At 36.4% G+C, this 54,537-nt stretch overlaps 3 protein-coding genes across 8 annotated transcripts; 2 read left to right on the top strand and 1 right to left on the bottom strand.

Annotated features, from left to right (window-relative positions):
- Positions 1–4,306: 4,306 nt before the first annotated feature.
- Positions 4,307–11,314, top strand: slc26a1 (solute carrier family 26 member 1). 4 transcript variants are annotated; one of them, XM_051877747.1, is made up of 4 exons: positions 4,307–4,448; positions 6,108–6,219; positions 7,245–7,886; positions 9,270–11,314. In XM_051877747.1, exons 3-4 carry the CDS (start codon positions 7,272–7,274, stop codon positions 10,773–10,775), a joined length of 2,121 nt encoding a protein of 706 aa, XP_051733707.1. In that variant the 5' UTR covers positions 4,307–4,448; positions 6,108–6,219; positions 7,245–7,271; the 3' UTR covers positions 10,776–11,314. The 4 variants fall into 4 exon arrangements, with proteins under 4 accessions (XP_051733707.1, XP_051733709.1, XP_051733710.1 ...); XM_051877749.1 differs by having other exon boundaries at positions 6,108–6,293; XM_051877750.1 differs by lacking the exon at positions 6,108–6,219 and having other exon boundaries at positions 4,350–4,448.
- A 1,369-nt stretch (positions 11,315–12,683) lies between these two features.
- zgc:86764 (uncharacterized protein LOC797431 homolog) lies at positions 12,684–19,389 on the top strand. Of its 2 annotated transcripts, XM_051877753.1 has the most exons (14): positions 12,684–12,852; positions 13,398–13,530; positions 13,610–13,732; positions 14,075–14,308; positions 14,395–14,565; positions 15,489–15,638; positions 15,757–15,907; positions 16,726–16,862; positions 16,952–17,047; positions 17,494–17,640; positions 17,806–17,901; positions 17,981–18,100; positions 18,710–18,808; positions 19,013–19,389. In XM_051877753.1, exons 1-14 carry the CDS (start codon positions 12,836–12,838, stop codon positions 19,076–19,078), a joined length of 1,740 nt encoding a protein of 579 aa, XP_051733713.1. In that variant the 5' UTR covers positions 12,684–12,835; the 3' UTR covers positions 19,079–19,389. The 2 variants fall into 2 exon arrangements, with proteins under 2 accessions (XP_051733713.1, XP_051733715.1); XM_051877755.1 differs by lacking the exons at positions 18,710–18,808; positions 19,013–19,389 and adding an exon at positions 18,552–18,656.
- Positions 19,390–20,297: 908 nt separating this feature from the next.
- Positions 20,298–52,056, bottom strand: si:dkey-247m21.3 (5-hydroxytryptamine receptor 4). Of its 2 annotated transcripts, XM_051877777.1 has the most exons (8): positions 47,639–52,056; positions 44,895–45,083; positions 41,792–41,886; positions 41,574–41,705; positions 38,281–38,481; positions 37,179–37,332; positions 34,708–35,264; positions 20,298–21,150 (listed from the first exon to the last, which is right to left on the bottom strand). In XM_051877777.1, the coding sequence occupies exons 3-8, from the start codon at positions 41,818–41,820 to the stop codon at positions 21,057–21,059; spliced, it is 1,167 nt and encodes a 388-aa protein (XP_051733737.1). In that variant the 5' UTR covers positions 41,821–41,886; positions 44,895–45,083; positions 47,639–52,056; the 3' UTR covers positions 20,298–21,056. The 2 variants fall into 2 exon arrangements, with proteins under 2 accessions (XP_051733737.1, XP_051733736.1); XM_051877776.1 differs by lacking the exon at positions 47,639–52,056 and having other exon boundaries at positions 44,895–46,672.
- Positions 52,057–54,537: the final 2,481 nt, after the last annotated feature.

Genomic DNA, 54,537 nt, shown 5'->3' with positions numbered 1-54,537 from the left:
AGATTAAGTTATCCACTTAGTTACTAGGCTTTAGTGACAGATTTTTGTAAACTGACATACAACTCTTGGTTCCAAACAAATTAAATGCAAATTAAAATTAAATGCATTTATAAAGAATGGACAAATGTTAAAGGGTTAGTTCACCCAAAAATGAAAATAATGTTGTTTATTACTCACCCTCATGCCGTTCCACACCCGTAAGACCTTCGTTAATCTTCGGAACACAAATTAAGATATTTTTGTTGAAATCCGATGGCTCAGTGAGGCATCCATTGCCAGCAATGACATTTCCTCTCTCAAGATCCATTAATGTACTAAAAACATATTTAAATCAGTTCATGTGAGTACAGTGGTTCAATATTAATATTATATGAGAATATTTTTGGTGCGCCAAAAAACAAAAAACAAAATAACGACTTATTTAGTGATGGCCGATTTCAAAACACTGCTTCAGGAAGCTTCGGAGCGTTATGAATCAGCGTGTCGAATCATGATTCGGATCGCGTGTCAAACCGCCAAACTGCTTAAATCACGTGACTTTGGCGCTCCGAACCGCTGATTAGACACAAAAGATTCATAACGCTCCGAAGCTTCCTGAAGCAGTGTTTTGAAATCGGCCATCACTATATAAGTTGTTATTTTGTTTTTTTGGCGCACCAAAAATATTCTCGTCGCTTTATAATATTAATATTGAACCACTATACTCACATGAACTGATTTAAATATGTTTTTAGTAAAAAAAGTGTAATTAAAGTCATAAACGTGTCTGGGGCTTGGAGGCACATTTCCATTTTCAATTCCTAAAAAAATATTTTTCTCCAGTGATAAGACAACAAACTTGAAGATTTTCATAGTGATATGTATGAAAGGAGTAAGGTCTATCAGAAGATGATAGGCTTATTGTTTTCAATTTCAAATGTTAATTGAAATGTTAATTTCAGGTATGTGTTTTGCTGAGCAGTAACACAATTAATATACAAGTACATAGGTCATTGCAACAACTTTAAAAAGACGCAAAGAAGAAAGTTTTGCCTAAGTACTATATGAGCTAATCCAGTACATTATAACATGTTGGGTCATCTGAGGTCTTGCCAGTTTATCTACAATAGCTTAATACCCTCTGATAACTGTTTATGTTATGGCTGTCGGCCGTTAAGTATTCTCTTGCCAGCTGGTGTCTTGGAGACAGAACAGATTGTCTGTACTGAGCCAAGTCTCTGCTGGAGAAAGTCAGGGTTAATGACATAAGGGGCTTTTAAAGCCTGTCAATGTAGGTAAACTAGATGTTGACATGTCTAGACTCCAGACTGGAAGTGTGACACATTTTTCTGAACTTGTACTACCAAATAATTCTTAAAATTAAAAATAAGATTTAAAATGAAATCTAAATGTTTACATTTCAACAACACAGCTCCCTCTTTTGGTTATAACATGCATCATCATGCAGCAGTTACATTGAAACATTTAATAAAAAATAAAACATTTAAAATTTAAAAAAAAAAAAAAAAACGCTTACATTTAGGTCTGTTCATCACAAAAAGCATATAATTCTCTTCGAAGACTTTAGTTCTTGCAGTTATTAAAAAAACTTAATTTTGATAACGCCAGCCAAAAATAACCAATTTGATGGCAACCCCTTGTACATTTTCTAAAAACTATTTCTGGAAACTATCTATGTGACATAATTTATGTCACAAAAGTTCACTGAAGTGCAGACACGTACACATTTTTAAAACATTGTGATAAAAGCAATGAGTAACCATAGTTACTGTAATGCCCAACCATTCACGAACATTAACAAAGTGGCAGAAGGTCAGCAAATATAAATGAACATACTGACCTGTTTTTAAAAGATAATTAACTTGGGCTCATGCTTTGTTTGCTGTGGAAAAACAATGTTTTGAAAGGTCATAATAAGTCTTGTATAGCATTAAAAAAAAGGAATAAAGAGAACAAAGCACGCAAACACTTAATATACTTTGCCGTTAGTATAACATGTGATATAAGCAGCTATGGAAAGAAAAAAAAGTCCATTGTCTTTTGCCAATAGAGTGGTACAGGGATGATGTCAGAAACTGGAAGACTAATTTGCCGTAATTGTCAAGTTATGTTTACCACAGGCTTTATTTTACTCATAAACTGAAAAACCCCATTATAAAACCCCATGGAAAAATCTTGAGGGAACCAGGTTAATTAGTCTTCTGGGTTTTGACATCATCCCTACACCACTCTATGGGTGTCTCTCAAACGGAACACTGCATTGACACGGGGTGTCAGTGTCGACCATAGACTGTAAAAAAATATGGACGACACACCTTCACTCTCTTCCATTGCAGATAAATGAAGCCGCCAATGTCCAAATATGGCGCTGACATTTTGGAACCCGAGTCTGCGCAGTAGTGAACTCTGAGCACGAGTCTGCGCAGTAGTGAGTGTGAAGTCGAGCCGCGGTATAAAGGCCCCGCCCACACTCCCGCAGAATCAGTTTACTGCAAAACAACTCATTATGTCGGTGTGAAATAAACAGTTATGGAAATGTAGAAATTAAAGTTGAAGCTCCAATCTCCTCCCGAAAATCCCAAAAAAAGTCTGCTGGTGCCTCAGTGACTACTTCACTCAGAGAAGCTGTAATCTCAGCTGTCAATCATGACGTCAAACCTCCGTTTTTATAGCATCAATTAAGTAAACCCAAACGTATTAAAAAAACGAACACTTGAACTTACATCAGCGTGATAAAAACTACATAAAGTGACAGAAACCATCTTTGAAAAAAAATCCTTTAAAGTAATTTGATTGTTTAGTTTGTCTTGTGTCCCATTAGATTACACAGAGAGGGCGGGGTTTATGACCTATACTGCATCCAGCCACCTGGGGGCAATTGAAACGTTTTGGCTTCACTTTTCAGGTACTTGTGTGGCACACTTGGTGTCAATGCTTGACGGAGGGTGTGTCTGAAGCTTGGTGCTGACGCGACCGTCATGACAACAGCCAATTACAGTACTTTCCAGTGTTGCATAAATGAGATTACCTAGCATCTGCGCTAGGGTATTTGCATAAGGCGCCTGCCTTGGCTCTTGAAAAGTTGAAAATTTTTCAACTTCTGCTGCAAGCAACACCAGTGATGCGACGCAACGGAACCCACAATTCAGTACGGCAACGCATGCTGTCACCCATTCAAAGTAAATGAGAAGTGTTAACTCCGGCGCTCCGTGTAAATGCACCATAAGGCTGCATCAGAGATGGTATTATTATTGGGAGACACGACACGACAGTCCGTGGCTCTACCATTGGAGAAAGCATAACGGCTAACTTAGATCAAGTGTGCCTATAACCAATCACATTTCAGCCTTACGTCATTGAATTTCGTTTGTGCGACAGTCAGTTACTGTTTGCGGATACCAGAAATAAATGAGAAGTGCCGTAAACTGAATCATATCTGTCAAATTGCTACAACAGAAAGTAACTTAACCCTACCCTGACAGACAGCTTTTGTGACCAATATAAAGACCTTTCTCCTCGCCCCTATCTAACGTCACGCCCATTACTCCAACCCATACTTGGCAAATGTTGCACTACATTAGCAATTTTGCATTGGCAAATGTTGCACTACAAAATGATAACGTTCAAGAATGATTAGATAGCACATATACTTATCATACGTGTTATTTGCTGCATTGCCACTACTAAAAATGACCACTTTCAAACAGGTTTCCACAAACACACTGCCCATCTGCCCATGCATGGTCAGACAAAGAGATAGCCACACCCCAATCTCACATCATTGGCTGAGCTGTTGCCAGGCAGATGCAGAGCAATGTTTTGACAGCAACACAGAGCCAGACACAAACAGTATTACACTTTAAGAGGGAAGCAACCTACAAATGGCATATTAATATTAAAATAGACTAAAAAATAGATTAAAATAGATTAAAAAAGACAATTAAGATAAAGCATTTTAACAATCTAAAAATACTTCACATTTAAAGTATACATTTTAATGCATTTAAATACTAGAGTGCTGAATAAAACATAAGACGTTTATGGATAATGATCAGATATGTTATTTAGATGTAAACATAAAATCAAATTCCAGTGCAATTGTATAACAAAGAAAAAATGTCTTCTTTTTTCTCATGTGGCTCTTAGTGCACTACTCAGATGCTTTCAGCCATGTATACATTCAGTAATACTAAGAAGTGACTGTGGGTGGCACTGTTTCTATGGTGATCAGGCCACAGCCCACGGCCCCCCTTCTTTCTCTTCCTCTCTCTCTCTCTCTCTCTCTCTCTCTCCATCTGTCTATGATTGGTTGCTGAGGGTTAAGCGAAACAACATCTTTACCCACAAGCCTTTGCTCTATTCAGTCAAGCTACTGTGCACCGGGAAATTCAGCAGTGAAGGCATGGCAAATGTATTCTCCATTCTACTCATCCACTCCTATGATAAGGGTGAGTCCATATTTCTGTCCCAAAATATTTATCCTCAGTCTTTATATGGTGGTGGGCTTCCTCTTATACAAAGCCTTTATATATTAGTGTGATATCACAAGAATATTTAATAGGAAATGAAGATAAAGCAATATCCCTCTTGCTTTTTGGCACATTCATGTCATGAAAATTATTTCATGATAACATTTTAAGATTTTTAGACACTTTAGAAATAATAATATAACACTGAACTGGTTAATGATCTGTTTCCACATATTATTTAAACTCAAACTGCCCTGCTACTATTAAGGCATATCTTACATAAGATTTCAGTGTGCCAAGAACCATATTTAAAGGTTTGTCTCTGTCATTCACTCATAACATATTTACTCATAAAGTATATGACTCATAACTGACTCATTTCGAATAAAGTGGACCGAGATCACTGTCTGTACACCCTGCAAGCTTGATAAAGACTGTATGACTGAAATTTCGAAGAGAGGACAGAAAGGACATTATTCTTAACTACAGAGTCTGTATTCGACCAGATAACAGAGGCTTACAGTTCGTAGAATAAACTGACAGGATGCCTGAACAGGTCCTTTGTTATTTATTGACACAACAATCTCTCTCTCTCTCTCTTTTGGCTGCCTCCTGTTAGGGATCTAGACACAATAAAAATGTAAATGAAACACACACACACAAAAGTATGGAACAAATCATGCTATACCATACCCAAAAACCAAAAAAAAAAAAAAAAAACATTGAAAAGAAATTTGTACATCCACAAATATAAACTATTATTTAACTTAAATATTATATCATATAAAAAAATATTAAACCATTGTCAGGTTTCAATGATAAAATCCCATGTGATCTATGTGAGGTTCCATCATGTGGGAGCAGAAAATTTATGATAAACAAAAAACAGAATTAAAAAGCATCCTGCAGAAATGTGCATGCAAATCATATTTCACACGATTTCTCACTGTATAATGCCATAGATCCTGTAAGCAGCATGAACTACAGCATCTTCGAGCGAGCGTAACATTTTTAGACACCACATGCCATTAAACATCTCTGCATTGCCTGAAACAAAGAGCCACTTTTAAAGCTAGTTCTCTAAACCAGTCTGTAACTCATTTAATAGTTCAGATGAAACTGTGATTCTGTTACTGTCTTTATTTTTCGTAGAAAGATCTGATGTGTGAAATGTTTTTGCACAGTTTATTAAGAACCAGTAAAAGATTGACTCCTTGTGTCGTGCTATTGCTATTTAAAATAAATTTTATTAATATTAAAATGAGCTAAGACAATTAAGAGAAAGCATTTTAACAATCCAAAAAAAAACACACGCTTTACGTTTAAATCTATGTACTTTAATGTATAAATCATACGACATGCTATCTAGCAAATATAAATTTCAAAGCAAACATGGCTTGTATTGCACTATACTCAGTCCAATCTATAAATTATTTAACTAGTTCAAATGAAACTTTAATTCCATTATTTTTCATGGAACAATCTGATGTATGAAATGTTTTTGCTCCATCTGAAAAGAACCAGTAAAAGATTGACTCCTTGTGCCTTATTGCCAAGACGCTCTGCTATTGCTCAATACATAACTAGCATATGTTTAACCCAGGAGGGACACAACACTTCCGCCTTCTCTTCCTACAGCCTATGAAAACCACTGACGTTGGAAAGAGGGACTGCCTCAAGGTTTTTGCATACTGAAGCATGGACTTGCACTCTTGCTTTTCATTTAGCCGGTGGGAGGTGGGGTAAAGAGGTTAGTGCATAAATCAATTAAGTTTTGTTCATTTTATAGCTTGATTTCTATTCTTTAAGAGACCACTTATTCAGGTGAGTGTTGTATTTAATAGTTGCTCACTTAGATTGCAATTAAAATCAGACACACTGACCACATCAAGGACAATTGCAGAGGAAAACAAAATAGCTTACTGATGTTAATGCCAGTTCAAACACAATAAAGTTTATGAGACGCCATCATGGAAAGATGTCTTATCTAAGTGGCAATTTTATGACCCTCCAATAAAAACGGAATTATGAGATAAATAGCACGCATGCATAGTTCACTTTGATTCCAGACCAACGTCTTTCATTGTCAAGGACGGGCACATCCAAGCTTAGGTGCCTGCCGCATTGACATGAATAGGATTTAATTGCACAAGGAGTCAAAAAGAAATATTTGGCAAGATTATTCTTTGAACTAATTAGTAATTGGACATTTTTACTCAAGAATTGCTTTGAATAAATAGCCCCATCCCTCCACTAAGTGCACTGAAGGTTGTGCCACATACATCTGACCTTGACATTTGTGGAGTGAGGGTTGTCCTTTTTATCAATGATTATTAAAGGTAAGGGATTTTATCATCATTGCCACAATAAAATAGTTGTATTAGCGTAAAAAATACAAAGTCCTAATAATAGTGCTGGCTGAGATGTAGATGAGCGGTAAGATCAAGTTTCCTAGTTTCGCTCTAGACTGTAGATCAAGCAGCTGTAGAGACCGTGAAGAAGCATGTGAGAATCATTTCTAATGATTGGCAAACGCTGTCCCTATCACGTTAAACCATCTCAAGCACTGACTGGTGTAAAACCTTTGGTAATTGTGTTAACTTGTGTGACTAATTATTGACTTGAAACTGCCAAAAAAGAAATTGGATGAAACTGTATTCCATTCACACTTGCTCCAAGCACAGCGATTAATCAGTTACCCCTATTTAACAGACATCCAGTTTGATCTTTAAAAGGGGATCACTTACTGATCAAAGGTCTTTGTCTCTTTTTCAGGAGCTGTGTTAAAAGCCTCATCAGTGCATGGGTCCCTCATCACTGGAAGCCATGGAGGACCTAAACTCTGTGACTGTGAGCCCACTAAAGCGCAGAGTACGACAGAGGAGAAGGATTCATGAGATTATCAAGACCAAGTTGCAGCGAAACCTCTCCTGCTCAGGACCTAAAGTGAAGAGGACTCTAACAGGCTTCTTCCCCGTAGTTAAATGGCTTCCAAAGTACAAGGTAAAGGAATATATATGGGGAGATCTGATGTCAGGGCTCATAATTGGCATAATACTGATCCCTCAAGCCATTGCGTACTGCCTGTTGGCCGGCTTGGATCCTATATATGGCTTGTACACATCGTTTTTTGCAAACATCATATACTTTTTCATGGGGACGTCAAGACATGTTTCTGTGGGCATCTTCAGCCTCATGAGTCTGATGGTTGGACAAGTTGTGGACCGAGAGGTCTACCTTGCAGGCTTTGATTTGAATGAAGACAGTACGAAAAACGCATTTGGGTTAAATGGCACTGAGGAAATCAACACCACTGTCGCCAACTTGAAGATCATGGCACTGAATATGGAATGTGGAAAAGAATGCTACGCCATTAGCATTGCCACAGCTTTAACGTTTCTCGCTGGAGTCTACCAGGTACGTACATATTCTGCCAAGGTCAAATAAATTTACTAAATTTACCCCCAAATAATATCAACATAGATAAATTAAAAATATGCTCATTATATAAGAGGTGTATTCAAGTCATTGTACATATAAACTGCATTTTAATGTATTTATAAATTACATTGATTTTTTGTTGAATGTATATAGTGGTGAAACTATGACGTCACTTTGTAGGCCAATTGGCAGTCTGTCACGCTGGTTCCCTCAACCCAATAGGATTTTCCCATAGGCTTTTGGATTATCGCAAAAAAAAAAAAAAAAAAAGTTCTACAATCAACAAAAGTTTATGATACTTACACGTTTTGTCCATCAAGATAATTTTCACAGATGAATACATCTTTTATGAATTTTGAAGAATAAATGCAGTCGCCAGAAACAAAATACTAACGGTAGGCTATAAATAAACTACACCACGGTCGCATGATTTCAACGTCACCACCACTAAGCTTCCGACAACTCTTTCAGTCTTTATCTCAAGAGATTTTCCCTGAAAGTTTGAATTAAAATAGTTCGTAAGAACGCAGTTATAAGCATAACTAGACTGTGAAAGCGGACTGAGCTTACCTGTTCGGCGTGATGACGCTTAATGTCGCCGACAGCCTCTGTAGTCCGATTTAGCCATTTGTTAGCAACCGTCGTTTTCAAGACATGTAACATCTTAAAAAAAAAATCACGGGTAGGTTAATACTGATGTATTTTATGTTCGTGTTTTTAGTGAAAGTATCTTGAGCTTTTGTTAACCATTTAACCAAAAACCCATTAAAAAAACCCATTGACTTTGGGACGATGGAACCAGAAGTGCTAAAATGCTAACTCGCTTCCAACAAAGACTTCTTTTTAAAATCTTTATATAAAGCAACTGATCTTGAGCCATTCCATGAAATAACCCGCAGAAGAAAATTGGAGAAAAAAGCTAGAGAAAAGGCAGTGAAGAAGACTGATAGTGCAGATCAAACAAATGGAGATGTAAGTGTAAGCTTGATTTCCAAAGACTTTGATTTTCATACTATCATCTTGGATTGCTCCTGCATCTCCATAATAGATACAACTGGAGTGAGTACCTTCAAAACGGTTTTAAAAGACTATAAAGAAGTTGGCATCAATGTAATTCTTGCTTGCTGCATCACAACAATAATAGATTCTTTAAGGATTCCTTGAGCTTTTGTTAACCATGGACCTTAGTGCAGCCATTTAACCAAAAACCCATTCAAAAAACCCAATGACTTTGGGACAATGGAACCAGAAGTGCTAAAATGCTAACTCGCTTCCAGGTTTTGGCCTACAAAAATGCGTCATAGTTCCACCACTCTATTCATGTCATTGACCTGAAGGTGTATTGTATCTTCTCTTCAGGTGATCATGGCTGTTCTCAGGCTAGGGTTTGTCTCCATTTATCTCTCTGCTCCTATGCTCGATGGTTTTGCCACTGGGGCATCTTGCACTATCCTCACCGTCCAGGCAAAGTACCTCCTTGGTCTTAAGATCCCTCGACACCAAGGCTACGGCACAGTGGTGGTCACTTGGATCAACATCTTCAAGAACATCCACAAAACCAACTTCTGTGACTTAATAACAAGTGCCATTTGCATCATAGTGCTGGTTGCAGGAAAAGAGATCCAGGATCGCTACAAAGACCGGTTAAAGATACCACTGCCCACAGAGCTGGTGGTAGTGGCAGTTGCTACGATAGTTTCCCATTTTGCTGATCTAAACGGACAGTTTAGCTCCAGTATCTCAGGTGCCATTCCAACTGGTTTCATTCCCCCAAAGGTACCCAGCGTTGAACTGATGCCCCGGGTAGCATATGATGCCATTCCATTAGCTGTCATCAGTTTTGCATTTACCGTTTCTCTATCTGAGATGTTTGCTAAAAAGAACGGCTACACGGTTAGGCCCAACCAAGAAATGATAGCAATTGGGTTCTGCAATATAATTCCTTCATTTTTCCATTCTTTCACTACAAGTGCTGCCCTTGCGAAAACTATGGTGAAGGACTCAACAGGTTGCCAGACTCAGGTCTCCAGCGTAGTGAGTGCCTTAGTGGTTCTTCTAGTCCTCCTTTTCTTTGCACCATTTTTCTATGCCCTGCAGAAATGTGTCCTTGCCTGCATTATCATCATCAGTCTGCGGGGCGCCCTGCGCAAATTTCGAGATGTCCCTAAGCAATGGCGTGAGAGTAAGATTGAGGCAATTGTCTGGTTGGTGACCATGAGCTCAACTGCTTTAATTAGCGTGGAGCTTGGATTGCTAATCGGGGTGATCTTCTCTATGATCTGTGTGGTGGTCCAGACTCAGAATCCTAAGGCTTCATTGCTGGGACAAATTGAACAAACCACTGACTATGAGGACATGGAAGAATATGATAATCTTTCACCTGTTCCAAAAGTGAAGATCTTTCGTTTTCAGGCACCTCTTTTCTACGCCAACAAAGACTTCTTTTTAAAATCTTTATATAAAGCAACTGATCTTGAGCCATTCCTTGAAATTACCCGCAGACGAAAATTGGAGAAAAAAACAGCGAAGAAGACTGATAGCGTAGATCAAACAAATGGAGATGTAAGTGTAAGCTTGATTTCAAAAGACTTTGATTTTCATACTATCATCTTGGATTGCTCCTGCATCTCCATAATAGACACAACTGGAGTGAGTACCTTCAAAATGGTTTTAAAAGACTATAAAGAAGTCGGCATCAATGTGATTCTAGCTTGCTGCAACACAACAGTAATAGATTCTTTAAGGAGAGGCTCTTTCTTTGGGGCTGGTGACAAAGACATGCAAATACTGTCGTTTCATACCATCCATAGTGCTGTTCGTTTTGCTACTGGTACGACACAACCGGTTAATGACTCGTCTGTGTAATTTGTCCACAAATGGGCCTCAAGAGCTGAAAAACATGTTTCTATTAAAACACAAGAAACATGACATTTAACTCCTGGAAAATTCTCTCATGTTGAACATGTTTATGAAATCATCATTTGATGGCACAAAAATTCCACTGAATATGAATATTCTGAATACTTTGGTACTGTACAAACTCAGGGGTTATGATTATACATACTGTAAGACAAAATTGCAAATGTCTCATATTAATTTACCAGAAATTACAAGAAAATCAAACAATTAGCAAAGTAACTGTTTTTGTGACATATTTCTAAAGACAAACTAATCCCTCAGAAATGAATGTAATATTTAATGCCATTTTTAATTTTAAATATGTAATATTCTGTGTGATTGGTGCAAAACTTGCCATTAACTGCCAGAAAAAAAGAAAAAAAAAAGAGGACCATGAGAAGGCAATACAGATTTGTAAGTGGCCTGTTATAGGCCTACTACTGTCTTTTAAATGTGAACATGTTTTTATGGTGTTCTTGGGAAATAAATGTGAATGACGAATTTCACCTTGAGATGTGATTATATTTTAAACCAGTGTCAATAACTATTATTTGGACTTCACCATTTAGCTGCCTGAAGGTTCATACTTATTTTTAGCTTCATGTGCACATGAATATTGTAAAGCAGGGGTCTATAGACCAGAGGTCTTCAAACTTTGATGCAAATGATGCCTTGAAATGAGAGATGGAGAATGAATCCTGTTAAATATTGTATAAAAAAACATTATTTTTTTTAACATACTTTAAGATGTTTACCAAAATTCACCAAAAAAACTAACCAGTAGGCCTAACTACAAAAAACTATTAAACTGTTACACTATTTTGAAAAGTCAAATTACAAAATAAAACAACATAAATATGAGATAAATAAAACAGCATTTAACAAATATTTTTAACATTTATTATTGAATTTAATATTTTCATTTTCACAAGCTGTTTATAATACAGAAATTACAACTTTTTACTATTTTTAACTATTTGCATTTTAGACTCATTTTAAGCACTAAGTAAGTTGCAAGTGTATTATTAATATTTTATTATTATTATTTTATTTATTTATTCATATCAGTGTACCTTTACCACGTGATATAGTTAAGACACAGTTAAGTGTTATAAAACACATAACCGTATTACTTTCATTTAACATGAATAGTTAGCATGTTACTACCTTGAAAGCTGAAAACGATGTTTCTTTTGATAACTAATGATTGTGGCGCTCTGCTCTCACGTTCTTCATGAAGTAGCGTCGCGCGCGCGACCAAGTGTAGTGTGGCTGCACAGCTCCCTCTGTTGGTGAAAATAATCACTACACGATTGCTCCGATAACCAGCAGGCTGACTTTTTTTGCAATGTATTTGCGGGCTATTTTGAACGAGTTATAAAACGGGGACATTTCCGGGGACAGCTCTAGTCGGGGACGGAGCACCAAAAACCGGGACTGTCCCCGGAAAACGGGGACGTCTGATCACCCTACTGTATGCCTCTTTTGAAACCCCTTACTGTAAAGAAATGTTCTTGCCAAGAAAGAAACATACAAAAGTGGCATTTCAGCTTACTGTAGATTTTTTTGAAGATACTCCACAAACTGCAGATTTTGTGGTTTGTAGGCTTCCTGCATTGTTCATCTTTTGCGTCAGTTCTTTTCCAACAAATGTGCACTTTCTTATCTATTATGTTTATTTGAGCAAACGTCCAGAGGTTATCTGAATGTTATTCCAATATTTTATCACACTAAAATCCTAAAGGTAGTGACGAAAACAAAACAAATCCTCGTTATCACAAATCACTACGGAATGCGTTTGATTATGATAAGAAAACTATTCCGCTCCAGGACGCGTAGTGGCGCACTACTATAGAAACTATATGACTCTCTTTTCACGCTGCATACAGTGAAGAAGACCAGAAGACGTCAGCAGCGATTCAAATTTTACCGCTCGTTGGCTGCGGGGAAAGACGACTGTCATTTATTTTTATACGTCATATTTTATTTAGTTTATCGACGGAGTTGTGCGTTAATACGGTACAACGATGTCTTGTCGAAGAAGGTAAGTGTGTCTAGGTGGAGACTGTTAAAAAGCGCGAGATTAAATTATATAATGGCCGTGTCTCATTATCTGGTATATATTGTGGCTGACAACATAAAACACATGCTACATACATTACCTAACGTTACATGCATTTTGGTAATACAGCGAGTTTTATTGAAGCTGTAGTAATTTTAAATAGCTAAACGTATTTTATTACTCATGTATAGAATCTTGCTAAGCAGTTTTGTTGTTGTGAGCCTTTTTAGGTGTTCATATAACAGTGTTAAAGGGATAGTTCACCTAATAAATATAATAGTAGTAGTAGTAGTAGTAGTAGTAATAAACTTTCTGTCGTCATTTGCTCACCCTCATGTTTTTCCAAAACTGTGTAACATTCTTCTGTTGGACACAAAAGGAGATGTGTCTTAGTCATCATTCACTTTCACTGTATTCCAAAAAGATGAAATAAAAGTGAATGGAGACTGAGACTGTTCAGTCCCAACACCTCAAGATCTGTCATTATTCATTTAATCTCATTTATTTGCTTGTGTTTTCATGAGCAGTGAGGCTCTGGCATTCTCTCTTGTGACTGAGATCAATCATGCGATGGCCAGGCTTGTGGACATATGGGACAGCATCGGGATCATGGAGGACCAGAGGGTGGAGCGAATGCAAACTGTGAAAAAGCATATAGATGTAAGTTATACCTTTACGTACGTCACATTCTTCCCCTGTTTAAGCTTTATACATAGTCTGAATTATTCATGTTCTCTAGGGGCTTTTACATTCCATGATCATGGAGGAAGAGGCCTTAAGACGTCGCATCAGAGCTGATATCATTACCTCCCAGCAACAATTGGAAACACTGTCCTTGGAACTGTCAGTGGAACCGTACAAAGTAATACCTGTGAAATACTGTAATATTATCTAGATGAGCAATGGCAATTTTCATGGATACAGTACAATTTGGTTAAAGACAAAGAGTCTTTATTCATTCATTGAAAAAGTTACTTAAAATTTTTTTTTAAAAAATTACTAATTACTACAAATGATTAGATTCTTGATTTTCCACCTTTTATTTAGTTCAAATTTAATTTAGTTGCTTTATAATGCTGTTTATTACATTAAAATAACAATCAACACACATCAGGTTTATTAAACTAATCATATATGTCTCAAATTTTGGTTTCAAAATTTGTACACTTTGTAAGTTTCATGGTAATTCTGCAATCTTTTTTAGTTGGAGGAAGATCTTACAGTTCTCCAGATGGAGAAGAACCTGCGGTGCCGTGTTGAGTCTCTTCTGAAGGAGAAGAATGAACGTTTAAAAGAGTTGAGCGATTTGAAGAAGCAGGACGAGGAGTTGTGCGTGACCCTGTGCTCTACCCCGTACTACATTCCTTCGGGAAGTGTGCCCTCTCAAACCCAGCTGCAGGAACTCAAGGAGCATGTCGAGAAACTCAGCAAAGAAAAAGTATGTATTCTCTTTTCGAAAGTCTTTTAAACGCTCATGAGTTTCTGTCCTGGATGCTTTTGTGATTTTTAGCTCTGTGTTTGTAGGAGAACAGGGTGAAGATATTCTCTGGGCTCAGGGAGGACATCAGGACTCTAATGGACGAGATGGGACATGAACCAGAGAGCAGTCTGGAACGGGAGTCCATCTGCCCAGACACTGACATTTTTCTGCTCACACATGACAATATCAAAGCCTTGAAACTACTGCTCAGCCAGGTGCTACACATTAATCATGTTATTTTAAAAAGTAGTTTTGAAAATGTGGGGGGGGTGGAACAAAATAAGTTTTAAAGGGATAGTTCACCCAAAAATGAAAATTCTGTCATTACTCCCCCTCAAGTTGTTCCTAAGCTGTATACATTTTTATTTTTTCTTCCAAATATATACCTTTGTGTTCAACAGAACAAAGAAATTTATACAGGTTTGGAACAACTTGAGGGTGAGTAAATGATGACAGAATTTTCATTTTTCGGTGAACTATCCCTTTAATGAATGGATTCCATATCATTTTGCACAAGTGTGGTGGTGCCATCTAGTGGTTGTGTACAGAACACCTTTAGCATCTCAGCTAGGGTCCAAAATGAACATGCCAAATATGAATAAAAATCACTGCAGAGTATATAAAACTGTTATATGTGCCAGCTGACCAATAACTATTATTATTATTATTATGAAATACTCTTTTTTTTTTTTTTTTTTTTTTTTTTTTTTAATAGTACAGTAGTAATATTTCTTTATTAACTTATTACATTTTAATTTATATAATAATAATATAATTTTAATAATAATTGTTGTTATATAGCTGATCATATGCCTGGGAGTATTCCATAAAGCAGGTTATGTGACTTACCTGGGTAAGTTTACTCAGAGTAAGTGGATAACCTTAACTTTCCAAAACCTGAGGTAACTTTCAAATTATTCTCTCTGGAGAATCTCTCCAACTTACCCTGCTCCGGAGCAGGTTATGTTCCAGAGTTAGTTTACTTGGCACACGCATGCCCTATTAATTTTGGAACCTGCATACCTTGAGTAAGCAAGGTTTGGGTATATGTTCAGGGTAAATGTGGTGGTAAGTTAACCTTGCTTTCTGGAATACCCCCTAAAAAAATATATAATTTTCAAATATTTATTCCACACAGCTTGAAATGAAGAAGGAATCCTTGATTTCAGCTCGAGACAAACTCAAAGAGCGAGCTACGAGCCTGTGGAATCGTCTGAGTTGTCCTGAACCGGAAGGCGAGGTGTTCCGAGAGGCTGTGATGAGCACTCTCTCTGATGATATCAGACGGGTGAGAGCTTTTCCATCTTACCCACAGGATGTCATCAGGGCACCAGAACCCTCTCGCAGATCTTAACTCTCCGTGTGGTTTACCAACAAATGCTAATGGAGTGCATTTCCTCTTTCAGTGGCGAGGATATGTGGAACATCTGGAGGAACTGCAGATGGCTCAGCTAGAGGAAGTGGTTGATAAGGTCCGACAGGAGCTTGTGATTCTCTGGGACAAATGCATGTTTGGACCAGAACAGAGAGAACCGTTCACTGTTCACTTCTGTGATAGTAAGTTACTCGAACCCTGCTATCAAAACTTAAGTCATTTAAATATATTTAAAGGTACACTATGTAACTTTTGGTCCTCTAGCAGTTAAAAAACAAAACTGCATGCTAGGTGTCAACGTAATCGATTACAGAAATTGGTTGATTTGTGTAAAATGTGACCCTTTACAATAGATAATGCTTTACAATTGACTCCATTAGAGAGCTACATATGGCAATTTATCTCTTCGATAAAATAACTTATTCACCTGTTTAATAATAAAATACCTTCACATCACTTTTACATTTCAAATCCCTCAGTTCTCACCATCTATGAAAAGCCAAGGCAATGTTGATTTTTTTTTTTTTCTTTTTTTTTTTTTCTCGCTCATTGTGACAACTAACCTATGCCACTCCCACACTAAACTCGCGTCAAAGCAGCTGAAGCAACTTTTATTTATTTATGGATATTGGACACGCACGGGTGAGTGACGTATGTACGCAGTTTCCCGTGAAAACCATCCCGCCCAATCTAAAATATAAACAATTATAACTGGCTTACCATAGTGAATCGGGTAAAGACAAAAACATGTTTTGGAAAAAGGATTTATGATGTATTGACTGTATTGATTATTTAAATTAATTTTGAACAAAAAAAGTGTACCTTTTTTCCATAATTTCATAATTCATAACTTTCCTCAGCAAATTAATTCTAATTAATTAATCAGCATTTTATGGAAGTATATTAAATATTTTAATGAGTACTAACCCTATTTAAAATCATTAAAATTCAAGATAATTTTAATGAAAACTTACTCCATGTCTTCATTCTGGTTGAACAGATCACTACACAGAGGAGCTGCTGGCCCTCCATGACACCGAGCTTTTGAAAACGAAGGCTTTCTATGAGGCAGCACAGCCCATACTGGAGGACCTGGAGAAATGGAAGAGGAACTGGGCTCTCTTTCAAGAGTTTGAGGTTCTCCCAAGTCCCATGCTTGCAGTCAATCAACTCAACCTTATGTGGTTTCACAAGTGTCATTTTGTTCTATACGTTTTGCTTACCAGAGAAAGGCTGCGGATCCAAATCGTTTCAGTAACAGAGGAGGGTCTCTGCTCAAAGAGAGTAAGGACAGGGCAAAAGTGCAGAAACTGCTCCCAAAGGTACATTTGTTCATAGTTAAAAAAAAAAAAATAAAAAAAAAAATAATAATAATAATAAAATGAAAATTGATTTACGCTGTCATTCCAATCCTGTATTCTGTTGCTGAAGTCAAAACAAAATGAAAATATCAATGCATGTTTTTTTGTCATTTACTGCTTAAACTTCACCCCTGTTCTTACAATCGACTGCAAGCTTGCATTCAGATCTGCCTCCATTCAATCAACAATTGATGGATGTACTCTGCTCTTCTTTTTTTTCTTCTTCTTCTTTTTTTTCCCCCCCTCAGTAATCCATTATTCAGATGTAGAAAAAGATCTGTTGCTACTTCCGGTTTTGCAACTTCAATAATGATTTTAATTTTTGGGTGAACCGTTCCTATTGTAAACAAGTTGTGGCTGTGAACAACTGAAAATTTGTCAATTTACCTGTGTTTCTGCACATACAGTTGGAAGAGGAGTTGAGAGGCCGTGTGGAAGAATGGGAAAAGAATAAGGGGTGTTCCTTCCTCGTGCAAGGTCAAAGGATCATGGATTACATCTCCAGCCAGTGGGAAGAGCATCGCTTGCAGAAAGATAAGGAGAAGAATGAACGGGCGAGTTTCACTTTATGGGTGTTTTAAAATATCAGATGGTGTGCAATGTGGTAGTACATACACAGTGACATATTTCTTACCTTAATACATTTATATATTTTATGTTTTGTTCAGGAACATTTTTATGGCTTTATTTCACTAACCTGGATGATTTTTGCTTTCCAGATGACAAAGAAAACTGAAACCTCTCTGTTTAAAACTCCAACAAAGAGAGCCCTCGGAGCGACATATACCACCCCCACCCCTAACAAAATTAAAAAGGTACTCGTTTTCTCACTGAGAATGTTGTGTGCAAAAACAAGCATTTTATCAAAACGTGTCCTCCTTTCAATTGTTTCAGACGCCCAATCAGCTGGCACCTCGCACTGCAACCGTTAACAGTATAAGTAGCGCCAGCAGCAGCAGCAGCTCATCCACCACGTTTCTGTGTGTGCCAGGAAGGCCTCAACTCTCTGCCAAGGTAAAAACACCTGCCCGGGGCAATCAAAACTCAACCCTGTGATCAAAGCTTTTGGCTTGGGATCAGTCCAAAAGGATTGTGTTTAGACTTAAAGGGATAGATCACTCAAACCCGTAAAACTTTCGTTCGTCTTCGGAACACAATTGAAGGTCTTTTTGATGAAATCTGAGAGCTTTCTGTCCTTCCATAGACATCTACGCAACTAAAACTTTGACGCTTCAAAAAGTTCATAAAGAGATTGTAAAACTAATCCATATAAACTAAGTGGTTTAGTCCATATTTTCTTAAGAAACTTGATCACTTTATATGATGAACAGATTTAAGAAGATGAACGAAAGTCTTATGGGATTGGAACGACATGAGGGTGAGTAATTAATGACAGAATTTTAATTTTTGGGTGAACTAACCCTTCAGTGTTCAGTTCAGTGTTAAAATAGAAATGTTCCCTCAGCAAACACTAGATGACGCTGTTGGATCAACAAAAATCAGTACTCTATATAAAACTGTAGGTAAAGTCCCATCTTCTTTAGCATTTTGGTGAGAGTGTCTTTACGCTGAAGATCAATGATGCTTCTTAATTTTTGTGTGGTTTTGTCTTTGGTCTAACAGAGGAGCAAAACTACAGAGGCCAGCTCTGGCCTACGCGTGCCACTGCAGGAGTTCAACAGTGACAAGAAACCCATTCCAATGAGCTACTCGGCCTTTACCGTAAGACCAATCAATCAGTTCTAGACCACTTCCATGGATGTATATTAACTCCAAATGGAGCATCGGCAATAAGAAGGATGCTCATTTGCGACCGCTAATTCCCCTGAGAGAGATCATTAACATTTTAAGACCCACACGTAATAATGATTCGGTATTCATTTCGTAGAGATGTTAACAATTGTGTTGTCTTGTTTCCCATTACAGAGCGAGCTCTCCAGGAAAGCAAACGGTGATGGTTTTCTCAATTCCACTGTTAAAGACATGCTTTGATTGCAGCATTGTTCTTTATTATTTATTTTTATGAGGTTTAGGTCACAAATAATCATGTCAGGTTTGAAAACTGTACAGGATAAAACATTTCTCAGTTGTTTGCCTTGTTTACATTTTACCAGTGCAGTGACTTTCCAACAACTTAGTTTATTTTAAAAGCCACAATTATATATATATTTTTTTTATCTTGCTTATTTTTTTTATATCGTTGTTCACATACTTAGATTGTGTATATATTAGCTCATAAAAGGTCAGTAATTTCCTTGTATATACAGCACTTTTAATAAAATACTTCTTTTATACATTTAAAATTTGAGTTGTTTTTGTTCTTTTATACTTTTAAGCAATGATGCATTTAATTGACCAAAAATTAGATTAAAGACATTTATAATTTTACAAAAGATTTCAATATAAATGTGGTTTATTTCAAGTCATTTGAACTTTCAATTCATCAAAGAATCCTGAGAAAATGTTTTTTTTTTTTTTTTTTTTTACTCCCCAAAATTAAGCAGCACAACTGTTTTCAGCATTAAGAAATGTTTCTTGAGCAGCAAATCAGCAAATTATAATGATTTCTGAAGGATCATGTGACACTGAAAACTGGATTAATGGCTGCTGAAAATTTGGCTTTGCCATCACAAATAAATTACTATTTAAAAAAAAAAAAAAAAATAGAAAAGCTATTTTAAATGGTAATATTTCATAATTCTTTTTTTTATAGTATTTTTGATCAAATAAATGCAGCCTTGGTGAGCATAAGAGACTAAAAAAATCTTACTGACCCCAAACTTTTGAATGGTAACGTATATTGTGAGTGGATGTCAAAGCAGTGCTTATAAGATCTTAGCATTATTTTTCATCATATTGATTGTCACTGTGAGAGCATAAAACATCTGTTGTGTGCTTTAAAACTTCACATTCTTTTTGCAAATGGGTAGTAATTTAGATCTTTGATGGTCGAGTTTGAATTTTTGAGTGGCACTAGATGCCTCGACATGTGATTGACTCGTTTGGGCAAAACAATGTAATGGCCTGATCAAGCTAATGCTTTCAAGGCCATGTGAAGCATTACACAATTAAAATACTTCACCATTTAGCTGTCTCCTAGATCTCCATCAAGCCGTCTGGAGCACAATGGAAAGAACAATGGCACATCAAACAGACACTTTTATATAATGGATGAGAAGTGCTGAACAAATGCAGTATGAGTAATAATGTAGTTTTTATGCAGTTTTATGAAACTTTGACAACAGTTTTTAGATTCATCATCCAGATACACTGTACATTAAATTCAGTTCGATTACACAGTGATACAATAAAAGTACAAATGTCACACAGTGACAAGCCACTGCTTCTTTTCACAGAAGTCAAAACTGTACATGTACAACATAAATACCTTGTTGAATAAAGAGGGAGTATCAACTCAGTCTGAAAATGAGCATTTTAGGTTCACTGTATGCAAGAATAACCACATGCTTAAATGACAGGCCACTTTCAACTGCATATATTTGTCATTGTTAGCCTTTACAGCCAAAGCAGATGTGTTCCTCCTGATTTGAAAGATGAGAACTACATACATGAGAAGCAGTAAATTGACAACCCCATATAGCTTGAAATGAGAAGCAGTAAGTTGACAACCCCATATAGCTTGAAAACTGTTCAAGGGGATGAAGAAATCGCTTTATAGAGCAGTTGTCTTTGCCTTTAACTTTTTGTTTCAATCTTTAACTATTTCCTTGAACATTCCTGGGCATATTATTTGTTTGCTTTCATCTGATAAAATGCCTGCATGCTAACATCTTCCTCACACACTGTAGAAGTTCTGTGTGAAATAGGCCTATAAATAATCTTTATTTATCACTGAAGGTGAAAACCCATCAAAAATCAAACTGCAATGAAGTCTCTTGATTTGACACATATGTAGGCGGTTATCTGTATGTTCTCATCAAACTGCATTTGTAGGCTTCTGAAATCTTGGCTATGATGCACCAACAGACTCCTGTGATTCCAGCTCACTCGACAGAAATCGGTTGGAATTGTCGCTGTATCTTCGGTTTTGAAGAAATGACAATCTGAAGACAACAAAACAAAACATACATTTATATTCTGATTCATTGGAAAAGAAGCTTTCTTGGAAAAGAAGACAATGCAGTTCAATGCAATTTTTCTAAGAAAAAGAATGTATACTGCTAATATCAGTGGACAGTGAATGAAAACAGATGTGAACAGGAAAACAAGAAAAGCCAAAAACACAAATCAAAAGTAATGAAAGTAAAGACAGAATCGAACCAGAAACAAACTAACCTCAGCAACAGATTATTTGTATAAAAACATATTATTTGTGTAAAAAAAAAAAAAAAAAAAAGTTGTTCTTCAGCTAAAATACACAGGAATCCTTAATGGGTCCAATCAGTTTTAGCTGCTCTTAGATTTGTTTTACATTTAGAGAAAGTATGGTTTACAAAAAGGACATCTAAAATTTTCATATAAAATGTCAAGTCAACCAGGTGTGTCAATCAAAGGGATCCATCAAAGTTCCTCGGACCAAATTTAGACATCCATTAAAAATTAATTAAACCTTGTTGAAGATGTTTTTTGCACAATTATGGTGCACATCCATTAATCCAATGCTGAGTTTTGTGTTACAGTTGCCATTTAGATGACTGTGACTAATTATTAACTATAATAATCTGGAACACATATACTACTATATATGTTCATTTTTTTGTGTTAAATGTAAGTCTCTTGACCAAAAATCAAGCGTAGCGTTAGTTCTGGCAAGTCACCTCAGTCAAGCTTGCATCAGCTGACTCTCAGCTGATCCACGTCTACCTATAGGAATACAAGGCCTATCACAGCTTCCTATATGTGACCCTGGACCACAAAACTGCACGGGTATATTTGTAGCAATAGCCAACAATACATTGTATGGGTCAAAATTATTGATTTTTCATTTATGCAAAAAATCATTAGGATATTACGGAGCCCCGGACATGACATGCAGGAAAAAAATAGTAGGCTAAATCGCACAACTTATTTCGTTCCCTCGATTTATAAATCATGCGCATGATTTATAAATCGAGGGAACAAATTTTTTTCTTGCGTGTCATATGCGGGGCTCCGTAGGATAAGTAAAGATCATGTTCCATGAAGATATTTTGTACATTTCTTAACGAAAATATTTTAAAAAATTATTTTTGTTAGTAATATGCGTTGGTAAAGACTTCATTTGGACAACTTTAAAGGTGATTTTCTCAACACTGATTTTTTTCCACCCTCAGATTACAGATTTTCAAAAGCTTTTATTCAGCTTTCAGATGATGTATAAATCTCAATTTCAAAAAATTGACTCTTATGACTGGTTTTGTGGTCCAGGGTCACATATATAAGGTCCATCAGTATTATCAGCAGCTTATCACGTTGCTTAGGAGCTAATTACCCTCCTCCTTTCCCAGCTCCTCCTCTCATCCAGTCAGGACTTGGCCTTCTGATTCCCTTTGCAGCCCTTGCAGACATCAAAATTTGAAACTGCAATTTGCACTTTCAGTAATCAAAGCACAGCTAAAAGCTAAAAAGTTAATTTCTGGCACTGGTTGCAACTGCTGGGCGAATGTTACATCACCTTATATTCATGGGCCAAGCTAACAAAGTTTATTATGTGTTCTTTTCACTTTCAAATTGTTCCTACGTCTCTATTTGAATGACTGTAGCTGGTGCATAATGATAAAAAAGAAACCATCATCATGGAGGAGCAGAATGTGGGGCAGAAACTCTAAAACTAGCACTTGATCTGCATTATCTCATGACTACAGTAGGTTTCAGCGAACCTGAGCTCGCTGCAGATCTTCCCAGGATGAAACTTTGAACTCTTTGCACATCTACCCATTCACACATTATCATGCATTTAAGCTGAGCACTCTACAAATATATCTTCAGTATGGACAGCATGAGTGTCACATCCCATTTGTCTTGCATGAACAGGGCTCCAGAGGGTTCTGTCCTCAGCATGTTGTTGTGTACAGCACAACAACAGCTGTTTGGTGGAGCGAAAACAGCTGAAAGAATGTGTCTTGGGTTCAAGTATGCTAGGGGAGTATAGAGTGATTGACTCGTGAGTTTCATTCGAGTGAATCTTGGCTGAGGGTCGGCAGGGTAAGACTGAGGAATTCTCAGCCTGACTGTTACACAAGCCACAAACTCACTAAGTTCCTCATCACTTTCTCATTTCTTCAACTGGCTTTGCTTCCTTTATAAAATTAGACCTCCAAGATTTGACCTCTCAGTTTATAGCATGTCAATGCAATTTTTTTTAAAGTTATAGTTCACCCAAAAATGAAACTTCTGTCATTATTTACTCACCATCAAGTTCTAATGCTTTTTTTTCCTTCATGGAAAACAACAAGACAAATCAATAATTTCACACAGGTCATTTTCATACAAAAACAGTTTATAATGAACACATCAGTCCTGTTCCAATAATTAAAAAAAAGCTCCATAAAAGTGGTCCATACGTTTTTGGTAAACATTGTTACAAAGACCACAAACTCACACAAAAAAACAACTAAAGTTTTTTTCCTGCCCAACTAAAGGAAACACTGATCACCAAAATGGTGACCAAACATTTTCAATATAACATCAACATCTAAACCTCTTTTAATTCTCAAAAAGAACAAAAAGAGATCTTGAGAGATTTATTGTCTTCTTTTATTTTCAGTTGTGGCTTTAAGTTTTTCATTTTCCAACATCACATTGTAACATTGATTCAATGCCATTACCATTGATTTTTTTGTTGAAATTTAAAAAAAATTTCAACACTAATTGCGGGTGCAAAAGTGATATTGAATCAATACGGTTAACTTTGACACATTAACATTGATTTAACATTATTTTGATCATCTATCTGGGCAGTTACATAAAAATGTAGATGTGGTCTAATTTGAATCAGAAAGGTAAGACTGATTACATATTGACTAATTGCTAGTTGGTCAAATTAGTTCTTAAGACACAGTCTTTACATAGTGGCTAAGTTTACGCCACTGTTCTTTCATAGACTATGCCAACAAAAACACTATATTGTCTGAATGTATCTATACGTATCTAAAAATATACATCAACTCATGATCATATGGTTTGGTACAAGTTTGGTACATTGTTCTTTGTCAGTTGTACATATACCGGGGTGGGTTATGTGTAAAATATGAACTTGCTAAGATCTCCAAATGCGTACAGTTCTGGGAAATTTGAGACATACACTGAGTTTTTTAATTATATTGCTAACCAGATGGTCAAACTTTAAGAAGTTCTATTTAATCTTCAAATAATTTGGCAGTTTGCAGTTAGCACTAAATATTATTAATGTCCCAAAAGAAACAAAGAACCCTATAGGTCAACAGGCACGTCTTGAAACCTTTTTTTTTCATCCCGTTCTCATGAGCTGTTCTATAATAAGACTGAGATTGATAAGATCAGTAATCCAGTTCAGATGAGTTCCCCCCTTTATGAGCTACATTATACTCCTAATGTCCAATAATTCTCCCCATATGCCAAAACAGATTCCTACAACACGCCAGGCAGGCTTTGAGCTTTGAAAACTTTGTAAAAAGAGCAGCCTGTCTGTCTTGAAGCTTTCTTCTTTGACTGATCTCTGGCCTCATCTCGTTTCTGTCCTTAGCTTGAAGCTATCGAAAAATCTTTCAACATCCCCAATGAAGAAGAGAAAAGGAGGGTTTAGACAAGATAAAAGTGGAGAAAAATATACTTGTATTTAGGTGCCTCACTGGAATTTTCTCTTCTGATTGGTCATCATTGCCCCATCTGATATTTCTGCTATTTCTAGGTAATACCACAGTCACTTTAGCAAAACTTCTAAATTTTGCTGTCAAAGAAGGTCCATTGTTAATGTGCACCGCATACACAGAGGTCACTCTCACAAACGGCTTTATATTGTTTGGTGCGGCGAAACTTGAATCCGATGCGAAATCCACGTGGGGTGTATGCGTGATTTTTCCATATGGTACAAAGGAACGTTTAGGGCAGTGGTTCCTATCCCTGGTCCCGTAACACTGCATGTGTCCTTTTCACGGTGATGAGACATGTTTCTACAGCTATCAACATCGCAAATCTAGTAAAGTTTTTCATATTTTCATTTTTTTTTTTTTAAATAATATACCCTATATTTATAGTGCTATAGTTTGTGTTATATTACCTCTGCAGTAAATTACAAAAACTTAACACTGCTGCGTGAGTGTTTCTAATGCAATGGCTGAGGGAGTGATGGCAGATTTGACAGCATTCTCTCTTTTGACTGCTGTAATCAATCTCTCTATATTTTTTCCTGTGGAATTGCTATAATGGATTTTTTTCTTTTGCTATTGTAGGAAATGGGAACACAAAAATGAGAAGATGAGCAGTAGACTGCTGCAGGTTAGCAGAGGGAAATATATTATTCAGAATGCACATTTGGAAAAGATAATATATTTATAGGGACAATTCAGCAGGTTCAATATAATTAATCTTTGACTTGAACATGACTTGTTGTTTTAATAAACCCACAGCCCAAAATGTAGTAATAATCTGCATTCTCATGAGTAACTGACTCCATGTAGGTTCGCTGAACATGAACACCGGAAATGTTTTTCTCTATTACCTGCAGATATTGATTGGGAATCATATGGGCAAATGAAATCCAACAAGTAACTGCACAAACCAATTAGTGCCAGCATCCGTTAACATCACTCAACCTTCTGCTTTTAAAGTAATTAAGTCTGAGTATAGTAATTAGTCTATCTCAGTCATCTGTAACTGTGCCTGACATAAAAATTACACATTTAATATTATCCTCTGCTTTTTCCTCTGCACTTCTTCATCAATTTAAGTAATTTCATGGTTTTTATTTTTTAATTTTTCATGACCGTTTTGGCACACAATAATAATGATTCATATCAAAGTATGACTTGAAACTGAGCGCACAAGTTTACTTTCACAACAAACCGCATTATGCTAACTTTGAACTTTGTTAAATATAAAACAGGCAGTGCGGGTGGTCAAAAATATGAAAGGTCCAGGGAATGTGCGCTGATATATCTAACCAAACAAACCTTCATTTTGTTCTCCAAATCAAACATAACTACATCGAAGTAGTATGATCACTTAAAAACATCCCAAACATCTGTAACAAATCAAATCAGAAGAAGATACGGATTCCTCTCTTGAATCTATCAGGCCACATTCTCGAGTAATCCATACACATTCTGCATGGGAAAGAAATTATAAAAAACAAAACAATAACTGTCATTGAAAATGACAAAAGAGGCCATACTGAAATTCTGCCCGGCCAAATCTCTGTTGCACTTTTATGTTTAAATAATCATCCCTGACAAATTTGGCACTGCCTTTACATTGAATCCATATGTTCACATGGACACCAGGAGATACAAACCCTCTGAACTCCTGATCAACTTGCCATTGACATTAAAACAAGAAATACATAATGTCAAAACTATTTTTTTCACAGGATACCAGGGGGACAAACCTCTGGACCCCTGAATAAACTGTAATTGAATTTAACAGTACTTTCGAATCTAAAATAAACAAAATTTTTAATGCTCACAATTAAAAGTAATGGCGAAATGCCTTGAAAAAGTTAAAGGGCCAAAAATAGACAGCGTAAAAAAAAAAAAAAAAAACAGCGTGACTCCCTGTGAACATTTTTTAAAACCATGGGGGAAACGGTTTAAAATAGTTATGCATGCAAGACCCTATCCATTAGTCTGATGACCAGACTCATAGCCTGACCTGACATTAACCTGAAACAAGGATCTGGTGCAGCTAAGAGTGAAACTGGTGCAGTTTTGACCAAACATGGAAACATCATCTTTAGCTATGGATTATAGTGGATACCTTTCAAATGCTCAGTGTGAAGCTCATTTAGACTTCACAAGAGAAACGGTAAAGATAAAATGTGTTCAGGTTGCTGCCTAGTTACCAGTGATTATCTAATTATTTTTTAACAGTTATCAAAGAAATAATTAAATTAGTAAGTGGTCTTTAAAGGGATCGTTCACCCAAAAATTATCCCATGATTTACTCACCCTCAAGCCATCCTAGGTGTATATTCGTGTATCTTCTTTCAGACAAACACAATCGGAGTTATATTTCAAAATATCCTTGCTCCTCCAAGGTTTATAATGGTTGTGAATTCCAGGATGTGTAGCTTTAAGTCAGCTGTAGTTGTGTTTCATTTTCCAACATCACATTGTAACACTGATTCATTGCCATTACCATTGATTTTTTGTTGAAATTTCAAAAAATTTTCAACATTAATTGCGGGTGCAAAAGTGATATTGAATCAATACATTCTCCATTCATAAAAAAGTAATTCATACGACTCCAGGGGGGTAATAAAGGCCTTCTGAAGTGAAGCAATGCGTTTTTGTTAGAAAAATATCCATATTTACGTTTTCACAACCATTATAAACCTTGAAGGAGCAAGGATATTTTTTAATATATCTCCAATTGTGTTCGTCTGAAAGAAGATAGTCATATACACCTAGGATGGCTTGAGGTGAGTGAATCATGGGATAATTATTCATTTTTAGGTGAACTACCCCTTTAAGACTGGTCTTTCATCTTTAAATGAATAGTTTACCCTAAAATGAAAATTCTGTCATCATTTACTCATGTTTTTCCTTACCTGTGTGACTTACTTTCTGCCATGGAAAACAAAAGATGTTTAGCAGGATGTTCAAAGTGTTTTCAACTAATATTTAAATTTTATTTGAGCTTGATTTTAATTACCACAAATTACTTTTAATAGATTTTAAAAGTTTTTGTTAACAATAGCAACACCACTGTGAAGATAAGAAAATTAGAAAACTTTGGAAAGAAATGAGGGTGAGAAAATTATTATATTTTTGGATGTCTAAAACAGTGCCACTTCTGGGATCAATCTGAAATAACAACTGCTGCGGCAAGCAGGAAAAGCATGTAAAGTACATTGTAAAATCAAATGGACATATTAACCCATTGCTCCTGTTAACCCACTCCAAGTGTATGAGATATTAATGGCAGAAAATAACAGTTATTCAATGTTTAAGGCCTTTACTGCAGTGTCAAATTCATCACAAGCTTCAAAATGGCTTCAATCACAGGGTGTTGGACAGGTCTGTCCATCTCTGAATAAAAGCAAAGTCAGGGTCCAGGGCCACGGCATCGCACAGTGCCATCAAATTGAATTTCTCTCTCTTAAACCATTAACCAGCCTGAAATCTAATGGGACATTTTTATAGGTAGCAATAACAACAATGTCCTTAATCTAAGATAGGACCATAAAACATGTGACTACCTTCATCTCAGCTTCTATTCAAAAAGATATCGGCGAGAGAACACTATCAGGATGTTCTCATTCCTGAATCAAGCTCCCTATTAAATTGAATTGAGTAGCAATAAAACATTCTCTCATATGTTTTGGTTTTATTTCTTGGCTTTGTGTTTTACGGCTATGTGGAGGATTTGATTTGACCTTGGCTGAACCTGAACGAAGAGAAGTTTACCTTCAAACTTCTTGTTAACATGTACATATCTTTCTGAAAACGTTTTGGACAAGGTCCTGCATTATTATTTCTTGGAAACCCACAAGCTTTTGTGGTACCTGGTTCCGACTGAGCCAAAGGTCCAAAGTTCCTATATCACAAACTTTTTCAGTCACATCGAGTGAAACGTGAGTCCGGCCGCCACTGAACGGATTCAGAAAGCTCAACTCAAAGCCCTCCGCATGAGTAGAGAGTGGACTTAAACCACATGGCTATAGCGCTAAGCCGCCCAAATGTTCCTCGGTTGGGAGAACGTCACATTCCAGACATACCTCCGGAACGTTTGAGGAAAAAATGTGTAGAATGTGGAAAATAAGAAATGCTGTGATTGACAGTTAAGGTTTGCTGGATGGTGGCCATTAGAGAAGTCTCTATGGAAACAGAAGCAGAGAGACCTGTGTTTTCTGACACCTTTTCTGCATCGCCAATCATCAGTCTGATAATGAACAAAGTGGGAAAAATGCAGCGCTAAAATGCTTCATGCAGGCATCAAGGCTGTAGCTTTCAGACAAAACCTCACTTCATTTCTCGCTCCATATTTGCTCATGTTGCACAAGGACAGATTCTCTAGCAGCCCCTCACAAAAGAGACTAAGTGTACCTCTAAATCCTTATATTTACAGCTTACGAAACACTGTAGCAATCGAAGATGTTAAAGCAATTAAGTGAGCCGAATGTTTACTATTAATTTGGATATAATAATATCAACAGGGGACTAAATTTCAGAGGGCGGTAAATCTGAGAACCAATTATTATTTTTACTTCCTTGAGAAACATCCTCTGAGATCATTTTTTTGACATACACTGCCTTAGGAAAACAAGGATTAACTATTTAAATAATCAAGCATTTGAAAAAATACTATTGCCCGGTTTCACAGACAAGGCTTATGCCTAAAGACTAAAATGCATGTTTGATCTGTTTTGATTGAAAGCAACGTGCACTGGCACATCTTAAAATATGTCAGTGCTACTGTTTTGTCTCAAGATGCACACCAGTAATGTTTTTTTTTTTTTTTTTTTAGGGCACATTTATAAAAGCCACTTAAAGGGTTAGTTCACCCAAAAATGAAAATTCTGTCATTAATTACTCACCCTCATGGTGTTCCACACCCATAAGACCTTCGTTAATCTTCGGAACACAAATTAAGATATTTTTGATGAAATCTGATGGCTCAGTGAGGCCTCCATAGCCAGCAATGACATTTCCTCTCTCAAGATCCACCATACTGCTGATTCGACACGCTGATTCATAACGCTCCGAAGCTTCCTGAAGCAGTATTTTGAAATCGGCCATCACTATTTAAGTCGTTATTTGTTATTTTTGGTGCACAAAAGGTATTCTTGTCGCTTTATAATATTAATATTGAACCACTGTACTCACATGAGCTGATTTAAATATGTTTTTAGTACATTTATGGATCTGGAGAGAGGAAATGTCATTGCTGGCTATGGAGGCCTTACTGAGCCATCGGATTTCAACAAAAATATCTTAATTTGTGTTTTTACAAAGGTCTTACGGGTGTGGAACGACATGAGGGTGAGTAATAAATGACATTATTTTCATTTTTGGGTGAACTAACCCTTTAAATGCCCTAATTGAACTAAGGCCTAATCCTGGCTTAATTCCTGGCTTAATCTAAGCCCTGTCTGTGAAACCGGGCCTATATTTAGTTGCCTCCTAAATCTAGCAAATTTGTTATCATGTGACAGAAACATGAGAAAACAAGTCATGGCAGATAAAATGAAAGAAAAAAAAAAAAGTCAACATAAAATCATCTCTATCTATCTATCTATCTATCTATCTATCTGGGTCAATGACATGACGGGTCATTTTTTTGTCCAAAGGCCTTAATAATATTAAAAAACAAAGATATGATATCCAAAGTATGATATGATATCCAACTAGATCTTTTTTATTGAATCCAAAAGGATTTAATTATATTTTTCTACATATAAAGGTATTTTAAAGATTTTGAAGGATCAAAAGGTAATTCGTTTTAACTGTCCAAAGGCCAATACAGCCATTTAATTTGAGATTAAAATATCTTAAAATGTAATAAATGTATATATTTTTTATTCTGGCATGATTTTATAACATCATATATCAACATAGTGCAAAATGGTATTAAAATTATGTGTAGAAGTCGTTGCTTTGTTATAAGAAATAATGTCCAGAAAAATTAATTTCATTGATGTCATTTGGAGTAACCAATATAAAGGGACCATTTTGGATCAAGTCATGCGTTCAATATCATGTGACAGGATGTGACATCATTCAGACACCTGCAAAGGACCACATGGTCGTGAAGCAAAGTAACTAACTCTCTTTTAACTATTTGGAAAAATTCATGTTTTCACTTGCTCATACGCATGTCCCGTAACATCAGGTCATTCGGTACAACTGCTATAAAACATGGAAAATGTTGTAATATTTTAAAAACTTATACTAAATATAAAATGTTTGATTGTCCTTTTGCTAGCTAGCTTGATATCAGCCTGTTAGCAGTGTTTAAAAACATCGTCATTCAGTATAAACAAAAGTGTCATTCGGTAAAACCGAAATTTTGGTTAAACCAAATGACTTTTTTTGTGAACCTTAAAAAACCTTATTCGTCCATGACCCATATATATGTTGCTAAATTTATTTTCTAATGATACTTATTAAATTAAAAATAAATTAGCTGTGAATTATTACATTGACTATTTTCCCCAAAATGGCAGATGTGGGGAAAAGTGTCATCGGGGTAAGCTGTGTCAGCGACTTATCTAACATAGTTTTCTCACCAAATGCAGGAAATACATTTAAAAATATTATTATTATTATTACACAATATATATATATAAAAAAAAAAAAAAATCAGTTAAGTGAATGAATAATGAACTGTTTCCTGAATAATGTACAGCAAAATAGGACTTCAAAGACTTAAAGATGCCACATGACTGGGCAGGGGCTTTGCACCGCACTAAAATAAGAAAAAAAGGAGACTACTCATGCGAATTAAACATTACGGTTTGTCTAGAGCCACTTAAAATAATAAAATGGGGAATAATTCCCCAAAACATCATTGTAACAAAGCAAATCATAAGGATCCACCCATTATATTGGCGCATAAAATAACAAGCATTTTGCTAGGACGAGACGGCAAACCACTGAGCATAGACATTCAGAGTACTGGCCTTAGTTACAAAAATCAAAAAGGTCAAAACATCAATGAAGTAATTCATTCGCCTGGGGAGCAAAACACACACAAATAATAGAAATGCACAAATAAAAGAAGGGAAAATAAATAGTGGTGTATTTAAAATGCCTATGTTGTTTCACGCAGATCATAAAGTTTCAGAGCAATGAACATTCCATGGTCACAAACACGTGCTTTTGTTTTGATCAAGAGCCACAATGATGTCATCTATACTTATGCAAAACGAGCGTGTGGGTAATTGCCTTTGTAATGGCAGAGTCCACTTAAAACAGTCTGAAACCATGAGAAGAAAAACAACTAGAAACGTGGAAAGACTTGTTGCTGAATATTCTACCAGCTCTTGTGGCTAAACGCAGCTTTTCACTTTCAAAGTTACAGAGCGTGTTCTAGCCGATTATGTCATTTTTAAGTGTCTTGTAAAAAGCTGTATGGAATTAGCATGTTTCTAAATGGGTTTTATAAAGATCATTTTTATGATAATGCACACAGCCTAAGATTACAGTAACATTATAATTTCTAATATTTTTATCATCTTCAACATTTTGCAGGCCAAGGATTTGAAAAACATATTGTATTGAACTGAGGGTTGCATTTTCAGCTTTACGCTATGATACTTACATTGCAAAATCATTAAAATAATCATTATTGATGAGAAATATTGGAACATTACATTTTAATTTTACGAAATACAAATGTTTCACCGTCCATTGGGAGGGATGGTGAAACATTTTAGCTGAACTTTAGCTCAACTTATGACTTAATGGCCTGGTTTCACAGACAGGGCTTAGCCTAAACCAGGCCTTAGTTCAATTAGGATAGTTAAGTAACTTTTATAAACATACACTAGAAAAAACATTACTGGTGTGCATCTTGAGACAAAACAATGGCACTGATATATTTTAAGATATGTCAGTACAAGTTGCTTTCATTTTAAACAGTTTAAGCATGCCTTGTCTGTGAAACTGGGAGAATATTATATTTTACATGATCTTTTTTTTTTAATTATGGCAAAATTGGGAAAATGTAATATTAGTAAAAACAATTAATAATTAATAAATATATTATTAACACTAATAATAATTAACAATTAGTAATTAAAAAAAAAAAATAATTAGCCATAAATGCCCCATCGAAGACCCATGGTATAGATTTCATGTTCATATCAAAAACAAAAAAATATAATTATTTAAAAACACATTGGTTTGGAGTCAGTAATTTTTTTTTTTTAAATAAATTAATACTTTTATTTAGCAAGGATGCATTAAATTGATCAAAAATGACAGTAAAGACACTGTTACAAAAACATTCTGTTTCAAATAAATGCTGTTCTTTTTACCTTTCTATTCATCAAAGAATCCTAAAAAAATGTATCACTTTTTCCACAAAAGTATTAGGCAGCACAACTATTTTACATTGAAAATAATGTTTGATAATAACATTGATAATAATTAGAAATGTTTCTTGAGCAGCAAATCAGCATATTAGAATGATTTCTGAAGGATCATGTGACACTGAAGACTGGAATAATGATGTTAAAAATCCAGCTTGCATGCATTAAATATATATATAAATAGAAAATAGTTAATTTAAAGTGTATTCATATTTCATAATATTATTGTTTTACTGTATTTGGCGATAATGAGTATTTCAAAAACATTAAAAAATCGTACCAACCCCAAACTTTTAAATGGTGTACAAGTATATATACGCAGTTTTTACTTTTCATAGCTTTAGCAAACAACTAAGGGTATGGTTACATGACAACAACGTACTAAAAACTGATTTTTTTCACGTACAGACGACAAAACGATCCCCTAAAGCCCGGGACACACTGCAAAATTTCTGGCTGTCCCAGACGAAAGATTGCCATCGTGAAACAATCGTGGCGATTTCTGTGATTGTGGCTCTTAATCGGTGGTCCTATGTCATAGAGTGAGAGAGGTTCAAAGACGGTCGTTCTCCCGGTCTTGCGGTCGCAAAGATAGCTTACGAACATTTTCTGACAGTGTCAGAAATTCAGCATGATCAATGCACAGTGTGTTTGCTGCTACGACCTACGTCTACTGACTAGAAATGCGACATGAAATCAACGCAACACGGCGCTAAAACTTAAAACTGCTTACCTCAAGCTCTTTTCCCTTCTTCTTTCACGCTTCCTTTTTTTCAGCACACATAAAAACTACAACTGCCAAAGTGTGTTTCAACATGGTCTTTTTGTTAACCACTAGCGCATGCTGGTGACGTTTTATTCTTCTACAGAAACTTGCATCGTAGCCTACGAGTCAATAATAGTCATCAACGTACAGTCTACATGCATGTCGTACCCAAGTTTAATAGATCCATGTCGCACAGTGTGATAAAGTAATGATCTTATAGGATTGCTAAAATCGTGCAGTGTATCCCAGGCTTTACATACGGATCCGCAAAAATGACTAAAAGTGCTGTATTACGCAGGCCAGGCCAGTAGTTTGCGATTTCACTTTGTAAAGAAACACTACTATGACTTCTACATTTATTTATTTTATTTTTACAAATTCACGTTTTTGAAGTTTACATGAAGACGACATTGTTATTGTTTCAAAAACTTGCATTTTGAAACCCATTTTCAAAAACAGCGTTGTCATGTAAATGAACGGCCAAAATGCATAAAAAGTTAATGTAAAGGCCCCTAAATTAAAAAGGAAGAGAACCTTAATAATGCATGATGTCCACCCAGAAATCTCCATCAAGAGCACTTTACCAACATTCTTACATTCACTTTTCATATACAACCTTATCTTTTCTTTTCTCCCAGAACTCATTTCTGAAAGCTCAGTGTGTTCAAGAGGGACTAACTGTACCTGAGAGAAATGGAGGTTCCATTGACAGACTCTGAGTGCCGTCTGCTCGGACTAAAGCCCTCCTGCCGGGCATAGTGCTCATCCCCACAGCACAGGATCATAAGGAAGGCTCTCCGAAAAGCCCGGTTCAGGAAAGCATAGAGGAATGGATTCAAGCCCGAGTTGATGTAACCCAACCAGAGCCAAGCAGTCCACATCTGCCAGGGCACGCTGTAATTAATGAAGGGATCCACCACATTGGTGATGAAGAAGGGTGCCCAGCATAGACAGAAGCAGCCCATAATGACGGCCAGCGTCTTGGCCGCCTTGGTTTCATTCTTAATGCGACTGGATCCGTGTTGATCATGGTTAGGGTAAGTTGAAGAAGGGGCCGAGCCGGCCCGATGCAGCGAGCCGATTCGCCGAGCATGACCCATAGCGGTGACGTAGATTCGCTGATAGGCGAGAACCATCAGCACCAGAGGCACATAGAAAGCCACGGCCGAACACACCAGGGCATAGGGTCGGTTCACCATGAACACACAAGTTGAATTGCGGGAAGAGTTTCTTTGTTCGATCTAGGAAATGAAAATGAAAAAACGATTAAGTATGCATTGATTAAAATTCTGGCTGATACCATTAACTGATAATTATTTTCATGTTATGATCGGTAAGTTTTGAACCTTTTGAAAGAAGTTTTTGAAAGAAGTCTCTTATGCTCATCAAGGTTCACAGTTGATGGGCACCACTGACTTCCACAGTATTTTTTTGCATACAATGGAAGTACAACCCGAATTCCGGAAATGTTGGGACGTTTTTTAAATTTGAATAAAATGAAAACTAAAAGACTTTCAAATCACATGAGCCAATATTTTATTCACAATAGAACATAGATAACATAACAAATGTTTAAACTGAGAAATTTTACACTTTTATCCACTAAATGAGCTCATTTCAAATTTGATGCCTGCTACAGGTCTCCAAAAAGTTGGCACGGGGGCAACAAATGGCTGAAAAAGCAAGAAATTTTGAAAAGATTCAGCTGGGAGAACATCTAGCAACTAATTAAGTTAATTGATATCAGGTCTGTTACATGATTAGCTATAAAAGGGATGTCTTAGAGAGGCAGAGTATCTCAGAAGTAAAGATGGGCAATCTGTGAAAGAGTGCGTAAAAAGATTGTGGAATACTTTAAAAACAATGTTCCTCAACGTCAGATCTCATCATCTACAGTGCATAACATCATCAAAAGATTCAGAGAAACTGGAGAAATCTCTGTGCGTAAGGGACAAGACACAATCATGCCGATGAGTGATGCAGTGTTGTCTGAGGGCCCGAAGACCACGGGCATACAATAAAGGTCTTCGGGCCCTCAGACGACACTGCATCACTCATCGGCATGATTGTGTCACTGACATTACTAAATAGGCCCAGGAATACTTCCAGAAAACACTGACGGTAAACATAATCCACCGTGCCATCTGCAGATGCCAACTAAAGCTCTATCATGTAAAAACAAAGCCATATGTGAACATGGTCCAGAAGCGCCGTCGTGTCCTGTGGGCCAGCGCTCATTTAAAAAATGGACTGTTTCAAAGTGGAAAAGTGTTCTATGGTCAGACGAGTCCAAATTTGACATTCTTGTTGGAAATCACGGACGCCGTGTCCTCCGGGATAAAAAAGAGGGAGACCTTCCAGCGCGTTATCAGCGTTCAGTTCAAAAGCCAGCATCTCTGATGGTAAGGGAATGCATAAATGCATACGGTATGGGCAGCTTGCATGTTTTGGAAGGCACTATGAATGCTGAAAGGTATATAAAGGTTTTACAGCAACATATGCTCCCCTCCAGACGACGTCTATTTCAGGGAAGGCCTTGTGTATTTCAGAAATTATGACTTGTATTGAAAAAATACGTCAAAGATGACCACAAACTCTTCAGCAGCTGGAAACCTATATCAGGCAAGAATGGGACCAAATTTCAACACCAAAACTCCAGAAACTCATAACCTTGATGCCCAGACGTCTTCAAACTGTTTTGAAAAGAAGAGGAGATGCTACACCATGGTAAACATGCCACCGTTCCAACTATTTTGAGACCTGTAGCAGGCATCAAATTTGAAATGAGCTCATTTTTGTGCACAAAATTTTAAAATTTCTCAGTTTAAACATTTGTTATGTTATCTATGTTCTATTGTGAAAAAAATATTGGCTCATGTGATTTGAAAGTCTTTTAGTTTTCATTTTATTCAAATTTAAAAAATGTCCCAACATTTCCGGAATTTGGGTTGCAAATGGGGCCCGTCAACTGTTTGGTTACCCATATTCTTCAAAATATCTTCTTTTGTGTTCAGCAGAAGAAAGAAATTAATATAGGATCGGAACAACCTGAGGGTGAGTAAATGATGACATAATTTTTTGGTGAACTATCCCTTTAAAAAGTTTAGAATACATCAGCATAACAAGAAGAATTCACCCAACAACTCCTCACTTACAAAGCTCTCGATTCCAATGGTATTCCAGCTTTGCATGATGGGAAGGAAGGAGATGAAAAAGGGGATGACCCAACATCCAACCAGCATCATTGAGACTCTCACAGGTGTCATCTTGTTATTGTAGACCAGAGGCTGACAGCAAATCGCATAGTACCTGCCAAAGACAGAAATTGCAAATATTTGAAGAATGATGGATGCTGTCAGGCAGTATGGTGTCTTTCGTAATCAATGCGTCCCTATGTACTGTACTTTGATATACCCTGATGATTCTGCTGATCTTTCCTTGAAAAGCTAATGCGGTAAATTATGTACAACCAGAAAATATGCACTCGCTGGAGACCACAGAGGCAAAGACATTATGAGTCACTGGAATCATATGGATGGAGAAGGAACTTGGTGACACAGTGAGACAGATAAACAGAATTTGTTACGCGAGGGAAAAGAGAGATAGATAGATAGAGAGAGGCTTTGAGCGAATAAGAATGAGTCATGTTACTGCCATATGGACCAGGTGCGGTGCATAAATCACAGCTGCTCTCTTTTGGGCCAAGAGGGCTGCAGTCTTCCCAATGGGTGAGCATGAGAGAATTTGCATACGTAACACAGCAAATTACACATAATTAGCTGACACACTGACAAGCCCCTGGAGTTAGTGTGAAGACATAAATTATGCGTTTCTTTTTTGTGTGAATGTACAGTTCACTCCAAGACACATAATGATTAGAAACCGGACAAAATATAAATTAGACATCACAATACAGGCCAGACTTCATCTCTGTACAGTATATCAAAGCAGGGTACCAGAAAAGAATTGTAGCACATTGTAATTTGGTGATGCAAGATTACAGGGCTTAGACCTCTGAAAGCCTCAGAAATCAGAAAGCCTCTAAATGCCAAAATTCTGTTTAGAAAAAGTGTTTGTATATTTAGAGAGAGAGAGAAAAAAAATATGATCAAATCTAGCAAAAAAATTGCTATTCCAAATCTATTAAATGCATGATAGCATGGTCTATTTTTCTCAATATTGCCATGGAAACACAAGCAGTTATTTGTGTAGAACATGAGTCATTTTTGTTACTATATTAGCTTCATGATCACTCACCTGTCTAGTGCAATGCAGCACAGATGCAGAATAGATGCTGTGGTTAGCAGCACGTCCAGTGAGGTACGGATCAAGCAGAACGTCTCTCCATAACTCCATTGACCTGTGGTCAACTCTATGGCTGCCAGGGGCATCACAACAAGGGCAACTAGAAGGTCTGCAAATGCCAGGGATACGATGAAGAAGTTGGTCTTCTTCTTTCTATATTTAGAACAGTAGATAAACAGAAAATAGCATTAATAAATTAACTCACAGCACAAAATAGTGTCTGTGTATAGAAAATACTCATGTTTAAGCTATTTAATAATACTTCATCACACTCCTAGACCTTTTTTATGGAAGTTTTTATGTTATCATATACAAAAATGAATGTACATTTTAACACTATATATTGTGTTATATTACTTATGCTTTAAATGACAGAAAACTAGTTAACATTGCTGCGAGAGTGTTTCTAATTCAACAGCTGAGTGAGTCTTTCTTTCTTCTGACCAACATAATCAGTCTCTCAATATTTATTCCTCTTTTGTAAAGTCATAGAAACGCTATCATGGATTTTATCTTTTGTTATTGGTGAAAAGGTGAACAAAATAATTATACACCAGGGGCGTTTCCTCCGAGGAGGCAAGGGAGGCAGTGCCTCCTCAAAAAAAGTGGATGAGAAAATAATTCGCTGTTCTCGTCAAATCGGCCTGAATGAAGACAGTGATGGCGTCAATGGGACGACTAATTAAAAAGTAAGTAAACAACTGTCACTTAGATATCACAACTTTATTTCATGTCAAAATCAAACTCGAAATGGCCTGAAAACATGATGACTGCGAGGGGTTTTAGTGAGCAATCAGCGTGGTGAAATTAAAGGTACATCTTTGTGTCTGTGAGTGAGTGACCAGTGTGTACAAGCTTGATGACTGCTGAAAATAAATTGACTTTTAAAAAGAAAAGCTGAATATTAGTTTAGAAATAATATATATTGTTTAAATTGTTACTGCCTTTAGTTATTATTTCGGAATAAATGTAAAAATGCGTAAAAACACTAACTTGATGAAATTTATACAGGGTTTTAATAAATAGAGCATTACATAGTGTAAAAATACAAAATAGAATTGTATTTGGTCTCTCTTTTTATGTAATGTTAACCAGGAAAATTGTGTAACAGGGACATAAATGAGGACGTTTCCTCCTCATTATAAAACACCACCGTACACCACTGTTATACACCACTATAGAAGTTTACTATGAAGACTTGCACTTATAAAAACCCCAGAAATGTAAAAAAAAAAAAAAGTGTGCATTATAGCTTCATATGACAAGTTAATTGCAAAAATAATTTTCTTTGCATTTTTGTCTTACTTTCCAGAAAGAAAATATCTAAGCATCTTTAAAATGAGATAAATGTACTTGAGAAGCAAATTGCATAAGATATTAAAGGGTTAGTTCACCCAAAAATGCAAATTCTGTCATTAATTACTCACCCTCATGTCGTTCTACACCTGTAAGACCTTTGTTCATCTTCAGAACACAAATTAAGATATTTTTGATGAAATCCGAGAGCTATTACAGCAATTTAACCACCACTTTCAAGTTCCAGAAAGGTACTAAAGACATTGTTAAAATAATCCACGTGACTACAGTGGTTCAACCTTAATTTTATGAAGCGACAAGAACACTTTTTGTGTGCAAAAACAAAACAAAAATAATGACTTTATTCAACAATATCTTCTCTTCGCGTCATTCTCCTATGCTGTTTACGTTCAACACTTCCAGGTTCTACGTCTGAACGCCGGCTCAGTATTGGCCGACGCTGTTCATGTGAGCAGCATGACGCATGCGTGTGATGAACGAAGGTCTTACGGATGTGGAAAGACATGAGGGTGAGTAATTAATGACAGAATTTTCATTTTTCGGTGAACTAACCCTTTAAGACTTGTTTTCAGAGAAAAAACTGAGGATTATGTTTAATTTTCATGTCCTTTGTTTTCTGGTTGTAGGAAACTAACTGCTCAGTGGGGTCAGTAAAATAAATGTAATTCAAGATGTATTGTCTGGAAGCAAATCCTTATATCATGTGCAATTTTGCTTCTCAAGTAAATTCAGTAAATTTTTTAGATATGCTTTACTGCAAAGAAAGACAAGAATACTGATTTAAAGATGTTTTTGCAGTGCTTCCAACACCTGAATGATAAGTGTATTAACCAAATGAATCCATTATATTTTGTGTAATTAAAAAAATAATGATTGTTCAAACCGTTGTACTGAACACTCCCCCCATCTGCCATTGGTTGGAAAAACAGATAGCCCCACCCCAAACTCACACCATTGGTTGAGCCATTGTTGCTATGTGAGGCTGGTCGGGATTCTCAAACAAACACAGCAATGTTTTGAAAACAGAACCACATTTTGGGGTTCTGATAGCTTTCTTTTAGATATCTTGCATATTAAAGGGTTAGTTCACCCAAAAATGAAAATAATGTCATTAATTACTCACCCTCATTCCGTTCCACACCCTGTAAGACCTTCGTTCATCTTCGGAACACAAATTAAGATATTTTTGTTGAAATCTGATGGCTCCGTGAGGCCTGCATAGCCAGCAATGACACTTCCTCTTTCAAGATCCATTAATGTACTAAAAACATATTTAAATCAGTTCATGTGAGTACAGTGGTTCAATATTAATATTATAAAGCGACGAGAATATTTTTTGTGCACCAAAAAAAACAAAATAATGACTTATATAGTGATGGCCGATTTCAAAACACTGCTTCATTAAGCTTCGGAGCGTTATGAATCTTTTGTGTAGAATCATGATTCGGATCGCGTGTCAAACCGCCAAACTGTTGAAATCACGTGACTTTGGCTCTCTGAACCGCTGATTCAACACAAAAGATTCATAACACTCTGAAGTTTCATGAAGCAGTGTTTTGAAATCGGCCATCACTATATAAGTCGTTATTTTGTTTTTAAATATTCTCGTCGCTTTATAATATTAATATTGAACCACTGTACTCACATGAACTGATTTAAATATGTTTTTAGTACATCTATGGATCTTGAGAGAGGAAGTGTCATTGCTGGCTATGCAGGCCTCACTGAGCCTTCGGATTTCAACAAAAATATCTTAATTTGCGTTCCAAAGATGAACGAAGGTCTTACGGGTGTGGAACGACATGAGGGTGAGTAATAAATTACATTATTTTCATTTTTGGGTGAACTAACCCTTTAAGCTTTATTTTTTACCATCAAAAAAGTATGCTGACACAGTAAATTTAAATGTAAATATGAAGCACCTTTACCTTAGCTGTCTGTCTTTACAGAGAGCCACCATCACAAGCAAATTACCAAGCGCAGTCAATATAATGATGGTCACCAGGACAATAGACAGTGTTATCCTCGAAGTGTGTTTAGACACGACTGGATCCACTGCGCTGTACATAAAAATATGCAGATAATTACACATGAATATAAGATAAGCACTAACCTATGTAGTAACAATATTTGAGGTGGTTCTTACTCGTCCGCTGAGTCTGATGCTGTGGCCATCACTGGTCATCTGTAAGGAAGTGGTCAGATAGAGTTTGGTTCACACAAGACACTGCAGTCCCTCTCCTGTGGGACAAACACAACTGTTTTGGGTTCTCTCACATCTCAAAGTCAATCATATTCTTTCAGCATGAGCTTCAACGTGAGAGCATTGAGACTAAACCCATCAACACATTAGGGTTCTGGGATATAACATGGAAATATGAGCCATGATGAGTCTCTGACACCCTTTAAATATAACTTTCCCTGCACTTTATAGACTTAATAGATATTTTGATGCTGAAAAACACATTTCTGGTTTGATGTTGATAAAGGGGTTCTTCAGTTTTACTGACGGGGCTGTGGATGAAAAAAAAGAGGTTAGGAAAAACTGGAAAATTGAAGTCTTATTATATTCTCAAAACACAGTATTGATGGCAAGATGAAGATAAGAAAAAACTTTAACACAAAGCACATGCACTCCATCATCGCACTGTTAATACCCACAGTGGCCAAATCACACCCTGTGCCTGTGGCGCTTGAGCCATAACTCATGCAGAAGTGGAGAGAGCTCTCACAGGGTAAACACTGGAAGCGTGTGATGTATTTGCCCAGCTGGGAGGCTCAAGTGGGTATTAGAGAGACAGCTTGGACGCTTCTTTCCTGTTCTGTTGTTTCGTTTGAGTTTCAAATGAGCCACATGATTATTATACCCCTGTATAAACCACACTGAACAAAACAGGCTATTTTAAACAGATACACATAGACGACAGCTGATTTACACATGATGCTTGTGGAGAAGTAAAAGGGTCATTCTACAAAAAGGTGTCATTTGTGTCCCTGATATGTATGTGTAAAAAACAGTAAATTTAACAATGAACATCTGAAGGCAACTTTACGTGTCAACATAGAAATTATTGTGGAACCCCTAAAAGGACATGGTGATGGAAAAGATTATGAGATGGGAGGAAAAATTATATTCCAGCGCTTTTGCATTCTCTCACAAACGTTTTGCGCTTACCTGAGAAACGTAGTGTTCGTTAACAAACTTTTTGTGTTCTTTGTAGGGATGCACCGATATGAAAATTTTGGCCGATACCGATAACCGATAATTATTTTTATTTGAAAGCCGATAACCGATGGCTTTCAAATAAAATGTCAGCCCTGTTACCATGATTTTGTGTAGTAAGCAACTGACAATTGAAAAGGATACATCTATAAAAATATCATTATTAAATTATCTTTCTAAGAAGCAACTTTTCATAATCTTGAGCACAAGGCTTGTCAAATTGAAATTAACTGTTAAACCTGTTATCAGCAATACAGCTATTATGTCCCAAAATGCATTAATTTATCTTAAGATATCACAATACAATTTAAAGACTCTTAAACACATTATAGAATGTTTCAAATCTTATGAAACCTTAAAATCAAACTGGGAATGGGACCTGTTTCTTCGATTGACCCAAAAAGATAGCTGATCTAAAGTACGAAAGCTGATGCCACGTGACGCGTCACTAACTTTCAATAATCTTGTCTCGATCTAAGAGCCCACTATTCCCTCCAGCTCAAGGGATTTCAAACTTGGTTAACTGTCTGAAGCATATAGATCTGTCCAGATAAAATGTGGGACGTTCCTGTTTTTATACAAGCATTAAGTAAACTGGTTAGTACAATTATAAATGAACTTCAAACTCTTTCCTTAAAGCTAAAATCTAAATGATTTGTGAATAAACATTCCTAATTAACATGTTACACTTGAAACTAAAGTGATGTATCACAACCTATGCTTAATTATTGAACAATTTACAATAAAACTAAAACATGGTTGTATTAAACCTACATCAATGAAGTTGGCAAGTTATTGTTATTGTAACCTATTAGTAAAACGCAGATGTTCTGATTTGATTGGTTTCTTTTACACAAAACAAAGCAACATGACATTGATTGACATTATGAAAAGAATATGCACTGACAAACCCCTTTCAATAACCAATTTTGACACCTTCCCACACAACTTCTTTTTTTCATTTCACGCCACCAGGACAACGGAGTGGCATTTGCATTTAAAGGAATAAAATACAATCTGTGGTGACAAAAAAACATAAGCCTCATTAATAAGTTATGAGAGTGACATTTTCACACAATCATAAAACCCATATGGGAGTGACACAGATGTAGTGGTCTGAAACACACATTGATCATGTACATATGTTAGGTCACTGTGATTTTGCCAAGTAAGACATATTTTGTTGATCCTGGAACAACATTCCTGTCTGAAAATTTAGTCCTAAACCTGGCCCTACCCATAACTTGTCCCTAAAATCAGAGGGAATGATAGATGTAGAAGCAAATAACCCTGGTTGTAAGCCTAAACTTGACATAAACTGTAAACCTGACCTTCAAATCTGATTGGTTGATTGGAATGTTGTTCCAGGATTAACAAAGATGTTGATCCAGGAACATGTTTCACTTGGTCAAATCACGTTCACCAGTTAGATGACAATACAATACAATACAACAATAACAATCTTCACATTTTTAACTGACTGAAAATGGATTTACAAAGTCTTGCTCATCATAAAACAAATGAATGAATAAATAAAGCTATAATGTGGTTTCAGTCTTGATCAGGGTCGGTCTCTCTGTACAATTACAATGAATAAACTAAGATAAAAATCACATCTTTGGCTGCTACCGTGTGCAAAATCAGTGGCACTTTATCAATTATGATGTCTTCAACAAATTTATGATTATTTCAATCACAGCTCTGAATTTGATATTTGGAAAATTTCTACAAAATCTGATCAGTTAACAAATAAACTCTCTCTAATTGCAACTAAGAACTCCAGTATTCCCATTGTAAAAGTGCAAATGCACTAATTTGGGGTCTAACTTGTCATTATTCTTTACAATTTGGGAATAACAAGCCACATCTTATCAAATACATGAAATAATGGTAGTAGTAGTAATAGCTGTTATTATTACATTGAAATATTTAAAATACATATACTTTATGGCGCTTAGAATAACCTGTTGCACATTTTGACACTTGAGGCATTTAAATACAGCATCATTCAAATAACTTTACTCACCCAGGGGCTCCGTGTTTCATGTCTCTGTGAATCCACACGTGTTTCTATAAACTGTCATATTCCATCAGTTTGATCTGAAGTGCTCTTCTCAGCCCTATGTCACAGTCAAACAGCAGCAGCAAGCTGCAGGTCTTCTGTTGATGTAAGTGACCGGCGCTCCGAGTCTCTGCCTGTCCAACGCTCAAGCGTCTGTAACACACCACAACAGAGCAACAGCGCCACCCAGTGTCTCACATCACATTACTGCGCTCATTCAAAATAAAAGGCGCATTCAAAGTACAAATGTTTCAGTTTTTCTTCTTGAAAAATGAGCTGCTAATATTATATATGCAATATTCACAATGTACTTTGCCATATAAAGTTGTAGTTTCACATACATGCGTCAGTTGTATTATTAAGCAAAATAGGATGTTATTAGTAGGCTATAAAATGTAAGTGGAAAATAACTTATAACGAACTAACTGGTTAGGGAATGGTTGTCTGCTGTATGGAGACCACAGTCATTGAAGTTCCTCAGTCTGAGACTTCTTTCAACCATGAGATGGCGCAAGAGCCCCATACATATACTGCATTTTAACAAAGTCCCTTTAGCCTTTGATCTTACTGAATGGGAAATAAGGTATAGTGTGCTGCTGGATTTGTGTCTCTATAGTAGATATTAGTCAGGTTAATAAAATCCTGAGATATAATCTATATATACATTATTAACATACAATCTCATAACTATTTCTCATAGGCCTATCAGACTCAAAAACATAAACGTGGTTAGATTGTGCACCATGCAGATGGCCAAAGGCAAGCTGATAAATATAACTAAAGAATTATATATTTAAAACAAAAACAAAAACACACACACACACACAAAGTAGGTTTTTTATGTAAACTTGTGTTGACCGTGTTAATATTACCCACAATAAGTAATTTACCAAACAAAGGAAAATACAACATACTAAAATTTGTTGTGTTTTTGTTTCCCAGTAAGAAATGAATGAGCAAACAAGGACTGGCCTTCATTTATATCTTCTATTGGTGGACACATCTTCTGCTTGTCTTCAGTCTGCTAAATTAAATTGCATTCAGTGACCTTACATGACAATATACTGTGGGTTATTGATATTACTGGCATTGATTGAGCTGCTTCTTCCACTTTACCATTACAGGAAAGCCACTTCCTTTACAGCTAATGCTGTATATTAGAATTTAGCTTAATAACAAGTGACAGAACAGAGACTGAGTAAGGAAGCTGCACCATACAATGTAATCTCTTTCAATTCAGTGACACAAGGCAAAGACACTTGCAAACATTGCCGTTTATCAAGACACATGTGATGAATGAAATTGCTTATTAATATTAACAGACACTGCTGAGCTGTAAAGTTTAGTGCACAGCAAGTAGAGAGGAACTGGGTGGTTTGCTGCCGTAGACACAAACATGCAGACAATGGTGAAATTTTAGACATCTCCTATGTTTCTGGTGACTTTGCACTCTTCGGAATAGATTTCAATACTACAGCAAATGCTTGTTTTTTGTTCTGAGAAAATCAGAGCAGTGAATTTAATTGTAGTAGCAGGAAAAAAAAAAAAAAAAAAGATATTTGTAGAACATATTGAAGTAGGCAGAACAAAAAGTGTTGTAAAAAGTTTTTCTATATTTATTTTTGTGAACTATAACATGTTATTACTAAACTAAACTAAACTAAACTAAAATAAAATAAAAATATTATTGTCAATGCAACTATAACATGTTATTAAAGGAAACTAAATTTAAAAAAAATAATAAAAAATAAATAAAATAAAAAATAAATAATAAAATAAAATAAAGCAAAACAAATTTAAATTAAATTAAATTATTGTCAATACAACAATAACATGTTATTACTGGAAATAAATTTAAAATAAACTAAACTAAAACAAAACAAAACAAAACAAAAAAATAAATTAATGTCAATACAACTATAACATGTTATTACTGGAAACTAAATTTAAACAAACAAAAATAAAATAAAATAAAATAATATTACTTTCAATACATTACAAAGCTCCAACTGTGTTTGCCTTAAAAGTGCAATATGTAAGAATTTGCAGTAAAATATCCAAAAACCACTAGGCCAGTGTAATATATTTTGTTCGCTTGAGTACTTACAATATCCCAAATGTTTGCAACTATTTGTAAATCGTGAGAAAATTTAAACTAAGGCTCCGGGACGTGTGAGGAGTCACCTGTCAATTGTGTCATACCCGTGTTACCCTCGGTTTCCGGTTTTATTTTGTAGAAACCATGGAAACACCAAAGACGCTTTAATATTTGCATGTTTTAATAGACAAGGGAACAACTGTTTTGATATATTTATAGACAGAAAACTAATTATTGTTATATAGCTCAACACGTTTAGTCTTATTGTTTATATCTAATTTTCTTGATTTTTTTGTGAGTACCATGCTTTACCATGCCTCAGAAAAAAACACTATTTTGTCAAGTAGCTAACACAGCATAATCAGATGCAGCTTTATTTTTAGTAATACAGCATTTTCTCCATCATACAGTACGTTTTAAAATTAATTGCATGCCTTTTATCAACACAAGCCATCCAGCATTTAATATGATATTCTAAAATCGATCTAGCTTACTGCAGTGTGTCTCAAACAAGTGTCTCACAGCAGCCACCGAGCGAACACACGGAGTAACGTTATAACATTTTCAACACACTCAAATGTATCTAATATGATAAACAGAGCTGTGTTACCTCATACTCATGACCGGAAAAGCGGAAGCGGCGCCGGCGACTGTGGCATAATAAAGTGTTGCGCAATCGCGCCAGCGGCCTCGTTCAGCTCCCACAACTCTCGGTCCTGCTCTGCTTCATACTACAGTAACGTTAATAATCGCATCCATGAACATGATTTCTTCCCGAGTCCTATCCCAATTCTTTTTCACCGGCCGTTGAGGTGAAGACCACATGTCCCAAGATTCTGTGCTCAAACTTGGCGTCATCAAGCTACGCCTTTGAATAGGCCTCTAGTGGACAGAAAATATTACATATTGCACTTTTAAGTCTTTTATTTCTAGGTTGGTTGTTACTTTTAAATCAAACCTAGATTTCATCATGGAAAAAATAAATGATGTTGATGAGTTTGGCAGATGCAGGATGGAGTTTTTCTTAAATGGTTTACTGAACAGCGTGTGCTTTTTTCCAGACATGTGCCTCACAGACTCTCTGGCTGAAAATAATGATTTGCATGACTCTTGTTCAGTCTGTTGTTATTGATTTACTCTCAAGCAGTTGTTGTGAAACAGAGAGTCAGACATGTTCCCAGCACAAGTGTAAGTGATGATTGAAGGTAAAGAGAATAAATATACTCCTACGCAATCTTTTTTTTTTTTTTTTTTTTTGTGTCTTGTTCCTACATGTTGTTTAATCACTGTGGTTACAGAGAAGCATCACTGTAGATTGGTAGAAGGGATCCGTGTTAAATATTCATGGTTTGTGCGTAGGGGTTTTCATTGCTTGCCCTTGTCCCTCAACTGAATAATGCATAGGTCAGAGCTTACTCTAACTCTTTGGTTATGATTAGAAATTGATTGTTATGTGCAGTCCGTTTTATTGAGACGACCTGGGGTCAGGGGCTGAGGTCATGGAGCCACATCCTCCTCTATGCCATAAATCAAAACACACATCCAGAGTGCAGGGGTAAAGCAAGAAACACACCACCTGCACTTTGAGGCCTGCACACACAACCTTGAGGTGCTTTATAATTCCCAGTTTGTTTGGAAATGAGTGAATAATCCGGGCAAATGGAGTAGAGTGTGTGCCCAGGCATTTTCAGCATCCTGTGTCCACACTGCCAGAGTATATTATTAACCTCGGTAAGGTCAGCGAGTCAGGCCGTTCTCTGAAAAGGAGCAGAACAAGTTTCCACTGAACCTGCGGAGGAATTTATCACATAGAACTGATCAATCTAGTTGGAACAAGAGTTAAAATTCAAACTGCTCAGAGGATCTGAAATATATTTAATTTGGGACAATATAGTGAAAGCTATACAAATTTACATAGAGTTGTTCAGACATTACTTAAAGAAACTTTCACATTTTGATCTATCCATTGCTGTTAAAAATGTGTTTTTGTTTTAGTAATTCATTTTTTAAAGAAATGAATACAAGAACACATTAATCAAAAGTAACAGTGAAGTAATTTATAATGTTACAAAAATTTTATTTCAAATAAATGCTTATCTTTTGAACTTTCTATTCATCAAAGAATCCTGAAGCAGCACAACTGTTTTCAAGTTGATAATAATATGAAATGTTTCTCAAGCACCAAATGATTTCTGAACGATCACGTGACACTGACGACTGGAGTAGTAATGGCTGCTGAAAATTCAGCTTTGCATTACAGGATTGAGGGTACGTTTACACGACAACGATATGTTTAAAACGGAGAAGTTTTTCCTTTGAGTTTTCCGCGTACAGACGATACCATTGTCAAAACGATCCCCATACATACAAATCCATGAAAATGACTAAAAACGCTGTATTCTGCTGTCCGGCCATTAGATGGCGATGAAACACTATAGACTGTACATGTAATGCGCATGTGCGTGACGTCATCGTTTTCACAAATTCGCGTTTTTGTTTACACGGAGACCGTTTTCAAAAACTTGCACTTTGAAATCCGTTTTTAAAAGTTTGCATTTTCAGGCCACAGAAATGCCATTGTCGTGTAAATGACGACAATGGCATTTCCAAAACGCATAAAAAGTTTTTGGTTTTTAGTCGAAAACGGTGTTGTGTAAATGGCCCCTAAATTAAATTTTAAAATACACCGATCAGGCATAACATTATGACCACTGACAGGTGAAGTGAATAACCCTGGTTATCTCTTCATCATGGCACCTGTTAGTGGGTTGGATATATTAGGCAGCAAGTGAACATTTTGTCCTCAAAGTTGATGTATTAGAAGCAGGAAAAATGGGCAAGCGTAAGGATTTGAGTGAGTTTGACAAGGGCCAAATTGTGATGGCTAGACGACTAGGACAGAGCATCTCCAAAACTGCAGCTCTTGTGGGGTGTTTCCAGGCTACAGTGGTCAGTATCTATCAAAAGTGGTCCAAGGAAGGAACAGTGGTGGACCGGCGACAGGGTCATGGGTGGCCAAGGCTCATTGATGCACGTGGGGAGTGAAGGCTGGCCCGTGTGGTCCGATCCAACAGACGAGCTACTTTAGCTCAAATTACCCCAAGAAGTTAATGCTGGTTCTGAAAGAAAGGTGTCAAAATACACAGTGCATCGCAGTTTGTTGCGTATGGGGCTGCATAGCCGCAGACCAGTCAGGGTGCCCATGCTGACCCCTGTCCACCGCCGAAAGCACCAACAGTGGGAACGTGAGCATCAGAACTGGACCACGGAGCAATGGAAGAAGGTGGCCTGGTCTGATGAATCATGTTTTCTTTTACATCACGTGGATGGCTGGGTGCGTGTGCGTCGCTTACCTGGGGAACACATGGGATCAGGATGCACTATGGGACGAAGGTAAGCCGGTGGAGGCAGTGTGATGCTTTGGGAAATGTTCTGCTGGGAAACCTTGGGGAAACCGGGCCAGGGCTGTTTTGACAGCAAAAGGGTGACCAACACAATATTAGGAAGGTGGTCATAATGATAAAATATCTGTGAGCATAAGATACTTCTTTCTTACAACCCCACACTTTTTCAGTATTTATTTTGGTGAACTATATCATGTTATGAATATGTTTGAATAGGTAAATTACACACAGACCTGAATGAATTTTGTAGCCACTGTCTTGCACAAACTGCTAACAAACATAGCAACTAAAACCATTATGGAACTGATCTGGAACATTCATGAGCATGATGCAGTTCCACATGAACCACAAGTATCACTTCATACAGCAGATTGATTTCAGTAGAGTTTGTCTTCTACAGTAGAAAGAAATTCTTCACTTGGTTTTGGAACAGAACAAATGCCTGCACTCCCAGACTTCAGGCTGCTTTTGATTATTTATGTTTGTCAGATTGTTAGGCCATGAGCCAAGTCTGTCTCATATGCTGTCCTAATAGGGTTATACATAAAACATCAACACCTGCTTCATTCTCAGGGAGGATTAAGCTGTTTCCTACTTTAAAACAACTCACTCTCTATATGTTCAAACAGAGACCACAGTTCAACACCATCATTGAGTCATTAGTATTCACACCTGTGTGTTTGAGATAAAGAATGTGAAACCAATGCGTAGAAGTAGTTCTTAGTGGCTTACAGGTGGCAGGCTTTTTTTTTTTTTTTTTTTTTTTTACAGTTTGCTCAGTGTGTGACAAGACGTCTACTGTTGGTAAACAGGATGCAGCAGCCACTTAATGACACATTAGTGCCACCCAGACAGGGTTAATGCTCTGACAAACACTGAGTCAAGAGTGTAATTGTCCCGCTGGGTGCTCTGTTTAGACGTAATGGCTCTGTCTTTACATTACAGATGTTTATGCTGAATTTTAAAACTGTTAGAATGGTTTTGTGTTTAATTATTAATACTAATTAAAGTGCATTCATAATTAATTAGCATTAATAGACAAAGGTGTTTCATAAACTGGGTACTGTAATGAAACTACATGCAAGCTCTAGACGATTCATTCGCAATTCATTATGTTAATTGGATTTAATGACCTAATAATTGCATAGCTGGCCTTGTTAAAAAGAATTACAAATGTTTTTACACTTTTTGAAAATGCCTCCATATGTGCGTCCCAGTTGTCATTTTGAATATCCTTGCCTGTAAAAGTGAAATATTAAGATCCATATTCAAAGAAATATGAATCTAAATCCATGACCTTTCATGCTCTTGCTGTGATTCTGCACATACAGAGTGCTCTTCAGCTTTACCAGAAGTTTTTAAAGAAGCTTCAGCTATTCTTGATATCAAAACCAGGTGCCACATCCTGTGTTATACCTTTTCATAGAAGAAACAATGTCTAGGACAAATTCAAATGAGTTATTTTCAGAACAAATGCAAATAATTTACTGCAATTGATCACGTTGATATTCATTGGTCGTTCATGATTTCTGTAGTTCTCAGTGGATGATATACATCATATCACATATCTAAATGATATATAACCTCTTAGGTCTTATATTATTATTATGTCATTATAGTTCTTTCTAATAATTGTTTTTTAAATTTGAATAAAATGAAAACTAAAAGACTTTCAAATCACATGAGCCAATATTTTATTCACAATAGAACATAACATAACAAATGTTTAAACAGAGAAATTTTACACTTTTATGCACAAAATGAGCTCATTTCAAATTTGATGCCTGCTACAGGTCTCCAAAAAGTTGGCACGGGGGCAACAAATGGCTGAAAAAGCAAGAAATTTTGAAAAGATTCAGCTGGGAGAACATCTAGCAACTAAGTTAATTGATATCAGTTCTGTAACATGATTAGCTATAAAAGGGATGTCTTAGAGAGGCAGAGTCTCTCAGAAGTAAAGATTGGAAGAGCTGTGAAAGAGTGCGTAAAGGGATTGTGGAATACTTTAAAAACAATGTTCCTCAATGTCAAATTGCAAAGGCTTTGCAAATCTCATCATCTACAGTGCATAACATCATCAAAGGATTCAGATTAACAGGAGAAATCTCTGTGCATAAGGGACAGGGCTGAAGACCTTTATTGGATGCCCGTGGTCTTCGGGCCCTCAGATGACACTCCCTCACTCATTGGCATGATTGTGTCACTGACATTACTAAATGGGCCCAGGAATACTTCCAGAAACCACTGTAGGTAAACACCAAAACTTCAGAAACTCATTATCTCGATGCCCAGACGTCTTCAAACTTCAAAAGAAGAGGAGATGCTACACCATGGTAAACATGTCCCCGTCCCAACTTTTTTGAAACCTGTAGCAGGCATCAAAATTGAAATGAGCTCATTTTGTGCATAAAATTGTAAAATTTCTCCATTTAAACATTTATGTTATCTATGTTCTATTGTGAATAAAATATTGGCTCATGTGATTTGAAAGTCTTTTAGTTTTCATTTTATTCAAATTTAAAAAACGTCCCAACTTTTCTGAAATTCGGGTTGTAGTATAACTTTAGTAAATAAGTAATCTTTTAATTAAATCAATTACTTTAATTTTTATAAAGTCCCTTATTGCCTGTAGATTGTACATGGATCACCTCTTTTCTAATTTTCTGAATTTCTAGTTCAGTTTCCTACCCAGATGGTTTCCTCCCACACCCCTAAACCTGCAGTCCCACCTCCAGTCCAGTGTTTTTCACTTATTTCCTATCAGTTATTTTTCCTACCCTCCTTGACCCCGTTGACCCCTCGTTCTGCAGCCTGTCTGCTCTCACAGTCAATTTTAAAAACATAATGTGCCAGCCCCCTCAGACCTCTCAGCGAGACGATGCCATGGCACAAACACGACTTACCTCTTAGTTCACTCTGCTTTTGTAACTTGACAATTGATGTCTCAAGGCTCCAAGTACAATAAAAGAAATATTTTTGCATTGAGAAAATTCAGATTACCAGTTTAGTGTGATGACGTGTACTTGTGATCTGTTTAAGTGCTTTCATTGTGTCATTACTCAGGAAATGTAATTCACTGGAGATCACACAGGGTAATTATAGTGCGAGTCTTAAGACAGTGTTACGTACCACAAGGTTCCATTCAGTGCTATTCACGTGGGAAGTCAGTTCATTATGTGCATCAGCTCATCCATTGTTTTATTCATATTCTGATGACAGTTTTTCAAGTAACTAACGAATAAAGAGTTCTTGAATTCACTGAATGGCCAATTTTGGTGTCATTCTAAGTGAAAGCCTTGTCATTTATGCACTCACTAAACGAAACTGCTAAAATAATGCTTGTTTCCAAATAGGTTTCCCAAACACAGACTAAAAACTCTATACTTCCTCTCCCACTCAACGCACAAACATACAGTACGGACACTTCAATAAACTTCAATAATTAATGTGGTTAACATAATATATATATATATATATATATATATAGATAACATAATATTTTAAGTTTCTATTGATTATACCAATCGCCTTCATTGTATTAACTTTTTTTTTTTTATTTTTTGCATGACAGAGCTTTAGTTGGCATCTGCAGATGGCACGGTGGACTGTGTTTACCGACAGTGGTTTCTGGAAGTATTCCTGGGCCCATTTAGTAATGTCATTGACATTACTAAATGAAGTAATGAAGACCATGGGCATCCAATAAAGGTCTTCAGCCCTGTCCCTTATGCACAGAGATTTCTCCAGTTTCTCTGAATCTTTTGATGATGTTATGCACTGTAGGTGATGAGATTTGCAAAGGCTTTGCAATTTGACATTGAGGAACATTGTTTTTAAAGTATCCCACAATCTTTTTACGCACTCTTTCACAGATTGGAGAGCCTCTGCCCATCTTTACTTCTTAGGGACTCTGCCTCTCTAAGATATCCCTTTTATAGCTTATAATGTTACATACCTGAAATCAATTAACTTAATTAGTTACTAGATGTTCTCCCAGCTGAATCTTTTCTAAATTTCTTGCTTTTTCAGCCATTTGTTGCCCCCGTGCCAACTTTTTTGAGACCTGTAGCAGGCATCAAATTTGAAATGAGCTCATTTATGTGCA

Source organism: Ctenopharyngodon idella, chromosome 21, assembly GCF_019924925.1.
Source record: "Ctenopharyngodon idella isolate HZGC_01 chromosome 21, HZGC01, whole genome shotgun sequence".
In the NCBI taxonomy this organism is placed as follows: Eukaryota; Metazoa; Chordata; class Actinopteri; order Cypriniformes; family Xenocyprididae; genus Ctenopharyngodon; species Ctenopharyngodon idella.
This window is presented reverse-complemented; position numbering and strand designations above follow the sequence as displayed.

Excerpts from the sequence above, each read along its gene's own strand:
- slc26a1 (XM_051877747.1), top strand. The coding sequence starts at position 7,272 with ATGGGTCCCTCATCACTGGAAGCCATGGAGGACCTAAACTCTGTGACT. Across the intron at positions 7,887-9,269 it reads TTCTCGCTGGAGTCTACCAG|GTGATCATGGCTGTTCTCAG; the intron begins GTACGTACATAT and ends TCTTCTCTTCAG.
- zgc:86764 (XM_051877753.1), top strand. Across the intron at positions 17,048-17,493 it reads TGCAGAAACTGCTCCCAAAG|TTGGAAGAGGAGTTGAGAGG; the intron begins GTACATTTGTTC and ends CTGCACATACAG. Across the intron at positions 17,902-17,980 it reads CCCCTAACAAAATTAAAAAG|ACGCCCAATCAGCTGGCACC; the intron begins GTACTCGTTTTC and ends CAATTGTTTCAG.
- si:dkey-247m21.3 (XM_051877777.1), bottom strand. The coding sequence starts at position 41,820 with ATGGCCACAGCATCAGACTCAGCGGACGA. Across the intron at positions 41,706-41,791 it reads GCATCAGACTCAGCGGACGA|CGCAGTGGATCCAGTCGTGT; the intron begins GTAAGAACCACC and ends TTTTATGTACAG. Across the intron at positions 38,482-41,573 it reads TGTAAAGACAGACAGCTAAG|AAAGAAGAAGACCAACTTCT; the intron begins GTAAAGGTGCTT and ends TTCTAAATATAG.